This window comes from Vipera berus (assembly GCF_964194415.1).
Source record: "Vipera berus genome assembly, chromosome: 3".
NCBI lineage: Eukaryota > Metazoa > Chordata > Lepidosauria > Squamata > Viperidae > Vipera > Vipera berus.
The window spans coordinates 59,488,003-59,560,091 of NC_138204.1; the positions used below are offsets into that span (position 1 = coordinate 59,488,003).

Consider the following 72,089-nt stretch of genomic DNA (forward strand, 5'->3'; position numbering starts at 1 on the left):
AAAGAGCTGGGTGAGTCTTATCTCTGTCTTTCTGTGTAAGGGGTCAGATTTGTTTTCCATTATTTGTGATAGAATTATTGTATTTGGGGGTATGAAACTGAAATAAATATGTCTTTAAACATATTTGCATTGTGAGCAGCAGCATGGGGGGTGGGCAAGGGGATCAGACTGATGGAATTGAAAAATTACAAGGCAAGCCCCCATCCTTTCTGTGTTTATTGTGACATCACATACATGCCCCAAAGGGGCAATATGAAGTAATGCCTCAATACTCCAGTGACTGCCATTGATCATGGTAAACATAAATTTTAAATTGAATGCATTCTGAAGAAACTGATCAGCTGACCATTTCCCAAAGCCATTCATGATGTTCCTTTTGGTAATTAAAATGATTGGAATTGATTGCCTATATAGATGAATGGCAGGTCTGCCAATTTTTATCATCCTAAGTCAGGGAAAGGGACGATAGAGATCGTTGTCATTTGTTTTATCTGGGTTTATTCTCAGTGACCCACTGTAGGGTTTTATCCCTTGCTAATAATATTTTAACAGCTCATTAGCTGCCCAAAACCATGTTTGTGAGTAGGGCAGTCATAAAGATGAATTTAATTGATAAATAACTAAAAAGAGCAGGCGCAAAGTAGATTGTCTATACCACCTCTCAAAATGGTGACAGCATGCAGAGAACCCATTCATCTGAAAAACAGAGTGCAAAGAATATCAGGCAGGCGGTATCTGGTCGCAGAAGGATGAAAATCTCCACTCTGTACAAAATAACAGAGTTGGAAGGGACCTTAGAGGTCTTCTAATCTAACCCCCTGCTCAAGCAGGAAACCCTATACCATTTCAGATGAATGGTTGTCCAATCTCTTCTTAAAAACCTCCAGTGTTGGAGCACCCACAACTCCTGGAGACAAGTCATTCCACTGATTAATTGTTCAAGGAAAAGAAAGCATATTTTTATTGCCCCCCCTTACATACTAATGGGGAGGGGTGGGCGGGTGGATGGAAGACGGTTGGATTGGGATACAAGGACGATGAACTTGTATGTGGGGTGCTACAGCTTGACACAGAAGCTAAGACACCAGAAATGAGACATAAATTCTCACTAATGGGAATGGAATGTCTCTGCAGGACAACTCGTCACGGCCAACTTGCCATTGGACAACTCACGGCAGGACAATTTAACAGTTCTACATAATTATTTAAAATAAATGCCTTATTTTAATTTTTGCCATTCACATTTCATTTTGTCCCTCCTTTTGCATCCTTTAATGATTCTATTCCACTATTTCTTTGATATTAGTGAAACTCTTGTCCCGCAGCAAGTTATCCTGCAGCGAGTTGGCTGTGGCAAGTTGGCCATGGTGAGTTGGCCATGGCGAATTGTCATAGACCCTGGAAAATGGCCTATCCGTACTCCCTGCACAGCTGCAGTATTAGAAAAAAAATGCCATTATCAACTCATCTGCCTGAACCAACCAACCAACCAACCAACCAACCAACTAACCAATAGTGAGACTGAACAGGTCCTGAGCTGTTTCTGAAATGTGGCAAAAATCCTACAGTTAGATGGCTTCTTGTTTGCCCGTATGACTAGTTTGATTAGTGCTCTGATAGCCAGCAGGTCTGTTCAGCTGGCATACTTGCTCCTCAGGACTTGTACATCATGGTCTCTTCAATTAGAGATGAAATTGCAACTGTACAGTCATAATGTTGTTATCTTCACCAGACCTTACACACAGTTGCTTTTTTAAACAATTTTTTTTATAGTTTTTAAACGAACTCCAATAGTACTAATGAATCTGGATTTTCACTGAATGCTGTTTTCTTTCAAGTTTCCCCGACTGGCTGGGCAGCTGAATGCGTTGTGTGGAGTGAGGTAATGGCAGAATTATATTCCTACAAATATAATGAAATGATACTTTTAGCTGATGAAGAAAGTTTGGCTTACATGTTCAATATTCTGTCTTTCAGGAATGTGAAGGACATGTGGGAGATCGATAATGAACTGATGGTAAAAACATTTGTTGTGAAAATAAAATTTAAAAATCGTATGTTGATTGTATTTTTCCTGTCTGGCAACAACCTGGGATAGCTTTCAGCACATTTCTAACTACTCAGCTACACTTTATCAAGCCTAGATTTTGTCAGGACTTTAACAACTATTGCTGTTTGGGCTCAGGTCTATCGTAAAAAGTTTATTGAGAAATGGAGAAAAAACAAACTTGACGTTGTCCTGTGCCCTGTTCTGGGTCCTGCCTTCTTTCTCGGATATCCTTCAAAAATACTTGGTAAGCCTTACTGTGGCATAATGTACACCTTTTCATTACATTAAAAAAATATTATCAAGTTTCAGGAGCATCCACCAACAATTAATCTTGCACAGATGGGATTGCTTCCAAAGAGAGTGGTTTCGCCATTCTCTTAGCAGAATAATTAATGACAACGGTCAGAATGATCTAGAAATTTTCACAATTCCTGTATGGGAATACAGCTTACATGTAATTCTCACAGAGAGATTAAAATCTGGTTTCAGGTTAACTCTTCTGTCCATAGGATGACGAGAATAGCTCGCCAAAGCATTGTTGTCCACTGTACGTGTTCAAAACCCCGAAAAAAAAATGAAACAGTCCAATTTTAGAAAGCTCGTCAATTCTACCCTGCGATAACTGAATTATGCCGGTAGAAGGGTTTGGGAAAGGAGTTCCACGGGGAGAAGGTATCTAATTCCACCTAACTCTTTACTCTGTGTGTTCACCTTCCTAGGTGCTATCTCTAATACCATGCTGTACAATGCTTTGAACTTCCCTGCTGGAGTTGTACCAGTTACCACAGTTACAGAAGCAGATGAAGAAGAGATGGCACAACACCAGGGACTGTATGGTGACTCCTGGGATAGGACCCTGAAAAAGGTTTGTATGAACTCAGGAGAGGTTACTACACGCAGAAATGTTTGTTGATCAGTGATGTTTGAGATTGTGAAGACCTTTGATTTCACAACAAAATTAATATCAGTTTTTGAAAATTATCTGCTACCATCGGATAAATAAATAAGGTTAACTAAACTTTCCTAAGTTTTAATGAATTAATCTTTTTCTACCCAAAATTGCTAACAGTAGAGTTTAATTTATGGATATGTTTGATCTAATATATCCTATTTAGCACTTCTTTTATAAGTAATCTTCCCCAAAATTGGATAAGCATGGATGAATAATGTACATGAGGACATTATGGCATGAAAAGGTATAATACCATATATTAGAACTGTAAAACAGTGGCGTAGCGTGGGGGGTGCAGGGGGGGCCGGCCGCACCAGGCGCAACATCTGGGGGGGGCACACTCGCACTCGCAGCTCTCTGCCCCTGCCTGGCTCACTCACTCTCTCTCACTGCAGTGCTGGCTGTGCGAATCCGATCCGAGCCGCCGGGTCGCCGCCCACTGTGGAGGGGGGGTGCCAGGCGTGCAGTGCGGTGCGGAGAGAGAGCGAGGGACTATCTGGGGGAGGGACAGTGCAGCGGCCACCCAGCACAGTGCTGAGTGCGGGAGAGAACCACACCAGACCAGCCCATGCAGCAGCAAGAAGAAGCTGGCAGCGGCGGCAGGTGACACAGGCCAGAGATGAGAGAGCCTTGCCCCAGGTGCTGACAACCCACGCTACGCCACTGCTGTAGAAGATGACCCACCTGAGCCTAAGAAAGGGATCAAATGTCTCATCAGTCTTGAGTCCTTTCGCACCCACAAGAGTCCAGCCCACCTTGAATTCCACTGATTCTTATCTACCACCAACTTGGCTTTGACTGTTAGTAGTTCAGATTCTTGTAGACTGCTTAAGCTTGCAATAAACCTTTATGTTCATTTGAACTGCTTAGATTTCCTGATTTTCCCAGCACTTGGCAACAACTAAACATTCATGATAATTGTAGTGTGTTTTTTTCTTGCACAAGTAGATGAACTACGGTATATTGCTTCCAAAATAGAAATGGTTTTGACCTTCTCTTGATGATAACTTTATTGTCACTTTGAATGTACACCAATCGGCATACATCAAAATGAAATTTTGTTGCATACAGCTCTCAAAGGGTCACCACCTCCGATATATACTCCTTGTTTGGGGCCCGCTCAAATTTCACATTGTCCATTTTAGTCTCTAGGGAGTGAATGATGGCAAACAGGACAGATGGAAATGGGGCTCCATGTGGATTAGCCCTCAAGTTAGCTTGTATTCTGACAACCTCGCCTTCTTTCCTTTTTCTGATCCTGACTCTTCCACCCTTTCCTTAAAGAGGCCTTGCTTCTTTTTGCCCCTGGAGCAATATGCAATATGATCCTGAGAAGCAAAATGTCATCCATCTAGTTAAAGAACAAATACCCTGAAAAAATTCAGAGGAAAGTTTTGAAGAGAATGTTTTGGATCAAGTCTATTTTCATCGGTAGAATATATGGATTGAAAATTCTCTTCTTGTTTCTAAAAGAGAGTGAAAAAGATCATGTTGAGAATTGGAAGGGAAGAAAGGTTTAATCTAAGAATCCGGGATTATAACCGTTATGTTTTAGGGAAGGAATTGGTGTGGGGGATGGGGGAAAAATATTTGGTTAACATCTTACCTATCCTGGTCATCAGACTAAAGATGTTTGCTGAAGGTTAAGAGTTAGTGTGGGTTTTCACTTTTCTGTGCAGGCACTTAAGTCTTTTAGCTCTCATATTTTACATCTTTGGGATGACTGGCTTCCAAGGCAGCAGTTGTATGAAGGCATACAAGAGAAAGAATCAAATGTTGTGAACAGTTTTATTAATGGTCTAAGCTAGGAATATAAGAAATTAAGGTTGCAGTCCTTTGAAAACTTACCTGAGACCATTTGCCACTTGGAGGGAGACAGGAGACTTATTTCAAGGATACCTGCTCAAGATCACTTTGCAGTAAGCAAAATGCTTGGACCTGAGATATCTGAATGACTTCGCTCTTTCACTATCTCTTTCAGGCAGTAGAAGGTGCTGTTGGGCTTCCTGTGGCAGTTCAATGTGTAGCTTTACCATGGCAGGAGGAATTATGCCTCCGGTTCATGAAAGAAGTTGAGATGCTGTCCAACAAAGAGCAACAGAAGAAACTCATCTGAGTCTGACAAGCAATTTGCAGATCAAGGATGCATCTGGACTTATAAAAATGATAGAATATCAAGGAATGTTTGATCCCGCAATATTCATTGTTCTGTCAAATGGGGTCACTTTTTGTACGAGTTAAACACTTCTGCAAACTGCTGTGAAAGACTGGTCCTCTTTTGTGTGTGTGTGTGTGTGTGTGTGTGTGTGTGTGTGTGTATTTTATGTGACCAATTGAGGCATTTCTCTTTCTACTCATTCACCGTTACAGGAGATGGCGGGGTGGACATTCATGCTTTCTGTCTTCCACCATATTCCCATCCTTCATCTCCACTGCATAGAAAAAAGTAATGAAATTAGAAGATTTTCCTTGCAACGTAAAGTATACCAAGATCAAATTGTACATTGGTTAGAAGTCTTCGCTTGATTTGTGTTGGCTCATTGAATAATTGAGAACCCATACAGCCAAGGGTTCTAAGTCAGAGAGGGAGAGTATATGAGTTTAGAACTGTGGTGGTGAACCTATGGCACCCGTGCCACAGGTGGCATGCAGAGCCCTCTCTGTGGGCACGCATCCCATTGCCCCAGTCCTAGGCCTTCAGCTGGGTTTTATAAAACCTTTTCGCTTTAGGCCTCTGCCGCTATGTGCAAAAACACTCAGTTTCAATCAATCAATCAATTTCAACTTCTTCTGGGGAAAAAAAAGATCTCGCAAAGTTGGAATTGATTGATTGTACTTTTTAGTCCCACCCACTCTGCCATTACCACCGCAGCCATGCCCACCCAATGGGCTACGCCCACTCAATTGGCCACACCCACCCAATGGGCCATGCCCCCCCCGGCACCCAACACTCTCTTTATGTACATTATAGTAGTCTTACTTTTGCAAAGCCCATTGTCTTTGAATCAGAATGCAGATTTGTACTTGGCCAAGTGCAAAAGGCATACTATTGTCACACTGATCTAAACTGAAATAGCTGAAAAACCTTGATTACAATCCTGACTTGCCTTTTGCTCTATTTTGAGATTAGTACCGGGTATCTGTTCATCTACAGTATAGAATTCAGTGAAAGTGATATGTGTTGTTCATATTGATTGACAGGGTGAGAGTTAAAATCCACCATTAGATGGCACCAAATTGGAGAAAGCTATGCTATATTGTTTGTCATTCTCAAAGAATTCCTTTTTAGTAGAAAATGAGGGGCAGCAGTTCAAAAATATACAAGCTCTGCTATTTTGCACCAAGGTGGTTTGAACTGGCTAGTTACACTATCCCGTGTTTGAAGGCCAGACGTTAACCCACGGGATTAGGCTTTGATGCAGCTTTGTATTTAATGTGAATGTTAAAAGAGTAGGGGGAATTTATTTCCTTTTGCTGCCTTTTAAAAGCTAAAAGCTCATGTTCTAGTTGTTGTTTTACACAGCCGAATGCCGATAATTCTATTGGCAATTGTGAGTGATTACTGCATTATCTGTACTCAGAAAAACTTATTGTTTTGGATGCTAAAAGAATTAATGATACATAAAACTATGTTATTATTGGCTGCATTCATCAGCAGAAATGTGTTGTGCAGCATCACTACACTTTGTTTACCCCAATGTCTCCCCTCCAAAGAATACAAGAGACAGATGGAGACAGTTTATTGTAGAACATTTACATACATGTCATTTACTTTTGGAAAGCTTATTCGTGCTGAAGTTGATTATCCCACAAGCCCAAGGGAGGCTGGTTCATCCCTTGCCTTAAAACCACAGACAAATAGACTTATTCTCTTTGGGACTGAACAAAGTACATTTTGTATATACAAATAAAGCACAAGTGAAAAGGAGAATCTAATTTAGGACTGTAAAGTGGAAGACTGACAGAGATGCACAAGTAAAGGTCAGGAGGAGGATGGTTTCAAATATAGCCAAGCAATATGAAGTATTTCAATAGCTGGGTGGATAGCATACTGTGTCCCTGAAAATAAGACCCACCCAGAAAATAAGCCCTAGTTAAGAGCCCGCCCACTCCATCCCACCATCTGGTTGCTCTCTGCTATAACAGGGCAGGAGAATATGCTTTGGACCAGTGTCGCTGCCACAAATTGAGGCGAGGCAGGTGGGGTACACCCTGTACCTGCTTCCCTCAGGGCCCTTGCAGACAGGCCATTCACTGCTCGGCAACCTCCCCCCCACCCATTCAATGACCCAGCTGCCTGGCTGCCTCTTCCCTTTCACCCCCTTGCAGGCTTGATTGCCATGCTGCAGAGAATGGGCAGGGGAGGCTCGGTGAGCTTACTGGTCCCCCTCCACCATTTTGGAGCCGGGGGGGAGTGACAGCAAAAGGCTCTGCTGCCACTGTGCCACAGCTGTGTCTGCCACTGGAGGGTCTTTCTTTGGTCCTGGCCACCCCTGCTTCACCCCATAGATCACCTGCCCGGTGGCACCACCACCTCCTTCTCTTCTGCCAACTCTCGCATGGCAGCCTCTCCTGCTGCCTCCCTTTGCCTGTCAGACACCTGCCGAAGCTGCCTGCCTGCTCCCTCCTGCTGTCTGCTTGCCTGCGGTTGTAACGGCTTACAGGGCTTCCCAGGGCAGATGCTCGGGACGCAAAGGCAGTGCCAGTGGAAAAGGCGAGGAGGAGAGTAGCGAGGAGGAGAGTGTCGTGGACAGATGGGGGAGCAGAAGAATTGGGTGGTACAAGCCTCCCCTGCCGCCTCCCTCCACCTGTCAGATGTTCCCCCTGTCTCCAAAACAGCAGAAGGGGACCGGGTAAGGCAACCGAGCCTCCCCTGCCCATCCTCCATAGCATGGCAGTCTGGCTCGGGAGGGGAGTGAAAGGGAAGAGACAGGTGGGCAGCCGGGTCATGGATTGGGTGGGGAGAGGTCGCTGAACAGGAAGTGGCCTGGCTGCAAGGGCCCTGAGGTAAGTGGGTGTGGGGCACATGGGGCAGCTCCACCCCCCCCCCCGCCTGCCTCTCCTCACCTCGTGACGGTGGCACTGGTGTGACACATGCTCACCTGCCCCGTTGTGGTCACGAGCAACCAGACGGTGATATGGAGTGGGCAGATGGCTGCAAAATAAGACAGTCCCCCCAAAAGAAGTCATAATGGGTTTTTTGGTATATATATGGTGTGTGTGTGTGTGTGTGTGTGTGTGTATACAAATAATTCATGACAGCTTCTGAAGGAGCTCTGAGAACAGAATGTGAAGGTTTGAACACAGATTTAGGGACAAGACTAAAAAAAAATTGAAATATCCGTACAACTTCTGTACAAGGTGTTATGTACTACAGCAAAGATGATGAATGCATTGCAGGCCATAGGTCAATGTTTCTCAATTGTGAAAACGTATGGACTTCAACTCCCAGAATTCTCTAGCCAGCTGATGGGTGGGGAATTCTGAAAATTCTAGCTGGGGGAATTTCTGAGGATTGAAGTCCACACATCTTCAGGTTACCAAGGCTGAGAAATACTGTTATAGGTTATTGCCTATTTATTCCATTCTCACAGTGTCTACATGCACAGAACCAAAGATTATACAAATGAACATTTCAGGGAGAAAGATGTTGTTCTCCGTGAAAGATAGAACACAGCTGTTTTATTTCCTTCTCATTCATATACAGAAAGTTCAGCTAGATGGCAGCAGCCTAGTAAGTATTGACTGACTGCTTCAGCGATTTGATTTCACATACCCAGAAAATACAGGTGTTTTTTTAAAAAAGCTCACTAGGGGGCAATCTTGAGTTTCTCATATGAAATACATCTCATGTTAATGTTCTAAATATTGCTGCCAAACTTTAAATGAACTGTAAATAACAGAAGACTATCTAGAAGTATGGATCTGGTTTGATTTGCATTTTTTGGAAGGGAAGAAAAGTCTTCCTAGAGGAGTTTGATACATATGGGGAACAATAGATAGCACTTGAATTACATTATTTTCTTTAATAGACTGACACTGCTTACAGCTTAAATATTCCCTCTTTAAATAAAATAGGTATACTTTTTTCCTTTTGGTACTGTCCATGGGGTGGTACTGTCCAGAAGATGGTAGAGGACAGGAAGGCCTGGAGGAACGTTGTCCATGGGGTCGCGATGGGTCGGACATGACTTCGCAACTAACAACAACAACAGGTATACTTTGCAAAGTTGGTCAGGGTTCAGAGAAAAAGAGCTCATATTTGCTACTGCTCAGAGTTGGGTGCAAATCAGCCTTGTTCGTAATTCTCCATCAAAATAGCTCTGAGTGCTCTAAGAAAATAAGAAAATTAACCATTAACCATTTGTCCCATGCGGGACACTTCCTGCATAGTAGCTGAAGCATCAATACCGAAAAAGCTCTGTTCCTTTATGATATTTTGACTTGATGTTTAGTGGAATTGTGGGGAACCAAGTGGAGTGAAAGACACAATGCTGTCACTTTAGTCTGGGGTTATATCTAAATAAATGCATGAACAACATACTCACAACTATTACGCTTTTTCCAAAACCTTCTTCTTTGGGGGAAAAAAAATCAAAAGCTTAATTTTCTTTCAGTGAATTGAATAAAAACTGGTAGAAAGAGAAAATCCAGGAAATGTTTTTTTCTGCCTGGCACCAGAATAAATTTTCTCAGCATAAGTGTTTAAGTCTTGAATTTAACCAGGGGATGAAACTTTTGTAGAACTTAAGTGAAGTCCTGGCCTTTCCAGCAATTCAGAAGAGTGATGCTCTCTACTTTCTTTAGACCACTTAGGTTTTTAAGAAAAGACTAGACAGTCACTTGTCTGAAATGATATAGGTTTTCCTGCTTGAGCAGGGGGCTGGACTTGAAGACCTCCAAGGTCCCTTCCAAATTCCTATTCTATTCTATTCTATTCTATTCTATTCTATTCTATTCTATTCTATTCTATTCTATTCTATTCTATTCTATTCTATTCTATTCTATTCTATTCTATTCTATTCTATTCTATTCTATTCTATTCTATTCTATTCAGCCCAGATGGTGAAGGTAGTCCTTTGAAGCTGGTAGATAGTAATAACCAACCCAAGCTTTAAAAAATAAATGCCGTTCTGCTGGTAGTTAATGAGGACGAAGATCTGATTTCCCATCTGAGAAGAACCCTTCCTCTTTTACCTTTATTTGAATTTGTTAGAAGAGGTGCAGCAGCGGGGTCTGCTTCGTGCATTCTACATTTCATATATGGAAAAAGTGGATATTATGCTATCTGACTAGGGTAGGATGGCCAGTTAGGCATCGCTAGAAAAACATTATGGAAAGAAGAGAGTACCTGTGCAAACCTAGATAAAATGTTTATATGCTAAAGTATAACTAGAGAAAAGGTAGAGGTTTGGAAGCATTCTACTTTTTCCTCTATTTATATATTAGCATACATGAAAACAATTGTATTTGGATAGAAATGCCATACAGTTAACCCTTATGATAGAAGACTAGCTCCCGATTTACCTGTTCTAGACCATGCATTTTTTTTGGGGGGGGGGTGACCCAGAAGTGTGGTCTATTAAAGATACTAAGAATGGTTGTTTGTGGATGTTGTCGTTTCAAATTACCTTTCTGTGTTGTTGGAAGCCCAATTTCAGAAAACAATCTGATTTCTTTTTTCCCCCTTCTTTTTTAAATTCAACTGTTGTGTTCTGAATAAAAATGGACAAACCCCAGGAGCTTCCTCAGCAGCAAAAAAAAATAAGCGCTTCTTTCTGCAGCCAAATGGTGTGATTAGACTGGGAATTGTCAACATCCAGGATGTAAAAATGCTGATGTGTCGGAGACAATCAGCTTTGCGCGACCTTGTAATATCTCATTTTATCCATGCCACGCTTTATTAAATTCTCATAAACCTGTCAATGGGGACAGACATCATTTCACTTTAGCCCATTAGTTCAAGGCAGCAGCAACAGAAAAAAAAAATAAAAATAAAAAAGGAGAATGAATTGGGGGGAGGAGAGAATGAGAGAGACAGAAAGGAAAACCAACCTACTTGCATCCCCCCCCCACAGACAATACATAACCCAGTATCGCTCCAATAATGTTATAATGGTGGTGCCCTGAGAAAGTAATTGAATTAAGTGGCTTTTGTTAATGGTTTTAAGATTTGAAAGTGTAACTAACAGTTAGGGCTCTTTAATGGACTTTTTTTCAATTTAGGTAGCCAGGGCCCAGCACATTAGAAATGCTTTTGCTGTCAATATTATAGCAGATTCTTTTGTTAGTGCTCCAGCTTCATGCCTGCAAAGCATATTTTGCCATTTTTAAAGCTGAGGGTGTTTATCATCCATCCTTTCTCACTTCAGACGGAGCTTAATTCAGGAAGCATTTGCATGAGCTTCTCTCATTCAGTTCCCTATCACTTATTCTCACCGCTGGGAATAAACTCTTATTTCTGCTGTAGCTGCTTTGGAGAACTTCCTGATTTAGGGGTCATGCCACTCAAAAGCCCCACGTCCTATTTACATGTTCATTATTCAGTGGGATGCAGAGCTGCTGTCCTCATTCCCCAAGATGGAAGGGAGGAGTAGGTTGCCAAGGGGAGTAAAGCTATAGCTCCTGAAAAGGGACCCGATAGGGAAAGAGACGTGTGGGGCTTCAGGCCCCCTCCCCAATCTTTTTTCCTTCCTTGACAGGTATGATGAGCCAAGAGATTTAAAATGTCTTTCAGGGGAACTCTTTCTGCTTAACATATTATTGGATTTCCATTTAAGAGCCTATCAAAATAGAGACTAGAGTCAGTGGCAAAGCTGGCTAAGCCACATAGGCAAGCATCTTACCTTTGCCAGCAAGATACAGCTTTCTGAAACTCTCAGCAAGCAGGAAAATGCTTTGCAAGCATTGACTGATGAAACTAATGTTCCCCCTGAAAGAAGAGAAGCCTAATTTAGCCCTCTGCAACCAATCCTGGATTTCAGAGAAGAATTTGGAAGAATTTTGCTGTAGCCTAATTCAAGCCCTGTTCCAATTGCCTTCAAAGGAAAGTCGATCAATTTGGTTGCAGTATCTGTTCTTTAAAAGGGACGTGGTGGCTCAGTGGGTTAGGACGCTGAGTTTGTCGATCAGAAGGTCGGCAGTTTGGCGGGTCGAATCCCGAGTGCCGCGTAGCAGAGTGAGCGCCTGTTACTCGTCCCAGCTTCTGCCAACCTAGCAGTTTGAAAGCACGTAAAAATGTAAGTAGAAAAATAGGGACCACTACGGTGGGAAGGTAACAGCGTTCTGTGCGCCTTTGGCATCTAGTCATGCCAGCCACATGACCACGGAGACGTCCTCGGACAAGAGCTGGCTCTTCGGCTTTGAAACAGAGATGAGCACCGGCCCCTAGAGTCGGAAACGACTAGCACGCATGTGCGGGGGAACCTTTACCTTTTTATCTGTTCTTTGCTGTCAAAAGCAAACATCACTGTTAGGAACTGTTGCATCATTTTATCAAATTGTTTTATCCTAGCTTAATTTACAGTAATAATTAGCAAACCATCTACAATTTCAACAGATCATATGTTTTGGGGGTTTTCTTATAAAGAACCCACGACCGTGGATTCTTTGCTACTTACAAAAAAATAATAATATAAGAATTAAGTGTCAGGGTAGATACACAAAAAATACCCAAACCATATGCATAACACCATGATGTAACCGATGAAAGTGGTGAAGAAGTCAAAATTAATTTCATAGACTCTAAATAAGCCATATTATTTTGCATTTTTTTGCAAAAACTAAAGCTTATTATGTAGAAATATTGCCTTCTTACAGAAAAAGAATGTGCAATTATGAGGACCTTTGAAGATAAATAAATAATTATAGTCTGGGTTAAGAATGAGATTCCTATAAGCTAGTATTTTATTATGGATACCTCAAATCTATGTGTAGATGTTCTAATCGTGGCAAAATGATACCTTGCCACTGAATTGCAAAATCATTACTGTTATTAATTACAGTCTTATTATGAATGAATAAATGATATTTTTTTTTAAAAAATCTGAATTTTTTTTTAGGCCTTCATAGCACTAAATAGTGTGATTTGAGCCATGGTGACGCAATAGTTAGAATGCGCTGGCTGCAAGCTGGCTGCAGTTTGGCAGTTTGATCCTGATCGGCTCAAGGTTGACTCAGCCTTCCATCCTTCTGAGGTCAGTAAAATGAAGACCCAGATTGTTGGGGGCAAAATGCTGACTCTGTACACCTCTTAGAGAGGGCTATAAAGCCATACAAAGCAGTATATAAGTCTAAGTGCTATGTGCTATTTCATTGGGGATTCATTATATTCCCATCTACCTTTAAACCACAGAGACAGTGTCAGTGATCAGTCATCAAATCAGATCAGATGTAATCTTTATTATAGTCATAGACCATGCATTTTCTGTAGGGATGCCTCTAGTTTTCTGTTTCCATTTTACCAGGATAATCCAGAATTAAGCTCTGTTTGCCTGTTTGTTGTCTTCCTCCTTATGAAAGAAAGAAAGAAAGAAAGAAAGAAAGAAAGAAAGAAAAGAAAGAAAGAAAGAAAGAAAGAAAGAAAGAAAGAAAGAAAGAAAGAAAGAAAGAAAGAAAGAAAGAAAGAAAGAAAGAAAGAAAAAGAAAGAACTTGGAGAAATCTAGCAGAACTGTAGTGGAAGGGTAAGAGGCAGCTGATCAGACAGGTAGAGCAATTGATGCTAGAATGATAATAAAGGAAGGAATTATTTGCGCCTACTTATGCATTTCAAAGCATCTTGCTTCAGCCTCCCAAAGGACTTTCTTTCTTTTTGCTTGAAGACATTTCACTTTTTGTCCAAGAAGTTTCTTCAGTTCAAACTGAAGAAGCTTCTTGTATGAGTAGTGAAATGTATTCAAGCAAAAACAAAGTCCAGTTGCCTTTTGAAAAAAGCACCTTTAGGAGAACCATGACCTGGATGACTGAGAATCTCCATAGACATCTTTCTTCAATATAGGGATAGGTTATAGGCCACAGACTATCCTTGATACGTCTTGAGACGCTGAACCATTTTTTAGACCTAACACTCAGGTTATTGTCTCACAGTCAGTGGGGTGTTGGATTTCTCCTCTGCCCCTGAAAGATGAATGAAGCTATAATCATCAAAATGAACAGACAATTGCTGTGTCTGCTACCATTATTTTAATGTAATTTTATCTTCTGCTATGTTTGGCTGACTGCTTTACTTGGTTTAGTAAATATGCACATTCTCCAAACAATTAAGAATCATTCTGCATTCCTGCTCTTTGGGAAATAAAGATTTTCACAGAAAAGGGGGAGGGGGGAAAAGTCACATGAGCAGGCCCATTGGGTAGAGGAGTCATCAAAAGCAAGAGTCAGACTTGTTCTGGCATGAAAAGGGTTAAAGAGCTAATCTTTGGGCTCTCCAGCTCAAGAGAAAGTGAGCTTTCTGATCCATAAAGGATCAGACTGCAGGGAACCCCATCAGATTCCTCAGCGTGAAATTACACCACAGTAGGAGGCTCTATTCCTTCCAGTCTACACCATTAAAAAGATGAATTACAACCTGACAGTTATAGCTTTAATACGGCTACTTGCAGCCCTAGAAAATGTGGGCCAATAAAAAGCAAGGACTTTTGCACTCTGGCTTCAAAAGGTTATCTAATGCCATTTGCATCTTTGACTTCCAAGGCACTCCAGGAAGTGCAGTGAGAAACTTTAGCACAGAGCTTTCAAAAATAGTTTTAAAACAGAGAAAAATGAACCAGGGTCTCAGCTTTCTTGAAGGTTAAATAGGGTGCCAACTCCGACTTGTTCAAAGTAACAATTGCGCCCACACCAGGACTCCAAAAGGCTAAGGAAATGCAGCCATAACAGGGCTAGTATGTTTCTAAGAAATGTGGAGATGGGATTAGTGTTATGTATGCAGGCACCTGCATAGCAACAGCCACCAGGGGGCGTTGGCCTGAACGGTTTTTGGCGGGAAACCCAGTTTCGGCGGGAAACCTAGGGCCAACCCCATTGGCTGTCCGCTTACCTGGCTAGGTATTTAAGGAGCCCAGGTAACCCTCATTCCCCAGTGGGCCATCCCCTCCAATAAAGAGCTGAACTCACACTCTGGCTGGCGTCTCTTCCTTGCGTCGGACCCACTACACAATAATTAGAAGAGTAGATTTCAACCCAAGCCTAGGAAATAGTCCGATATGAAATGTAAAAAAAAATTAAAATAATATATAAAAACTGGGCAAACGAGATTGCTAGTATCACCAGTATATAGGCATGTACCACATTCTCCACTCTCTCCCTGAAGACACCTTCTGTTCGCAGGATATTACTTGCCATCTAGCAATGATACATTGGAAAGAAGACAAGAATCTAGCAGTTAATAAATGCTGTCTAAGGAACACAGTCAGATAAAAGTGAGCTGCACAGCTGCCCACAGCTGTACGGAACAATCGGCTCAGGAAGATCCCTGCCTAAATTTTACAGCTTGCAAAGGTAACAGCAGGAGAATTGTAGTTTCAGACTTGCAGGACTCTGTTAACGAAGCTTTAAAATAAAGTAGAAGTAGTTTATATGGCCATCCGTCCTGACTAATTTACCTAGTAAGGCTGACAGCTATGACTCTGCTTTGGAAAAGTAGCAATAGCACTTAGACTTGCATATCGTCTCATAGTGCTATACAGCATTCCCAGTGGTTTACAATGTCAGCAAACTGCCCCCAACCTTTAGCCCTGTCAGGATGGAACTCCAGGCTGCAGGCAGAGTTTGCCTACAGTACTGTATTCTAACCACTGTGTCACCATGGACATTCACATGCAACTTAAAATAAAGCATTTCCACTGAAGGAAAACATGCATTTCTACTGGAGAAGTTGAGTTTCCATCACACCTGCTGCTCCACAGCTTGTGGACTTCAAACTGTAGCGGTGGGTAAGCAATACATTAAAACCAGGGCTTTTTTTCTCATAGAACGCTCAGAACGGCATTCCGGAACCTTTTTTTTGCAAAAAAAACACAACAATCCAGCTCCCTTATTGGTTTTCCTAAGCCTATTGCAGGGCTAGCAATCTTGGCTCTTTTTTATGACTCGTGGACTTCAACTCCCAGAAATCCTGAGCCAGCCATGCTGAGGGGAAAGGGAGAGGTTGCCAAGCTGAGCCATGCTGGCTCAGGAATTCTGGGAGTTGAAATCCACGAGTCATAAAAGAGCCTGCACTAGAGGAGGACTTTAAAATTATTTACAGGATTACTTCTTTAGGAACTAAACTTTTAGAATCTAAAACAGCTAATTCAGAAAAGCCAACAGGAAAGAACCTCACATTTTTCATCTGCTTCTGTCTTTTGGAAGGTAAAATTAGATAACAAAATAATCTATTTCTTATGTTAACATCTCTGCAATGAAATCAAAGGTAGGAAAGAAATGAGAAACATTTTTCTCAATGTAATATGTCTAATTTAGCTGATTCTAGAAAAAATAGTATCTTTTGTACACTCTTGAAAACTATTTTGAATCTAAACAATTCTTAAGAATGAAATATTCTTAATTTGGACTTTACTTTTACTGTTTGGACTGTGGTGTGTTTTGAAAAATAGATTATTTAGAATCTAGTTATGTTGCACTTCAGTCTTTACATAATTAACCTAGTATATACATAACAATATATGATGTTTTCCCTGGTGAGCTTAATATCAATAACAACATTTATTAAAAAGGCTAAAATAATTTCTGGGGGTATTATCTGTATAGTAAAATTTTGGACAAGCAGTGATCATGTTACATATGTGCATAAGCGTAGTCAGTAGCATATGCCTTTTTAAAAATATCAGACATGCAAAGAAACAAAAATAAGTCCAAAATATCTGTATTACATCCAGAAATGCCAACTTTGCAACCAATATTTCTCATCCATAACTATTTTATTTATTTATTTTATTTTAATCCCATATGGCACCCTAAGGATACCTGCATACATGGAAATGTTTCTCTGGGATTAGTAACGCAACAGGGATTGCTTTTTCCTTCCAGTAACATATACCTAAAACCAGTTTATTGCATTTGGCAATTGTACTAAAAAAAATCTCATTCATTTAATTTGAAATCAAGTGAAAAATTGATTTAAATTATTTTATTAAAACAAATTAATGGCAATTCTTTTATAAAAAGTTGCCTCAAACAAAATGAGTTTGACATGCCTGCTCTAGATAGTTGAATGTTCCAAAATAAATTCTAGACCAGGCCTGTACATGCAGCCTACCAAGCACCCTTGGACAGAGCACAGACTTTTTTTAAAAAGTAATAAAATCACCACCACTGCCCTAAAAGTCATGTTGCCTAGTGCCTCCATGGCTTACCATGACCACAAGCTCCAACACTGTAGATGCTCCTCTAGTCACCAAATCATTGATTAGCCCACCAGCATTCCTTTGCAGACCACAAAGATCTTTAATTTATCAGTGTGGGCCTTTCCTTTCTACAAGATAATAATAATAATAATAATAATAATAATAATAATAATAATAATAATAATAATAATAATAATAATAATAATAATAATAATAATAATAATAAGAAGAAGAAGAAGAAGAAGAAGAAGAAGAAGAAGAAGAAGAAGAAGAAGAAGAAGAAGAAGAAGAAGAAGAAGAAGAAGAAGAAGAAGAAGAAGAAGAAGAAGTTGGAAGGGACCTTGGAGGTCATCTAGTCCAACCCCCTGCTCAGGCAGGAAACCCTATACCATTTCAGACAAATGGCTGTCCAGTCTCTTCTTAAAAACTTCCAGTGTTGGAGCATTCACCACTTCTGGAGGCAGGTTGTTCCACTGGTTAGTTGTTCTAACTGTCAGGAAATTTCTCCTTAGTTCTAGGTTGCTTCTCTCCTTGACTAGTTTCCATCCGTTGCTTCTTGTCCTGCTTTCAGGTGCTTTGGAGAATAGCTTGACTCCCTCTTCTTTGTGGCAGCCCCTGAGATATTGGAACACTGCTATCATGTCCCCCCTCACCCTTCTCTTCATTAAACTACACATACCCAATTCCAGCAACCGTTCCCTATACTGTATGTTTTAGCCTCCAGTCCCCCAATCATCTTTGTTACTCTTCTCTGTACTCTTTCTAGAGTTTTGACATCTTTTTTACATCGTGGTGACCAAAACTGGATGCAATATTCCAGGTGTGGCCTTACCAAGGCATTGTAAAGTGGTATTAGTACTTCACGTTATCTTGATTCTATCCCTCTGTTAATGCAGCCTAGCACTGTGTTGGCTTTTTTGGCAGCTGCAGCACACTGCTGGCTCATATTTAAGTGATTGTCCACTAGGACTCCGAGATCTCTCTCACAGTTACTACTATTGAGCAAGGTACCACCTATACTATACCTGTGCATTTGATTTTTCCTGCCTAAATGTAGAACCTTACTTTTTTCACAATTGAATTTCATTTTGTTAGATAGTGCCCAGTGTTCGAGTCTGTCCAGATCCTCCTGTATCTTAAGCCTATCTTCTGGAGTATTGGCTATTCCTGACAGCTTGGTGTTGTCTGCAAATTTGATGAGTTCCCCGTCTATCCCCTCATCCAAATCGTTGATGAAGATGTTGAAGAGCTGCACAGACCTCTTCTAGATTTTCCTCTTGCCTTCCCGAGTTAACGCCTTGGTCTGTCATTGAGCAAGAATTGACTTTGTAGGGAAGCATATTATCATTTGATGTATATTTAACATATGTTCTACCTTTATTTACCAATTATATAATATTTGTATGCAATCCACATGGCGAGGTTTGGGGAAACTTACAATAGAAAAAATATATTTTTAAAACCATAGGATTAAAACATCGCCTGGCCCGCACTGCCTTCGCTGCCCGCATTGCGCAGCCCCGCCATATAGAGTGGGCTCTGCTGCTCCCACAGCACCAGCTACGCCGGCTCCAGCCCCAGGGAGGGGAGCCCGCCACCAACACCCTTCGCACCTGTGACTGCAGCAGCACCGCCCCCCCACCCTCCCGCCTCCTGCGCCCGCCAAGATGAGAGCTCCGGCACCTTTTTTTTTTTTTTAGAAAAAAAGCACTGATTAAAACTGTGGGCCTAGCTTGCTCTTCTTCCCTGGGCATACTCTGAAATTCCAAAGAGTCAAGAGAGATAAAAGATAAAGAGCCTTGGTGGAGCAGTGGGCTAATGCCTCCTTAAGTAACACCAGCTGCCTGCAATTAGTGCAGGTTCGAGTCCCACCAGGCTCAAGGTTGACTCAGCCTTCCATCCTTCTGAGGTAGGTAAAATGAGGACCCAGATTGTTGGGGGCAATTAAGCTGACTTTGTAATAATGACGCTGGGGGGGGAGGCGAAAGCCCTAATAAGCAGGCATATACACAGAATGAAGGCTATTGCTAAGCACACTGATTTGTGCTTCTTAGATTGTAAGCTGCCCTGAGTCTTCGGAGAAGGGCGGGATATAAATGGGATTAAAAAAAACAAAAAACGCCTTCATTGTCATTTTTTTACTGTGGGCACAATGGCACACATCAAAAAAATGAAATTTAGTTGCCTGCTCTCAAAGTGAAACACATACATGACACACACAAAAAACAAACTATAAACAACATATGTATAGACCCACACCCCTACATGTACATAACAAATAAATATTAAATACTGTCCATCTTGAATATATAACGGAAGGAGGAAGCCTGAGAGTTCACAAGGTTAATGCTGTATGGAATGAAACTATGGTTGAATCTGGATGTTCTGCTGTGGATACCACGAAGCTTCCTCCCAGAAGGTAACAAGGAAAACAGGTCGTGAAGAGGATGAGTAGTGTCCCAGATAATCTTACAGACCCTGTTCAAACAATGCTTCTGTGCTATGTCCTGGATGGGAGGGAGGGAACTGCCAATGATCTTTTCAGCCATCCTCACCACTCTCTGCACCGCCTTCCGGTCTGAAGCAGTGATGCTTCCAAACCAGACTGTGATGCTGTATGACAGGATGCTCTCGATCGTCCCTCTGTAGAAAGTGGTCAGGACACGGGAAAAGATGTGCTTTTCTCATGCAACACAGAAAATGCAGGCGCTGCTTTGCCCGCTTCACCAGTTTCTCACTGTTGAGCGACCAAGCCAGCCTACTCGTTAGCAGCACACCCAGGAATTTGAGGCTGCTAACCCTCTCCACAGGTAAATCATTAATGCACAGAGAAGTGTGGCTGTGCCTGCCTTTTCTGAAATCAACAATGATCTCTTTGGTTGTAGTCCTCAAAGATGAAAGTACTAGACAAAAAGAGAACAAAAAAATGATACATTTGAGAATTTTGTGGTCCTCCTGATATGTTCAAGTTATGCTGAAGCTGTCAGAGCATCCTGGCTGTTATAGCTGTTTAAGTGTGCACAACATTATCAGAAATGTGTTTAATCCTGCTTTTCTATCGAAGTGTTACACAGCTGTAGTTTTAAAGAAAGCTAGAATAAAAATGTAACAACTGGTTCTTGCATGCTGTGGGATCACAGAAATGGATTTAAACTAAGGTTGCTAAATTAGTTTACTGGAAGATACCTGTTTTCTTTTATATTTCTATGTGAGAAGTTAAAATTCAGCAATAGAAACTTTTCTTTGTGAAAGTCACAAGAGTCTGTAATATATCACCTACTGAATTTCTGTTTGTCCAATAGTGGTTAAAGAATATTGAGAAGATGCAAGTGGCAACTTGACTCCCAACTCAGACATTCTCTATGTGCTGGCGATACCATGCATACGTACATACATACATACATACATGCATACATAAATGAAAGATTACTGCAATCCTAGATGGCTCTGAAAATGCACACGCTTGCAGAATAGATTTGGGGTTTTGATAGGTAAAGCATGAGAGGAGATGCTTGTAGGCCATCTATTTGTTTCCTCCACCACCGTCTGTGTATTTTTCTTTCTCAAAGTGCTATGAAATTACTGTAGATTTCTCAGCTTCCCTTGATTATTATCTCTTATCTGCCCAGTTCTTCCATTTGGGGGATTTCCTGGGCTGACAGTTAAAAGAACTGAAACTTGAATGGGGAGGCCAAGCTGCAAGAAGAATGTTGAATTGGGATTAGGATCGTATTCAGCTAGCACTTGTCAAGCTTTGAATAGAAATTCAGGTTTCTTTTGTCAGAGTAGGGATTTTGTCTTTTACCCTCCTTCTCACATTGCAAGGGAGCAAGACTACGGATAGGCACTTGTCAAAGTTCTCTCCTTTGGGGAAAAGGGCAAAAGTTAGAAGAAATTCTGACTATCATGGCTTTGGTGAATATATTTTCATTTAAAAAGTAGGATAGTGTTGAGGGCTGGTAAGAATCAATACTTGAATACTGTGTTTCAAGCTCTTTTCTCCTGGAAAAGAAGCTCCTGCTTCCCTAGCTTTTTCTTCAAAACGTTTTATAATTATTTTTTATATGTTACCTTTTTTCAGCTTGAGATGGTAGAGGATTCTGGGGTTGTTTGTACCAAATATTGTTTTCAGGCATTTGCAACTTACCTGCTTCTAATTCTGACAATTCTTGAGGGAGACAGTTTGTCATGACCTCTTCTCCTGCAATGCTCTTGGTGTAGTCATAAATGAAGGAAGTGGAAGAGCTTTCCCCCCACTCCCTCCCTAGGGGAAATTTTAAAAAAGTCAAGTTAGTAGATGTGATCAAGTCCTTACCTCTTTTGCATGAATAGGAAAAGGGTAGAGTTTTGATTCCATAGCTGCCGTCTTGGTTTGTGAAAATTCTCGCCGAAACCATTGGTTGGTTTTGGGGGTGGGGGGTGGGAGTGGTTTGAAGGGAGCTCAAAGGATGCATCCAAAACATGTTGAATATAGAATAACAGAGTTAGAAGGTACATTGGAGGTCTTCTAGTCCAACCCCTGCTCAAGCAGGAAACCCTATAACATTTCAGACAAATGGTTGTCCAATCTCTTCTTAAAACTTCCAGTGTTGGAGCATTCACAGCTTCTGGAGGTGGGTTGTTCCACTGATTAATTGATCTAACTGTTAGGAAATATCTTCTTAGTTCTAGGTTGCTTCTCTCCTTGATTAGTTTCCATCATTGCTTTGTACAATGTAGTTTTGTACAGATTTCATAGGTTATGTTTACTCAACTGTAACAAACAAAAAAATAACATTTCAGTATAGACGATGGCCCTCCTTGAGTGAAGGGACAGAGAGAATGGCCACCCTACAACAACCCATTAGTCAGGCAGAGGGAGAGGGCAGTCCTGACCCAGACCCTGAACCATGAAGGGCTTTAAAAGTAACAGTCAACATCTAGGATGGAGTTTGGAAGATAACCAATAACCAGTGCAGTTTTTGTGGTAGCCTACAGTCCCAAGGAGAAGTGCCCATGATTATTTGAGCTGCAATATTTTATAGCTTCATAAAGCTATTAAGAGAAGCCCTATGAAAAAGGCATTACAAAAACACCTTTGGGCATGGTTATCCCAAAGGTGTTTTTTCAAAGGCACCTGGACTTTTGTTTTTCCTTGAAGACCTTTTGCTCCTCATCCAAGAAGCTTCTTCAGTTTGACTGTCAGAAGACAGAACTCAAGAGGTTTCTTGGATGAGAAGCGAAAGGTCTTCAAGGAAAAACAAAAGTCCAGTTGCCTTGTGAAAAGGCAACTTTGGGACATTACAATACCCCAACCTTATCAAGTATGCCTCTGTTTTCTCTGCCAAGATCATCCTGGTGGCTTGTTCCAACCATGAACTGGGGGAGAGAGAAATAAACCAGGTCTGCTCCTGGAAATATTCCAGGAAATGTGACTTTGTGGCTGCTAAATATGAAGGATACAGCATTTCCACTCCCCCCCACACCCCAATCTTTACCTTTGTTGGTGTAGCAGCATATTAAAACAACAGCAGCCACCTCTGAGACAGTGAAATTTGCCATAAACAACATGGGGAGAGTACTGTAGATGTATCATTCCTAAATACTACCAGGGCTTTTTTTCTCACAGAACGCTCAGAACGAAGTTCCGGCACCTTTTTTGGATGGAACCTTGTAGGATAGGCAAGGCGGGTTGTATGACATGTGTGAGTTCTGGCACCTTTTTCTTATACAAAAAAAAAGCACTGAATACTACTGCTCTGCTTTGTGATTGTCCTTCTGCTGGCTCTTGACCACTGTAATTCACAGAGTTAATGGATTAGTTATGTTGTTTTAAGACCAAGGGTTGGCAGCCTCAGTACATGCTTAAACATGAGGCTATTTTATCCAATAATCTGTAAAAATAATCAAAAGATATGAAGCACAAAAATAGATTGTATGCTTGGCTATACATCGGATGTTTTTTATTTTATTTTACTAAAATTTATTCAGTCTGACAAACCATGATGCTTTGAATATAATGGTGGCATAATCATAGCCTGGGGCTGTCATTCCTCAATGTAATGGGATACTTATTCATCTAAGACAGGGACAGGTCTGTCCTTGGTTTTCATTTTACAAGATTATGCGCATTTCTGTCTCATTTGGCACAGGCAATAACCTGTCAGAAAGCAGATCCTGCCAATCTGGAGGGCTTTTATTGTTGGGGACTGGTTGGAATCCCTGCCAACCAATCAGTGTAATTTGGCACGCAAACCAAAAAATGCAAAGAGTTAAAGCAAAACCATTCCAAATGTTGTGAAAAGTTACAAATGTATTGTTTGTGTGTGACCCTGCAGGAATATTCTGGCTCTGTTGTAGCCTTCTCCAATGTGGTATTTGACTACAGCGCCCATTACTTTTAGCAACAAGTGGAGATTAGCTAAATAAACCTGATTTGGAAGCAAGAGTTTTGAATTCGTATGGTCCTTCCACCCCCCCACCCCACCCCTCCCAACCCACCTCTGTGTACTTTAGACTGAAATTGTGAAAACATAAGCACAACTGACTAGGGAACAAGCAATGGGACACAATAAAACTGATTCTTCTCTGTAGCAGAGGGCTGCCTTAAACGAGCTGCAAAAATCTGGATGTTCACAAGATGGCAGCAAAAGAATGTGTTGTTGTTGTTGTTTAAAAAAACCTCTTAATTCTTTGATGCCAATGAACATTCACCTCGATTTTTCTTCATCTCATAGCAGTGTGACCAGCCATAAGCTAAATAAATAAATAAATCTCATAGCAAACAATAGACTTCTGGTTTCCACAAAGTTCAGGTGCTTAAAATATGTGGCTGCTAGATAATACAAACAGTATTTGGAAATAGGCTCCTTTTGAAAAATGTTGACCATTAATATTGTGCTATTATTTACTTATTTTTGAATCAACTAGCACACTGCATCAAAGCTCTTTCCTGTGCTTCAAGAGGAGAAAAAATGGTCTGGGATTGGGCAATTTAGATTTCAGTCCACCCTCCACCAAGGAGGCTTATTAGCCTACTGTCAGCCTCACCAGACCAGGAAATGGATTCCACAAGAAAGCTAAAGCAACTTTTTATTGAGAGTAGCGATACTAATATTGCAAGTCTGATTGTGCTGGGCCTCCTCTCCTTCTTATACTGATGTGAATTAGGGAGGAGTTTCTCTAAGCCAGGGGTAGGCAACCTCGGCTCTTTTATGACTCATGGACTTCAACTCCCAGAATTCCTGAATCAGCTGAGTCAGTCAGGAATTCTGGGAATTGAAGTCCATGAGTCATAAAAGAGCCGAGGTTGCCTCCCCCCTTCTGCATATTTTCTGCCTCTTGTGGACTGAAGATATATTTCACCCCTCATCACTTTCATAATGGATTTTGCACACATTTCCACCAGCATCCTCTTCCTTTCACTTTACCCTTACTTATTATTTTCTGCTGTGAAGATAAAATAGCAAGAGAAAGGACAAAGCATGACTTCCCACAAGGATGTCCTTAGAGGCGGGGTGGAATCCAAAATGGCATGATGGTGCAAAGACCATGCAATTGAAGCCCTGGATTTTATATATGGCATATGTTGCATGTAAAAAAAAGAGGCAAGACGCAGATTGCATGTTGCCGGCCATCATCTTGACTTTTTTGTGTGTGTCCCCTTTGGAACCCATCCCTGTCCCTTTTGCTGTTCTGCTTTTAATCTCTCTTTTCTTCTTATTATTATTATTAAAGAAGCCAAGACTTTCTCAGGTCCCTGCTGGAGAATGGGAAAAGATCTATTAAGGATCATGAATGGATTCCTTAAAGCAGCAGCCTCTTCTCTTTAAAAGTAAAGGTAAAGGTTCCCCCGCACATGTGTGCTAGTCATTTCCATCTCTAGGGGCCGGTGCTCATCTCCATTTCAAAGCCGAAGAGCCAGCGTTTGTCCAAGGATGTCTCCGTGGTCATGAGGCCGGCATGACTAGATGCCAAAGGCGCACGGAACACTGTTACCTTCCCACCATAGTGGTCCCTATTTTTCTACTTGCATTTTTACATGCTTTCGAACTGCTAGGTTGGCAGAAGCTGGGACGAGTAACAGGCACTCACTCTGTTACGAGGCACTCGGGATTCGACCTGCCAAACTGTCGATCTTCTGATTGACAAGCTCAGCGTCCTAACCCACTGAGCCACCACATCCCTTCTCTTTAGGCTTGAGCAAAAGCTGAACAATGGTTGAAGTCTTTTAGTGAATAGCAGACAGTACTATACTCTCATGAGATCCTGTTTAAATGGCATTGTCTTAATAGACTCCCTAAGCATCAAGGGGCTGTTTGAAAGAGTTATTTTGTGGGACAGTTTCCCCTTCTACTTTCTGACTGCAGCTTATTGAAGCAGGTTGTTCCCATAGCAAAGTACTGCCTATTAAAAAGAAAAAGATTCTTTAACAATCTTGGAAGAGCTAAGAATGATGTTATGGTGACCTAGGTGTGAATCAGAGAAAATAAAATTGTGAGGATCCAGTAGGGGAAAATGTTGCCTAGGTATTTTTGTGCCATGGCTAGATACAAGTGTCTATGTCTCAGTCATCCAGGTCATAGTTATCCCAAAGGTGCTTTTTCACAAGGCAACTGGACTTCCTTGTTTTTCTCCAAAGACATTTCACTTCTCATCCAAGAAGCTTCTTCAACTCTAACTGGATGATAGGGAATGGAAGGATTTATACTCCTTGCAGACAGCTGGTCATTTGCATTCTTTTAGAGACTTGGTGAGGCCCCCTGGAGGTTTATCTGTGTCATCAGGGTCACCTGAGAAGTGCAAATGAGTGTGGAGCCTTCTTGGAACTGCTGAAAGGACTGTGTTGTAGACTGGAGATAGATGATGTTGTATCCCTCTCCCTCTGTTGAGACAGGGCTGTTCAATTTTGACACAGATGGCCTTTTTGACCCCTCTTTCCAACCAGCGGTCCTCTCTGTCCAAAATGTGGACTTTGCTGTCTTCTAAATTTGCCTTTGTCTTTTAAATGCAGATGGACTGCTGAATCTTGTCCTGATGGATTTGTTCTCCTATGTTGGGCCATGCATTTGTGAAGTGGTTGCTTTGTTTCCCCGGTGTACAGATCTGCACAAGTAGGAAAAGGGCCTCAGAGAAGCAAAAATCTTGGTGACAGGTCCTTGCTTTAGTGCATGTAATTCCTTTGATAGGAAAAGTCTTGCACTGTCTTGCATGCCTATCTGAAGAAATACTCACATGAAAGAGCACAGATATGCTATCATTGATCTGGACTGAAATTTATCTATAATATATATTCTGCTCAGCTGGTTTGTCTATTTCCAAGACCTATCTAACATTCCACTGCCCCTCTGTTGTATTGATCTTTAGCAAGCCTTGTCAAAGGCAGTTGGGTAACCACTGAAGGGGTGAAAGAGCTTATGGAAGCAAGAGAGTGTATACAGGTGATCTACAATTGTGCTGGAATGCCATGATCCTCTGTCTTTCTAGAGCCACTGTCAGAGGCACAATTTAATTTCAATCTAACTCCCTGTTAAAACTATTCTAACATCCTGGTTTGTTCTTGTAGACCAAGAATATCCTTATGGCAAGCAGATTTTAGAAGAGGGATACTTACATATTTGATGAATCTGGTGAGTTACAAACATTGGTGTGAAACTCAGACATTCTAGTCTTATTTCAAAAGACCTGTGATATCTGTACATAAAGAGATCCTAGGAAGATATTGTGCAGGGATTTGCAAAGTATCAGTTTAGAATGATGACAGAAGTATAACGTGGGATCTTACTACTAGTGTTAAGCTAAATTTGGAAATATTTTTCAATCAGAGCATAAAAACAATCTAGCAGAATTACCACAGCAATCTGAAAGAAATAAGTTATTAATTTATATAATAGTTGGTTTCCATCCTATGAAACAAATGTAGTTTTATATTTGGTAACAGAAAATAAACTTGAGAATATGTCTGATTTAACAACATCTGCAGATTTGCATGGCATTATGAAGCCTGCTAGAAATATTTTTTTTATATAAAGGCAGTTTTTTGGTGGGCATTCAGGTTTTGACTACTGAATTGAAATGCTCTTATTTCCTTTGACTGTTGCTGTTTTTATTTAGATTTCCTCTTAGTTTGTTAGCTTTCTAGCGTGTAATTTGGGATTAAAAATGGGCTGCTAATTTAATCGTGCAAGCATTCCCTATGTCCCCTAATCTATTCCAATTCCAGATGTAGATTTACTATTTATACATGGGAAAGGCAGCAATTGAAACATGAAGTCATTCAACATAAATGAGGAATTAACTACTCCTGCTGATTTAAGAAAAAAACACTGCTATATAAAATGAATTTAATTTGATTACTTGGTGGTTAATGCAGCTAGCAGGAGCTTAATGGACTTGATGCAGATAAAGGTGATAAATGATTATGGCATCTGGCACTCTATAAGGAATGTGTAAGGTGCTATTCACTAAGCATTTCATAGAAACACGCGGATCTGGCATGCATTATGGAAACCTGGTTGGGCTCGGAGGGAGGGGTCCCTCTGATTGAGTTATGCCCCCCAGGTTTCTGTGTGCTACACCAGCCACGGGCTCAGGGTAGGGGCGGTGGGGTGGCGGTGGTTATCAGGGAGACTTTATGTCCGCGGGAGACCACCATTGTCCAGATTGGTGGGAGTGAGTCCCTCCTCCTGAGATGTGGTTCTCGGGTTCAGATGAGCTTGTTGCTTACATACCTGGTGCCCAGCTGTGTGGCAACAGCTCTGCCCGAGCTGCTCGACACCCTCTCAGGGTTGGCGGTGGAGTTCCCCAGGCTTATAGTGCTGGGAGACTTCAACCTGCCTTCCCTGGGAGGGTCATCGGAGCTAGCCCGGGAGTTCATGGCCTCCATGACGGCCATGGACCTGACCCAGGTAATTCAAGGCCTGACCCATGTGGGGGGTCACACTCTCGATCTGGTGTTCCTGTCTGGGCAGTGGTTGGATGATTTGGGAGGGGGTTTACCGGTTGTTACTCCCCTGTCATGGTCCGATCATCATCTCCTGCGGCTGGTCTTCCGTTATACCACCCCCCGCTGCTGGGCAGTGGAACCAACTAGATAGTTCCGCCCCAGGCGCCTAATGGACCCTGAACGGTTCCAGATGGCACTTGGGTCTATACCTATCACCCTCACTCACAGCCCAGCTGATGCCTTGGTGGATGCCTGGGAAAGGGCGGCCACTGAGGCACTCAACTGTGTTGTACCCTTGCGACCTCTGACCCAGCGCAGATCCCGTTGGGCTCCATGGTTTTCTGCGGAGCTCCGGGAGATGAAGCGTCGGAGACGGGGTCTAGAGAGCGGTTGGAGGTTCAGCCGTTCTGAATCTGACCGATTGCAGTTAAGAACCTTTATAAGGTCTTATCTTGCTGCGATGAGGACAACGAGGGCTAATTACTTCGCTGCCCTCATCGCGTCCGCAGATAATCGCCCGGCCGCCCTGTTTAGGGTGACTCGCTCCCTTCTTAACCAGGAGGTGAGGGAGGATCCCTTGCAGGGACAGGCCGAGGAGTTTAGTCATCATCTGACGGACAAAATCGCTCAGATCCGGGCCGGTTTGGACTCTGACTGGGCGGAGTCTGACGTGGAGGAATCGGACGGTCTTGAGCATGTTATCTGGACTGAGTTTGATCCTGTTTCCCCTGATGATGTGGACAGGATCATGGGGAGGCTGAGCTCCACCACCTGTTTGTTGGATCCGTGCCCCTCCTGGCTGGTTTATGCGGCCCGGGAGGGGACACGAGGCTGGTTCCAGGCAGTAATAACTGCTTCTTTGAAGGAGGGTGTCTTCCCTGCCGCCTTGAAGGAGGCGGTGGTGAGACCCCTCCTCAAAAAGCCTGTCCTGGACCCGGCTGTTTTAAATAACTATTGTCCAGTCTCCAACCTTCGCTTTCTGGTGAAGGTTGTCGAGAGCGTGGTGGCACATCAGCTTCCTCTGTTCCTGGAGGAAACTGATTATCTGGACCCGTACCAATCGGGTTTCAGGCCCGGGCACAGCACGGAGATGGCATTGGTCGCGCTGGTGAATGATCTCTGGCGGGCTCGGGACAGTGGTTGCTCCTCTGTCCTAGTCCTATTAGATCTCTCAGCGGCTTTCGATACCATCGACCATGGTATCCTACTGCGACGCCTCAGGGGGTTGGGAGTGGGAGGCACCGTTTTACGGTGGTTCTCCTCCTATCTCCTGGGTCGTTCACAGTCAGTGTTGACAGGAGGGCAGAGATCCGCCCCGAGGCCTCTCGTTTGTGGAGTTCCTCAGGGGTCGGTTCTCTCTCCCCTCCTGTTCAACATCTATATGAAGCCACTGGATGAGGTCATTCATGGTTTCGGGGTGGGGTATCATCAGTATGCTGATGATACCCAACTCTTTCTTTCCACCCCGAACCAACCCAGCGATGCCGTTGCCGTGATGTCCCATTGCCTGGAGGCGGTCCAGGTCTGGATGGGGAGAAACAGGCTTCGTCTCAATCCTGCCAAGACTGAGTGGCTGTGCATACCGGCATCTCGGGTCAACCAGACTATTCCATCTCTAACGATGGGGGTGAGGTGTTACCCCCCATTGATAGGGCTCGCAACTTGGGCGTCCTCCTGGATTCGCGGCTCAATTTTGAAGATCATATAGGAGCCGTGAACAGGGGGGCTTTTGCCCAGATTTGCCTGGTGCGCCAGTTGCGACCCTACCTGGACCAAGATGCCCTACGCACAGTCACTCATGCGCTCGTGACCTCCCATTTAGACTACTGCAACGCTCTCTACATGGGGCTGCCCTTGAGGACCACCCGGAGGCTTCAACTGGTGCAGAATGCGGCCGCGCGAGTAGTGATGGGGGCCTCCCGATACTCCCATGTAACACCTCTACTCCGCGAGCTGCATTGGCTTCCGGTTGCCCTTCGGGTGAGATTCAAGGTGCTGGTGATGACCTATAAAGCCCTAAATGGCTTGGGTTCGGGATATTTGAGGGAACACCTCCTGCCAGCATCAAACTCCCTTCGTCCAGTGCACTCACACAGGGAGGGTCTTCTCAGGGTGCCGCCGGTAAAAGATTGCCGGCGGATAACACCCAGGGGGAGGGCCTTCTCTGTGGCTGGGCCTGCCCTCTGGAACCAGCTACCCGTGGAGCTTAGGACCGCCCCTGACCTTCGTTCATTCCGCCGGGACCTGAAAACCTGGCTCTTTGAGCTCTCCGGCCCAGGCTGAGAATTTTTAACTGAGGTTTTTAGTTAAGGAATAATTTAATCTTTTTTTAATTGTTTTTTAACTTTTGTATTTTGTACTGTTTGATTTTAAATACCCTGTAAACCGCCCTGAGTCCTTCAGGAAAGGGCGGTATATAAATTTAATAAAATTAAATTAAAATTAAACTAAATTAAATTAAATTAAATTAAATTAAATTAAATTAAATTAAATTAAATTAAATTAAATTAAATTAAATTAAATTAAATTAAATTAAATTAAATTAAATTAAATTAAATTAATAGAAACAGTGCAAAGTTTTACAAAATAAGGAATTACTCAGATTGTCAGAAAACAGCCTAGTCAGAGAAACATTAGTAAATAGGTACATTTTCCTGACTTTTATGCACCACACAGATTATTTAGTTTTAGTCAGGAGAAATTGAATAAAAAGGATGGTCATGAGAGAAGATTATAATAAACAGATTTAATTCAGCACATTTACTGATGCTTATGGCATATTTCCACATATTAACAAGGATATCCAATTACTTGGATTGACTGTTATGAAACAGTCTCAAGCAGAGTGTACACTAAATAGCCTTTCTCCTCAAAGCTTCCATGCTACATGCATATTACTTTAGCAGACTGCCTGCAATGCCTTCTACTCACATTATTTTATGTCATGGCTAAGCTTTCTTCTTTTTTAAAAATATACATGCAAGGCTGAAATATGACTAATTTATGATTCAATGTGCTGGGTGAAGCCAGCATCAGTGCTAACTGAGGATGTACTAATCTGGAATAGATGTTTGCTGCTTCTATCCTCAGCTGGGTTTTCATTCCTAGAGAGAAGACAACTGAATCTTAGGTAATCTTATGCAAAGCTTAGGTCAATCTTAGATTTATGTACTGTAGGACTAGATCTTTATTTTCCCACAATAACAACCCTGTGAGGTAGGTTGGGCTGAGAGAGAAAGCGAGATTTTGAATCCCCCCATTCCAATTCCATAGCAATAGCTTATGTACCACTTCATAGTGATTTACAGCACTCTCTGAGTGGATTACAACATCAGCATATTGTCCCCAACAATCTGTGCCCTCATTTTACTGACCTTGGAAAGATGGAAGGCTAAGTCTACCTTGAGCTGGTCAGAATTACATCCTGGCAATGAGCGATGAGTTAGCCTGCATTGAGTTAGGGTAAGCATTCTAACTGCATTCTAACCACCGTGTCACCATGGCTTATGGTCAGTTTGTGATGGCCATTCTTCTTCCATCCTGCTGAAGATTACCACTAGTTCCATGATGCTTCAGGGAATCACCTATCTTATATGCCCTCTTGTCGTTAAAGAGGGCATGCGGGCTGCTGAGAGCAAGCATGAAAAAAAGATGTTAACTGTCTATGGAGATTCTCAGTCACCCAGGTCATAGATGTCTGAAAGGTGCTTTTTCAAAAGCCAGCAGGGGTGGGGTGGGGGTTTCCTTGAGAAAGAGGATGTTTTGCTTCTCAAGCAAAACATCTTCTTCTTCTTCCTCAAGGGAAAAACAGTACAGTTGCTTTTTTAAAAAGCACCTTTGAGAAAAAAGTTGTTAACTTGAGCTGAGCTCCTGGGAAATGCAAAGATATGGCCATATCATTTTCTTGGGAACAGAATGCAAGTGGTTTGCCATTGTCTTTTTTCAGGATTTTTCCTGACTTCTTAGTCTTGACTACAGTCCTGGGGATTCTAATTTTGCTCCACATTTTCACTTAAGCATTGTAACAAGTGTCCCTAACATTCACCTTTGTCTCTCATCAGGAGTCCGTCAACTGAGGTTTCCATATACTAATTCCATATTAGTAATATAGACAAGATATAGTCTAACTTGTGAATCTTGATTATATTGGAGTTACATCCAGAATTCCATGTTTAGGACAGTGCCAATCAGTTTGGACATATGCTGATCAATATGTGCCACAAGGTCAACCAAAACCCAGTTTTTCTCCCAAAGTCTCTTACTAGGCCAGGTGTAGGTAACCTTGGCTCTTTTATGACTCGTGGACTTCATGCTGGCTCAGGAAATCTGGGAGTTGAGGTCCACGAGTCATAAAAGAGCCAAGGTTGCTTACACCTGTACTAGGCCAAGCAGGTTCATGCTGTACTATCTTTAGGATCTCTAATCTGGAGACTAACTTGTTAATCCATATACTATTGGTCACATCCTACCAAAGTGAGGACACATGCAGTGAACATACTGTTTATTAAGCATTTTCTAAATGGGAATCATTCCACATTCTGGCTACTCTGAATTTACACCTGGGTTTATTCCAAAATGAAATAACTAGTCATGAGCAGGAACACTGTGTGTGTATGTGGGTTTTTTTAAAATTTGAAAAAGATTATAATGCTTATACTTGGAAATACTGATGTTTCTTCCCTCTTTAGAGAAAAATATGTGATATTTAAATTTAAATTTAGCTTTATTGCTTTTTAATTAATAACAAAAAAGAGCAAAGCACAAAAATAATAGTGATAGAAAGATATATTGTCAAAGAGAAAAAATACATAAAAAGTGCTGTGACAATAAAAGTGAAAAATTCAACAAAAAAGAAACAGTATGGTATATCATAAAAAATAGTTACAATTCTACATTTATTATTGAACACAAATATTTTTCAAAGCATATATATTTCTGATATATTTATGGCTCTTTTTTTAACCTAATGCATTCTGTATAAATGAGTTCATATTGCATTATATTTGTCCATAAAAAGTCTATGTCTATATGCGGTCCACTCATTAGTGGCACGTCAATCAGATCTTCAATCCATTGAACGAAAGGGCCATAAATTTACTTTTCCAATGCTACAATATATGTGATTTTAAATATTTTAATTATTATATCATTATTTTCCTAAATAAAAATATGTGAATAGAAAATATTTCAGGAAAACGAGGTTCACTTTGGATATAACAACAAACAAAAATATGGACCCGATTCCAGGATGGATGTATTGGGGAAAAAGATTAAAATCTGTTCACTCTGTAGTTAGAGGTTCCCAATTTTTGCTCTTGGTTCTACTGATAATTTTTAGTGAGGTTGCTAATATACAGTGGCCAAGTTTATCAAATTTCATAAAAAATTGATTTTCTCATCTGGAATCTTGCAAATTTACAGGTAACTTCATGGCACTCTCATGGGTTTAACCATTTTGACTAAAATATTTTATTTTTATTTAATTTAGCAGTCTCTGAGATTGCCATAAATACCTTAATTCTTGTAATCCTTGGGATGCCAAACTTCAACTTTTAAAATTTGAATGGATTGACTAGGTTTCCAACAGTCCATGTAATGCCATTCCAACTCTGGTTTTGAACTGGAGAATGTTTTTTATTTATTTTTAAAATATTTTGAATAAAATCACTCTTCAAAACAATAAAATGTCATCTAGGTGTTTCTAACCTTCAATTTGAAAAAAAGAAAGCAATTTGGTCATTCTTCTAATGTTGATCCTGTCTTGATAAACAACAAACAAACAGCAAATAAACAGAGAAACAACGAAGAAACCTCATAACTTTTTATTATTATTATCTGAAGATAACAGGCATTTTACATAAAGTAAGACAGACACAAGTTGGTTACATGGCGTCATGCTGCAGCCTGCTTCAAAAGAATACAATTGTATTTATTTTAAACTATCAGAGAATAAATAAATATTATACATATTTGCATGGCCAGGTAGTGTATCCTACAACACAAAACTGTTACATTATACCTTAATTTTTACAGAAAATTATATCAGCTTTTTTTCACCCTTTAAATGTTTAGGTCTTTATCTGGATATGGCCCATATGCATGATTTTGATGGTCAAGTTGGTAAGTACAGGAAATCCTTGACTTACAAACATATGTTTACTGACCATTCAAAGTAACAACGGCAGTGAAAAAAGTGACTTATGACTGTTTTCCAAACTTATGATCATTGCAACATCCCCATGGTCATGTGTTCAAAATTCAGCTGCTTGGCAACTGACTCCCACTTATGACGGTTGCACTGTCCTGGGGTCATGTGATCACATTTTGAGACCTTCTGACAAGCAAAGTCAATGGGTGAGGCAGATTCACTTAACAAACGTGTTACTAACTTAACAGCTGCAGTGATCCACTTAATACCTGTGGCAAGAAATGGGGCAATACAACTGTAATACAACTGTCTCACTTAGCAACAATTGTGGCTGTAAGTTGAGCCCTACCTATAGAGGCATTGTAAATCACCTTTTTATAAATATCTAAATTGATGTATTCTGCGGTTTTTTTAAGCCACAGAGGTTTTTTAAACATTAGTAGTAACAGATCAGTTCATGAAACATTTATTCTCAAATGTGACTTCTCTTGAGATAGAATTTCCTAGCCCCAGTGATCTAAAGTTTAACAGTCCTTCAAAATTGTTCTCTCCTTTTTCTCCACTAAAAACAAATACATCAGTGCATTTTCTATGCATTTGAATTACTTTAGAAAAGTACAAGTTTATCCAGAGTAGTGGGGGGGGGGGCTAATAAACATACTGTGTTCATGTTTTTTTCCTCATCTTTAAGTTGTTATATATCATTATTTCATAAAATCAATATGCAGTTTCATGAAATTTGTACTTTAGTTTATTCAGTGAAAACAAACTCCAGAGGCAGTTCCCACTTATCACCAGAGCAGGGTTTTATTTAGTTCTGTACCTTATATATAACTGTACAAAGTAGCCCATCTTCAGAAAGTTTTAACAGATCATTGACTTTTGGGAGATAGAATTGATTGACCCCAGGATTTTTAAAACTCTGTTTTGCAAAATCTTAGGGTTCCACAAGAACTTGATGAGTTTCCACAAGAAACTAAGCAAAAAACAGAGGGGAAAAAATTCACTTGAACACAGAAAGTCTCTTAGCACTAAATCTTTACTTCCTGATCAGTAGTTCTAGGTATGCAAATATTTCTTTCAGCTAATAGATTAAATGATCTTAAAAAGTTTGATAATCCCGTTTACAACTTGTGATCAGAAAGGATCATAATCTCTTTTATGAAAGGAGAGTGTATTTGAAAGACAACATCTTCAATCATTTTAATTCACTGTTAATATATGAGAGGATAGGAATCCTGTAGCCCTCCAGTTGCTACTGAACTATCGCTTCTATTAGTTGTAAGGTATATCTGCACTGCCTTGCAGGCTTGTTCGCACAATGGGACAGCAAATATTTTCAGGCCAGAAATGGAAAATATCAGCCTTTACTCACCTCCATCCATGAATCTCAGGGGGCTTTTCCTGCTATGGTTTGAAAGTAGCCTTTTTGTCTTATATCACTCCAAGTTCTTTTGTCTGTTTCAACTGAAGGGCTAACCCCAGCACTTCATTTGCTATTTTGCAAGGGGAAAAAATGCTCCCAAATTGAAACAATACTTGTCCTGATCAAAGACATTACTTCCAGCAGTGCCAGTCAGATAGCATGGTGGTTAAACATTTGGCTTGATAAATAAGGGTTGCTGGTTCCAAACCCATTAGAAATGTGTGTGTTTTTAATTACTAATTTCTTTTTTTTAGATAGCTACAATGGTTCTTTTTATTCTCTCTCTCATTTATCTCCAGGGATTGAAAAAGAATAATGAACGATGAAACGCTGCATTATTATTTTTAAAAGCCCTCAGCTGGCAAGCTGAAGGAAAGACACTAATGACAATTTTTTTTTGCTGGATTATGAACCAGCAACCTTTTTAAACACTGGTGTTTTTTTTAAAGATAAAAAAATATCATAGTATAAGAGAGTTGGCAGGTTGGCAAGCAAGGAATTTTATTTTGGAAGTTGGGTGTTGAATCTAGTTATATGTGCATTTTGATTATTTATATAAATATATAAATTTATATGTCTATAAATTTATATATGTATTTATATTTGTGTGTGTGTGCATATACATACAGAAAAATGTATGTATTTGTATTTATCAGTCTTCATATATATGTACAGACATGAAAATGCACAGAAAGACAGAGTAATTGGCAATTGCTTTCCTTCAATAACATGGTAAAGAGCGCACAACATGGAAATGTCCAATTTGAGGACACGGCAGCCTGCAGTCTAATCTTCCTAGCAAACAATGGCCAAACTGACTCAGTCCAGATATGTATCACCTAGACTGATTTAGACAGGAGCAAAGGACAGGAGCAGCTTAACTGGTAACTGCAGAAATGTTCAAAGCTTAACAATATCTGGAACTTTCCCCATAGCCTTATTGTGAAAATGTTCAGGAAAAGGTGCCAAACGAACAGTTCATTTCATTGCTTCAGACTGCAAAAGGGAGTTCATCAGTTGTCTGCACATAAAAACTATTTCAGGGATAAGGGGTAGAGCTTAGTTTTGTTTCCAGCTTTTGGCTTTCAGCCTCTAAGATATTTGTGTATGTGATATTGAAGATCAGCGAGAGAATCTTATACTCAATGGAAAGTTTCCTTCACTCTGCCCAGGCTAATCATATCTTCATGGAGTGGGAGCCATTGATTATATAAGAGAATGAGCAGCTTGGTTTGAATGCAGATGATGAAAATCTTACTTTTGTTACCCCCACTTTTTTCAGGGGCTCCTGCTATCTTTGGCATACAGCCCTTGGAAAGTGAATTACAGTATAATAAGATCCTTGAGTTAAGGAAAGGTTCCTCACCTATAATGGGAAATGTATAATCTCCTGAAGCACTTAAAAAGGATACACTACAACCTAAGAACTTTTTTCCTTACCTATTAGTATGAGCTTGGCTGTTATTTTAATACAATTTGTTCTCAAAAACTGGTTAGACTTCAGACACATAAATGGGGCAAAGAGAATTCCAGGGGCTTAAATTTGGATCAAATATTCAAAGCGCTGATCAGATCAGCTTCAATATGGAGCTTCTAAACTGTGTGTGAAACTACTCTGAAAAATTTAAGAATACAATATCACTAATTTCAGACTCAAAATCTGTGATTCCATTCAGGTATGCTTCACATGTATTTAAAAGGTACAACATATTATTTTATTAACCAGACTGTGACATAGGCAGTTGGTCATCTATATAATTTTGGGGAAGACTGATTTACATTACAATTCATTAATTTTTCTTTTTACTATTTATTTTTCTCCTTCAAAATCAAATTTGTACTGTAATGCTTCTGAGAGATGCTAAAGTAATTTTGACATTGGAATGTTCTGTGTTAACATTCAACGAAAGCTTTCAGAACAACAGAATTTTTCCTTAGTTTAATTACAAAGTCCTTGAAATAAGAGGGTAATTAAATACTTCAGTAAAATTACAAGATGTAAAAACAGTGTATATATCTGTATGCATTATGTTCCTGAATGAAAAATCAGGTTTTGTTTTGTTTTTGCAGAATGTATGACCTTAAATTTTGAAGATATATAAGTAGTGTACAAAAATTATTATGACAATAATGAAAGTTTTACAGTCAACACAAGAGGAATGCTTGCAAACTCCAAAATCAAACCTGGATTGAGCAAGTCTAAATTTTACCAGAATAAGCTTTGCAACCTTTAGGGGAAAGAAATCATAGGAAAGAGTTACATTTATAGAAAATAAAAGTTCTAAAATAAGTTTGCTAATTTCTTAAGTTCCTACAGACTTCAGGCAATAATATTTTAAAATGACAATCTTTCATTGTAAGATTTCTCTTTTATTTAGCTGTTGGCAAAACATTTTCCAAGCTGGAAAAAAAATCTGGAAAATGCTTTTCCCATGTATTTGCACTATGTCTTCTAACAGGAAATTAATTTGTATGAAAGATTAATTTCATTGTAGCATCTTTCTTATAACTTTTTAATGTCACTTTGATTTTCCCCACTTCTTAAATTCTCAGTGTTCTGTGTAAGTTATTCACTTTTGTACTATTTAATTTCTGCCTTCCTCAACGTGTTGCATTCCAGTAATATTGAGCTATGGCAACTTTTATCATTCATAGGCAGCAAGTTAGGGAATTTGAAATCCAACAAATCTAGAGAGAATTACTTTGGAGACATATAAGAAATATTCTTTTAAGCAGAATGAATCCATGGCCTTGTTTGTAGATACCAGGTAGATATTTTAAAACAAAAAGTGGTTGTTAGTCTTCCAAACTGAAAGTATTAAGTCTTCTTCTGTTTGATATATTTGACATTAGCTAGAGTAGAACACCATAATCTACCCTTAAATCCTGATCTAGTTCTATGGTATTGCAGGCAATTTTCTTGGGTTGAAAACACATTACTGTCATGCAAAAAGCACTTTGATTTCCCCAATCTAAAGAAATTCATTGTTTGGATTTAAATTGGCCCTAAATAATTTAGAATCATCAAAGTCACAACTTTTGTAAAATGTGAGGGTATGAAAATGCCTCATATATACAGCAGAAGTTTTTTACGTTTTCTTAAGAGCATTTCTCATGCTGATGCATCACTCCACAATTGGAGACAAAGCACTATGGTATTGCAGGCAATCTTCTTGGGTTGAAGACACATTTGGAACATCGATGGTGTTAGTTGATAGAATTAGAGCACAGATGTAACAACTAGCTCTACCATTAACCAGATTGAGATGGTGTAAAATGTCAGCAAAACAGTTGGTGATGAAATGTATTATTACTATTATTACAGGGAGGATGAAAAGTGCCTTTGGGATTTCCTATCTCCAGCAAATGTATTAGACACAGTACAGTGCCCTTTGTTTGGGTGGCAGGAGAACGGTGCCATGCACTGCCCAGTGGAAGGGTGTCAACATCTCTTGCCTTGACCTTGCATGCAACTAATATAGAAAAGACCTGGCAGATAAAGCACACCATTGGATAACTGTGTTTCAGTTTCAAAGTTGCACAAACATACAAATAGAAAACTATGTATCTTAGCAGAAGAGAGAAAGAAAGTGGGTAATAGTCTTTGGAATTTGTACAGAAAAATTAGTAGGGCTTTCAGCCATTTTATTTGAGGAAGTGCTTCCAAAAAAAAAAAAATCTGAACCTGTCCGACCGCAAGTGCTTAACCAAGAATCAATTCTTAATTATATCCTGGTGTTCATAACATACAGGAAAAAGTGGCACTGAAGTTTCAGAACTATTTTTTGTTCAACTGCATTAGGAATACTGACTGTGTAAAACCAGCGTCCGTCTTTTGTTGCAATGACAGTATTTATTCTATCTACTGAATAAGAATAAAAGGCAAAAGAAAATGGAAGGAGGGGCGTTCCACAATTCTGCGTAAGGCAACACTGATATTAACACACAAGTGAAAGAACATGTAAACTATATACAGTTTGAAGTCGGACTTCCTCTTCTCAGTTCTGCTCCCACCCCAAATTAAAGCAAAGCTCTCAACAAATAGAATAATAACAACGTTCCCAAACAGTTCATATTTGACTCACAGTTCTGAAGACAATTTCACATTTTAAAACACCTTTCTGTAGGCTATTTTTTTTAAATTGGCCAGTGCAAAGAGGCAGAGGTAATGCAAGATGTGGACTCCACACGACTTCTGCAAACCCTTTCCCCCAAATGGGAGCACCTTAAGCGGGACAAAATTGAAAGTAGCAGGCTCTACGTCAGAAATCCTTCTCTCCGGTGGCAGAGACTTGGGCGTTTCCTTGAAGCCATCTGTTTATTGGACTTTTGCTGGAGTTTGGCTCGCCCTCAGTTTGGTAAAGTATCTAGTCCCAGAGAGGCAGCATGTTGCTTCGCTCGCAGCCGGAGATTCTCAATACTGGTTGTTTTACTGTTCAGGCTGGGAAGAGTAGAAGATGCCTGGAGAATTGGAGAGGACCACACCTGCTGGGCGTGGGAGAGGGACTGGTAGTAAGACTGGCAATGCAGTGAGCTTAGGGGTGCCATGTTGACATTCATGCCCAAATATGGCATGGTAGAAGGGCTTCCCATTTCAAAGGATGAATAATGGACCAAGTTATTGGTAGCTGCCATGTGTTGGCGGAACTGCTCTTGAAGGCGGAAGAGGCTGAGAGGAGAAGACGAATAGGAATGTGCTTGAGACATGCTGCTGCTGGAGGATGCGGTGGCAGCAGTGCTGATAGGGGAATCTGCATTGTTAAACACAACAAAATCAAGTCAATGAAGACCTAAGCTCTGACCTGGAATGAATAAATTGCGTTGGGATTTTTAAAAGTTGTCTCAAGCTCTGGGCAGCGTTTTAAGGGAGAAAGAATGATGGATTTAATGCCATGCTTGAAAACATGATTTGGGTGTACAATGGGTAGGGAACCCCTGGCCTTCTCCTTGCTTCTCCATAACTGCCAGCAGCCCCAGACAGCGATCCCAATGCCAAGAGATATAGGGAGATGTATTTAGTAACCTCTGGAAATCTACAGCTTCCTCTTTCATGTAAAAGAACTTGGGTCCCAGAATTTCAGATGCCCCTAGACGCATTCTTGTCTAAACTCTGCCAATCATTCTTAGTAATTTTGACCCAGGTAAAACATGATATCTTCAGGAACAGTAATTTGTTCTTCCTTTCATACAAATACAAAAACACTTTAGAATTGCTCATTTTATATATTATCCATTTCATTCAGAGGTAAGGATTTACAACAAAAATTAAAACATGCATACATTTCTAAGCACAGATATTCATGCAGTAATAAACTTATAGACCTGGGTTAGAAAATATTAGAAGATTCCTTTAGCAATTGTAAAGAGAAGTTCAAAAATAATATTGTCTGAACTAAGTCTAAGGCCAAAATTTACACAGCAGCCATTTATAATATTTCTGTTTCCTCTATTGCTGTCATGCTCAGTGTTACTACATCACTCCTTTGCCAGATTGTTATGTGACAACAAAGTGATGGTAACAAACAACTATCTATATAGGCAACCTCATTACTTGGCACCAACCATTTAGTCTTTAAATATTTGCCACATAGCTTGGTATATGCCTGGATTGAACTCATCCAAGAATGAATCACTTGTGTGAAATGTTACCCTTGCATTCATTAAAACAAAAGCTGAATGTAAACCTGCATTGTAGTCTGGAAAAAAACACATCATATTAAGATGGATGCAAGGCTTCTGTTTGTAGGAAATAGTTCAGAATGCTGTACATATCCCATCGGCTATGTACATAATTGAAAAATTGCTCTAAAGCCACACTAAGATGGATGAAGGTATTCCTTGATTTTTTACAATATAAAGCTGCAACTTTGTGATTCTACAACCAGAGTTAATGGTAGTCTTTTTTGGCAATACCTTCACACTAACAGTTTGTTACCAGGTTAAGGCTCAGTTTGAAGTTTAGGTAAAAATGGGCAACTTTAGGGTCATGACAATGCTTTGAGAATATTGGGGATTTTTGAAACAACCTCCTAGCTAGCCCAGGGTCCAAAAAAAGGAAGCAGCCCCATTGCTTCATTGGCATTGTTCTGTCTGACTCAGTGAATGAAATAATGAATATGACGTAATGGAGTAACTCAAGACATAAAAGACAAATGTTTAGGCCACTTTTCTTCAGAGAGAAAAAATTCCCCTTTGAAATAATCTATCTTTAAGTGACTGAAATGGTTCAGTGTGATTATTTTAAAGGGTTTTTAATGTTCTCAGTATTTTCTGAGAACATTGTCCTTGTTGTGTGTTTCCCTTCTCTACCCTCAAGATCTTTCTTTTTTAAACCTTACATTGTTAAGAGATCTGGAACCTGAGTTTGCATACTTTAATCTAACATGGATTCTGAGGTAAAAATTCTTAGCAAAGGGAATTGGTTTTCTTCTGACCTGCTTTTGGACTTGTCCTCTTGCTGTTCAGCACCTTGGTTTCTCCTCCAGGGCTTTTCTCTTCCTTGTTCTCCTCCAGTGAGATCTTGAATTCCTCCTCTTTGTCTGTCTGGTCCTCGGCTGCTGACTCACTGGCTGAATGCTCAGAGAGAGTCAGGCTGAGCTCTGCATTTACCTCCCTTGGCAAACTCAGAGACTTGTCTGCATCGGGAACTGGAGTTGGTGTTCCTAACACAGGAGTGTCTGCTTTGCCTTCACTGTGATTGGCTTCTGAGTCTTTCTGCTTCTGTAGCTGTTCTTTCTGCAGACTGCGCTGCTTCTTTCGAAATTTAGCTCTTCTGTTTTTAAACCAAACCTTTGTTTCCCCCCCCAAAAAAAAAAACAGGAGAGAAAGAAAAGGGGGAAAGGAAAGAGTAAAAGGTAAACATTTTGTGTTGAATATTGAATCTTCCTCATCATGCCCACTCCAGAAACCATAGCAAATTACATGTACAAATTCAAACAAATTCAATGTTTAATCAGAATATTCTCCTGTTTATAAATGGCTAGCAGTGAATTCCTAATTGTTTTGTTTGAAAATATGACCTGCAATAAATCTGGGTCTGATAAAGGTTTAAAATTAAAGCAGATAGAAGATGTTGATATCCTATTTAAATTTAATACTATTCAGACTTAAACCCCATTAAGTGTATTTGAATTTATTGCTGGGTCAATATGCATAAGTTAGTGATGAACTTCTGGCAAGGATCATGAGGAAAAAAACAGTAATGGCAATACAATGTAGATCAGCAGCTAGATCAGCAGAGATCAACAGGCACAAATATTTCTGGATAAAGGAGAGATCCGGTGATTACCCATTTGCACTCTGGTTAGCTGCTTCTCATGAGTAGACTGCAGGAGCTGAGGATTTCACAATCAGCATGTAATTAATTTATAGCTAAAGAGATATTTTCTAAGTGATGGGATAAGATTCCACTTGGTGAGTTATAATTCTTTTTTTTATTACAAAGGAAGGAAGAGCTTTAATGACTTACTTTTTTTGCAAAAAGCTTGGCAAGGAGCTCATATAAGAAAGTTTAAAATAGATGAGGGGGACAGTTATTTTGAAAGATCAAGTTTTTGTGAAAATGCTTTTGAATAAATTGCAAATATATTTGACAATTGAACCAGATATTTGTGGGAATGTTTTCTGTTTACTATTAAAAAGTCCAGACAATTGATGGATTTTGGAATCTAAAAGAAAAAAGTAATGAGTAAGACAGTAATGCTGACTGTAGCTATGAAGATGACAATTGTGAGGTTGATTATGGAGCGGCATTAAAGACAAAAGTATTAAAGGCACAGAAAGATAAAAGGGGGGAAGTTTGTCTCTCCCCCCCACACACTTCTTTAAGACACTTTCCTTTTGGGATTACAGTGCAAGCAAGACAACTAGAAAAGCAGTGACAATGGAGGGGAGGAGAGGATAATTAGTGCAACCTGCAGAGGAAGAAATTAAACCAGATTTGCTTCAGGAAATATTTGAGGAATTGGCCAATATATTAGCAGAGTCACTTGATACTGAAGTAACTAAATCAATTGATAGTTTTTGAAAGAAGAATAGGTGAAAGATTTGTAAAGATGGAAGAGGAGATGAAAGATGAAGTTAAACAGATGGCAAGCTTGTAAAACAAGTGTCCATGTAGTAAAATAGGTCAATGACTAAATCGAACATTTTAGAGAATAAGACAGAAGTTATAGCTAGAGAATTGAAAAGAGAACTTGATAATCTAGCTCTATTGGAATTGAGAGAGAAGGAATTTTGTTTGAGACTTAGAGCAATAAAGGAGGAATAAAAAATATTAGAGAAGAGTTTATTAAAGCCCTGGCAAATGTTTTGGATTAGGAAGAAGATGACATTGAAGCAGAAATTGCTAAAGTATGTAGAATAAATTCCAGATCTGAAAGAACAAGAAACATACTAAGGGATATGTTGGTGTTTTCTCAGGAAGAAGACAAGAAATCAGCTTTTGCAGCAGCATTTTAATATGATAAATCAGATATAATTGCTTTTACAGAAATTCTTATTAGAATTTTGCATAAAAAATATTTTTTCACTGAGAGATTAAAGCGGGGAGAAAATCCCATTCTGATGGGACAAATTACAAGGTGTGATTTTTATAATTAAATAGCAAAAGTTTTATGTTGAAAAAAATGAGGGAATTTTTAGAAAAATTCAAAGAGAAATAGGAGATCCAAATGGAGGTATCAGAGAAGACTACACAAAAATGCTAATAGTAGAACAAGAAATTGAAAGATGATACTGAAGCAGGTGCTACAAGCATAGATTTTTCTAAACTTTTCGCTTCATGATGGAGTAAAAATGCTTAATGTGGAACATAAATGGAGCAAATGCTATTTAAAAGAGGGAAAAATGATTATTTTTTTAGAAAAAAAATTAAACAAGATATAATTCAAAGTCTTAGCCCCATGCAAATTAACTTCTATCCCAATAAGTCTACAATGCAGATCAATCAATACAAGATCTTGTTTTAGTTGGAGAGTTATGTATAAAACAACTGCATCTCTATTTTTTTCTCTTTTTTGTTGTTGCTGCAGAAGTAAATTCTTCACCCACATTTTTTATGATCCAAATACATACATTGCTTTGGAGGATCTTAAAGATTAATATACAATAGAAACCAGAGGGGTTCTTTTTGGAAGGGATAAACTGGATAAATAGTTGGGAAAAAGTCACAGGCATTCATTTTTGTACTGCATGATCACTACAGCAAGATTATTGTATGCATGATTTACATTGACTATTTGATCAAAGAAAAGACACTATCTACATTTATTGCTGACCGGGAACTTCTTGTAATTATTTTATATGGGACAGAAAAAAATGAAATTCTGATTCATGTTTTTGATTATTAAACAAAATAAATTTTAGAAAGAAGAGAGAGATGTTGTAACCATAATGTAAGAGGTAAACATATAATTGTACTTATAACTGTTGTGAAGAAAATTGGGAGCTACTTCTTTGGATCTTTTTTCTTCCTTTTCTATTTTTTTTCTTTTCCTCTCTTGCACTTATCTTTTTTTTCTTTTTCTTTATGTTGCATGAGTTCTTATATTTAAAAAAAACTTTCATAAAATTATATGAAAATATATGCCTAGGATAGTGCTGTGAGTTTAAGATCAAGTCTTGGAATACCATCATCAAAATAATTAATTTGGATCCCGTGTTATTAGCAGCTATTAGAAATGTATGCACAGTATTAAGTAAAAGCAGAAATAATATTTTAAAGCTCATAATGAGACAGAGAGCTGCAAATTAACATGCCTTAACTTTTCTGCAACTGCAGGCTTAATTTTACAACATGTTAAATATATAACATTGAATGAAGCTCATTTTTGTTTATAGCAGTTTATGCACCCTAACCAGGTGTGGTAATTTATGAAATCTACCTTCTCACATGAAAAAGAGAAGGGAGAAGAGGAAAAAGAACATTGTTTTTTTTCCTTTTTTCCCCTCTTTCTTAATTCGCCCTTGGTATTCCGATTTTCTGAAACACCTTTAAACCTGCTCCTCTGCACAGGCAATGATCTTGATCAGAATATGAGCTCCAAGCTTTCACTGTACATAAACAACATTGTGCAATTTAATCCTATGCTTATAGCATATGAGCAGAAATAAGTGCATATGTTAATCACCAAGTGAGTGTCATACTTGAAGGACCAAAAAAGGAAATACGGCCAAGAAGCTCGATCCATTTGTCTGGGTGTTTCATAATCATATTATGCTCTGAAGCAGCAATTAAAAGAATATTCATGAACTACATGATCTGTTTTCAGAGTTTTCAGAAGATCTAACATTTGGATTAAGGCTAAGAAACGACAGCACTCACGTACAGTCCCCATTCTAAGAGAAACCAACCCTCTTCCATCTTAGCTAATAGGCATTTCTGCTGCTAAAAAACTATTTTATTCTTCAGATACACTTAGTTGTACCATTCTTAGACACTATTATCATGATAAAACATGTATTCACAGATCATCTCTGTTCAGGTAGTAGAACTGCATTTAGCTCAGTTGTCTTCCCATGAGAAATACTGATTGATGGGTACCTGTACTCTAGCCTCTGGCAGATTAGTGCACATTGCCAATCTCTCCCGCATCACCACATCTGGGTAGTGAGTCTTCTGGAAAGTTTTCTCCAAGGCTTCCAGTTGTTGGGCTGTGAAAGCTGTGCGGCTTCTCCTCTGTTTGCGGTGCTGGGAGCCATAACGGGCCTCCAAGATGATGTCTTGAAACGTACAGCCGTTGGAAGATAAGAAATGTGGCCAATTTAATTAGTGTAATTTGTGTGTTAAAACATTATAATATGGCAGCAAACACAAAATAATAATTGGAAAAACTTCTGCTTCAAAGCTACCATCACCTCTAGGTAGACATCACTGCTTGATTTGACCAAAGAAAGCAACATGGCAAGATCCAACGTACAAGGCTGAATTGATGAAGATCATTGTATTAGAAGTACAAGTAATTTTCAAACATTTGCTCTTGTATGTAAGCCAATCTTCCCTAATCAGGTCCCACCGGAAGTAATGGATTTCAGCTTTCATAATCCAAGCTAGCAAAGTCAACAAATCTGGACAGCACAGGGTTTGGGTAAACATTACGGATGAAAAGAAGGGATGGCAAATATCATGAAGCTCTGCCCCTTTGCTGTTCTATTAACCTCTACTGTATATGTAGAAGATTATTGTCTACAGAGCTCAGCTTTCTGAATCCATGGGGGTATCCCTGGGAGTTCGGACCCTCATAAAACCTGGTAAAAAAGAAGGGTCTTTGGGAAGATCTATTTTCTAAAATCTGGAAAAAAAGAGTTTCCACTGCAGAAGAGACAAGGATGTCCCAAGAGGAATATAAATAAGTCCTCCAGAGGTTTCAAAATGAGAGAAAATAAACTCATTCGGTGGTAGCAATGAATGAGGTCGTCTCTCACTGTCTCTCACAAATTTACGCAAACAAAATTGTATGGGAAAGAGGCTTTTTAAAACAGTGCATGTTTTGGAATGTGACACACACAAAGATACAGATGCATTAAAGAAGTACTCTCGGAAAAGTTGTATTCACTAATGTGTGCCTTAGGGTGGGTTGTTTTGATTTTATTGTTCTTACTCTTTTTATTCCGCAATGTTTCAAGGATGGTTGTAAATTGCTTTTCTAGGGAGAAGTGGCTTGGAAATACTTTTAACAAGACATTAACTCATTCATTATTTTCTGAATATTCGATGAAATTGACTACTACCAAATATGGATGTTTGGGGCTTGCACTTCTTCTATAAGTACCACCAAATAAATGAATAGAAGGGGAAAATGTACTAAGAACAAAACAAAAATCCCAATCGTGAGAAGTCCTGAGAATTGCAAGGAAGAGAAATAAGTAAGTGTAACATACTTTCTTCCTCTCCTTTTTGAACCTACACACAGCTGGAAAGATTGGACATTTCCAGTCATATCAGCTCTGACTTTATTAAAATGCCTGACCCCTAGGTAACTCATGAGAGGGATGCTGTTCCCATACTCCCTTCCACCTGGCACAAAACCCGTCCTTGCTCTTACCAGCCAGTCTCTCTGCCAGCGTGAGGGCATGCACTGAGGGTCTGTAATCAGGTGCGTGCTGGGCTTGTTGTGCTGCCTGTTGGTGCAGGTTATACATCGCGCTCAACGAATTCATGGCATGGAGAGAATAGCCATTCACTCCATAGTGCTGCATGGTGACATAGGACCTGGAGCAACAGAGAAATGAAACTGGTTGGAGAGTTGTTGTTGAGGTAATGTATGGATGCAAAAGAAACAATAATGCTGAAAGAAAGAGAGTTGAATAACTCATGTTGAATTCAGGGTCCCATTTTCCGCTTGCAGTTCGAAGGATACATGTTTCATCTTTAATCCCTGTCCAGCTATGGATCAGGCAACCATAACAGCAACAGCTTATTTCCACGGTAGCTGAGCAAGATGGGGTAAATGTAATATAAAGAAACACAATTACACCTTGCACTGAAGTGCTGAGGTGAACTGTTTAGAATGATGGATTGAGTATGGGAAGATAATTTCTAATCCATATTCTGTTGCTGGAGGATACTGGTTCTATTTCAGCCTAACCTACCTTGTGGGGTTATTTTAAAGATTACACAGATAACCCAAATCCCTGTACAATTTCCTGAGTTCAACAGAGAAAGGATGAGATATGAGAGACACGTAAGTAGCCAAAGAGGGAGACCCATATTACAGTGTTGCCATTAGGAATATTTGTCTTCACAGTTTCTCATCCTCATATGCCTTTCCATGGGATGGCCAATTCTATTACCTCCCTCCAGATCATTGGTTTTAAAACTTGGTATCTTTAAGAGGTGGACTCAACTCCCAGAATTCCATGGCCAGCCTTCTGGGAGTTGAAATCCATATATATTAAAGTTGCCAACTTTGAAAAACATTAGTCTGAGTTACCTGGAGTCCATTTTAGGTTCCCCCCCCTTTTCCCCCCCTTTTGTTGTTTTTGCCAAACTAGATATAAACCTTTATATTTGATACAGAAAGTGCAATTTTGCTTGTTCAAAGAAAATATGGGTGACTGATTAAACTTAAAAAATCATGATCACTTTCATAATAGAAACATGTTTTTCTGCAAATAGTAATATTACTTTTCACCTTTATCAGTATGCTTTTATAAACTTTATAAACTAGAATATGAGTTCTACTTGTCAAATATTCTGCATTTCATAAATGAAATCTATTTTACTTGAAATGTGAACTTTATAAATTTGCAAGGAATAAATGAATTATATATAGAGTTTTATCATTCATGCTTGAGAAATAATTCTCGTCAAAGGTAATAAGCGTGGTGCATTCTAACCAAGATGCATTTTGAAATCATAAACATTTTCTACCCAAACCTATGGGGACTTAATGAACTTGATCCTTGTGATGAAGTTTATCATGTAGTTAATATAATTTGCTACTCTTACTTTTTCCAGTAAGAGATTTGGGATGCACAAATTGTCTTATTTAGACAATTGATGATCTTCACAATTGCTACTTTTAAAGTGTAATCTTTATGTTTGTGTGATTTCCTTCAATGTTACAACTTCCAAAACATTGACATAAGAATGAAAAGAGAAGCACCGAGCAAGTCTGAAGCTTTGGGTGTTTGTCTGCTGTCGGCTACTGAATATTATTTGTATACTGCTGAGAGAGAAAGTATCACTAGATATAGATTTCATCTCTAACTAGTCATCTTATATTCTCCAACACTGGAAAATAGGCAGCCTCTAGCTATAGCAGTCTTTTTATTCTTGAAATCCAGCCTCTCATAATCTTTCCTTGGCATTTTGAGTCTTTCCATATTAGGGAGATAGAAAGTAGTTTCCTGTCATTCAGCTGAAGCCACTGCTCAGCTATTCTGGATGATGGTCCTGCAAGGCCCTTTTCAATAATTATGGCATCTGCACATAATAAAAGACTTATGGAAACTGGACAGAGGGGCTGTTTTTTTGCTCTCTCCTCTGTGTTTTCTTTTGCCCTATAGATCATGGCTGTCAAAATCTTATTCCCAATATTGTGCTTTGTATGGCTTGTAGACAGATTTTATTCTTTATGGTCTGGTCACAATCATGTACTTTCTGTATCTGGAAGGAATGGGGGTAGGGGGGGAAATGCAGGGAAACAAATGGCTCCCTTCCCCCATAAAATGTTAACAAGGCATCAATGGCTGAAAGGAAATGTCACACTATATATACTGATAATGAACTCACCTCCCTAATAAAAGCCATCTTCATTTATATGAGAGGGAAAGAGGGCGAGAGAGAAAGAATCAATTCAAAGAAATGTCTGCTTTTGCAGAGAAGCAGGAATCTTTTTAGAAAAAAAATAAGTTAATCAAGAACCAATGAAATCCAACCATGCATAGCAATCATAGAAAATTTGAACGTCCCTAAAGAGTAATTTTATTTTTAATTTATTTATTGTGCATATTCTCCTGCCCCAAGACAAAGTGCGTGGTGAGATCCATGAACGTGCAGATTTGAATCTAGGTTTCCTTAAATTTAGTCCAACACAACTTTCTTTATACTTCATGCTACACAGAATATTCGTCAATGTTTCCAAAACAAGCAACATAATCCTAGAAAAAATATTTTAACTTTGCTGTGATGACCTTGTCAATGTATCAAGTTAGTGATGTCAGAAGACAGTCAATATTGAAAGTATACATTGTTCATCTATTCCTTTCTTCATTTTAAAAATGTGAAGAGATCATAATGCTTCTTGTGTAAATTTTGAATATGACAACTTTTCTACAAGAGTGCAAGAGAATGCCCAGTTCTGATTATTATTTTTTGCTCCATAATGTAAAAGAACCTGACTCCAATCAACAACATTCAGAGAGATCAAATATATACATGAATATTTGACCATCCTTCTGCACATAAATGCATAATAGTCAGACCCCACTGCATAGTTCAGAATTACTTTTTCAAAAAATGTCTATTTCATTTAATGGTTTAAAAATTGTATCCAACTTCTTTATCCATTGGGGGGCTAGCCAGTAACATCTAACTTAATTAAAGCCCCAAACAAAAGAAAATCATCAAAAGCAACATTTAACTGATGATGCCCTGTGAGAGAAATAAAAGGTCCACTTTTTTAGAGACACACCATACAGGAGCCAAGCAGTACTCCCTTCAGCAGGAAATTGCACAATCACAATGTGACACACACCCATAAAATCATCTGCTGCACTTTAGGTGTTTACCTGAGTGATTGAGTAGGCAGGTATAGCTGTATGAACTGGGGATTAAAAAAAACAGCTGGTGCAATGATTTGTGAAAGTTACCCACTGATTAATATCTGAGGATGACTGTATGTACATTCAAGTGGCTTTCCTATCAAAAATGGTGCACAAGGCTAGCTGAGATACCTTCTGCCTTCCCTGTTGTTTCACGGAGCTTGAAAAATCACAGTGAAAGCCGATGAATCTGAAGCTTGTTCTCTTCTCTGAAGGGTCTGTCCCAAACTCTACTTTGGACCAGTTGAAATATACTGAACAAATCTTAAAAGGCAGCCTTTTTTTAGGCAAGCTTGAACTTTCAAGATTCTGAGAAAAATAGACCAGTACATTTCTAATGAACAAACCTGTCTTCAGATCTCTAGGCAGACAAGACTCAAGTAAGACTTTGTTGTTGGGTGTCATTAGTTTGTCTAACATTATTCAAGAAGCAGAAGAGACTCTCAGCACCTGGAGGTAGAGAACACACCCAGCACCCTGGCTGAGGAATTCTGGGAGTTGGAGTCCACAAGTCATAAAAGGGCCAAGTTTGAAGATCCCTGGTGTAAAGTAAAGAACTGTAGCAGCTAGGGCAAATTTCTATTTAGGAGCCTTACATCTTTACCTTGTGGCTATGACAGATTACATTTAAGCTTTGTCACCTATATTTACTTCTGGTTTTCCTGCTGATTCAAACAAGGGATGGGGAATAAATGAACCCCTTATTTTTATTCTTATACTTTTAACTCAGCTGTCTTTCAGACAGCTCAGGGCTATGTAATGAGATTCTCTAATGTCCACAATAATTCTGTAAAGCAGGTTAGGCTCAGAAGGGTAATAAGTATAAAGGTAAAGGTAAAGGTTCCCCCGCACATGCGTGCTAGTCGTTTCCGACTCTAGGGGCCGGTGCTCATCTCCGTTTCAAAGCCGAAGAGCCAGCGCTCGTCCGAGGACGTCTCCGTGGTCATGTGGCCGGCGTGACTAGACGCCAAAGGCGCACGGAACGCTGTTACCTTCCCACCGCAGTGGTCCCTATTTTTCTACTTGCATTTTTTACGTGCTTTCGAACTGCTAGGTTGGCAGAAGCTGGGACACGTAACAGGCGCTCACTCTGTTACGCGGCACTCGGGATTCGACCCGCCAAACTGCCGACCTTCTGATCGACAAGCTCAGCGTCCTAACCCACTGAGCCACCGCGTCCCTTGTAATAAGTATAAGGTTACCCAAAAGGAGGCAAGGTTTGCACTTTTCTTTGAACCCGGACGGCCCTAATCTAAGTCCATGTTCTAACTACTAATTGGCCAAATAATATAAATGTGGAGATTTAAACACATCATGAAGATGCAACACAATTCTGAAAAGGCCCTCAACACAAGATAAATGCAATAAAAGCAAAACAGGCTGAAATCATGAAAGATATTCAGGCATTATCTGGCAGGACACATTATTCAAAGCCAGGGGGAAAAAGAAGGACCTGGGAAATTACAGGTACATGCTTGGCTGAATTGGCTACTAAATAATATTAGGAATGATTAGTTTAAAGAAGATTATCTTAAAAAATAGATTGCTAGACTATAAAAGTGTTTTCTTTTTTTGGCAAAGAAAGATAGGGAGCATATTGCAGCAGGTGGGATGCACTTGATAGAATTGGAAGATATTCTGTTCTCAGGAGTGAGCAAGAGATACATGAGTCAAAGCTGAGTAGAAAATTGGTTAGAGATGAAGAAATATTTCTGAGCTGAATAGGTAACTTGAAAAAGTTACACCTTTTTCCTTGGAGAAAGGAAAGGGAGACTTGGAGGGGATACTTACAGACTATCAGAAAGAGAAGATCTACCTTTTAATAAAAGAAGAGGAAAGTTAACTATCCACTTATTGCATCTTTAAATAAAGCTTGGACTGAACAACCCTTTAGTGAGAAGGCGTTTTCAAGTAAAGGGTTGATCACTAAAGGATAGTCTATGAAATAGGTTACATGAGCAGACGATGACTGTTTTAATGAGGAGATTGAATGCTTCTCCTTAGGGCAGGGTGTCAAACTGCCATCCCACAGCCTCATGCGGAGGCTGTGCCCACCCTAGCTCCGGCAATGCAAAAAAAGCCGGGATACGTCACAACAGGTCATGTGTCACAGTGAGTTTGATGCCCGTGCCTTAGGGTCATTTACACCTAGGAAACACAAGATTTAACACACGGGTACATCATCTGAACATCAGGAATGCATTCCACAGAGCCATCCCAAATGTGGCTAATAAAAATACAATTTTTAAGATGAGGGGAATAATCAGATTAACTTTTTTGTTGACACTGTTTTCTATTCATAGGGTCTAACTTTTTAATGTCATTGGGTCTAATGACACCAAATTTAATTTTTGCTGTGGCCCCACATGATTTTTGACATCTGCCTTAAGAGTGCTACCCAGTGCTTTTTTTTGTAAAAGAAAAAGGTGCCGGAACTCACACATGTCATACAACCCGCCTTGCCTACCCTACAAGGTTCCATCCAAAAAAGGTGCCGGAACTCCGTTCTGAGCGTTCTATGAGGAATAAAAGCCCTGGTGCTACCCATAGGTGAAGAGTGGTCTTCAGTCTAAAAAAGGTCATAGATCTGTGTTTTAAAAAAAGGACTGACTAAGAGCATTCCTGAGATGGTTCCATCTTTTAAAATGTGAGTGTATAGACCTGCAGAAGCACAAGCCTTGTTCCTGAAAAAAACAGGCCGGGAACAGAGATGTCATACTGCATGTAACATCATCAGATCTCTCCCCCATATCTCCCTAGTTCATTTTAACTCTTTGAAGTTCCTCCTCTTAACAGCTCTTTGGCTAAAATGAAAGGAGAATTCTTTGTTGATTAGAACTCATATATGAATGTAATAAAGAACTATTTTCTTAGAGCCATTCATTTGTGGGGAGATGGAGACAAACCGAAATGTGCTCAGGCACATTTAACTTCCCATTTACCACCTTGCACATGCCAAGTAGAATAAATTAAATATTTAAAAGACAGTGTGCAGCAAATTTCTTGTAAATGGTAGAGGCCATTTGTCAAGCTGCTACGGTGTTTTGCAAGCTGTCGAATTGTGCTTACATTGGTTAAAATAATCTTTATATTTCATTAAGCAACCAAATAAGCTGATCTTCCCCACTGGCTGTATAGATGGCTTTAATTTTCAAAATCTGCAAATGCATCTTTTATGTCGTTTGGTGGCTGGAGGGCATTGGTAATGCTGCAGCCAATTGGAGAATAAGCAGGGGCATTTGATTAGGTGGCATATGATATAAATTAACATTGTGCAGTGAAAAAGAGCATATCTTAAGTTGTCCTTGGTACATTGGGGGATTGATCCTTCACCTCTCCATTAATAATGACTGCTAGTCTTGTATCTGTTTTCCTACAGATGAGAATAAGAGGAAAACATCAGTAATAAATCCAGATGATGATCATTATCATTGATGTTTGATGAGGATCAGTGATATGATGATGGTGATGATGACGGTGATAGCACTGATGATGTTACCCAGTCAGGTAATGAAATTCTGCAAGCAAATAACCAAGCTCATAGAGCACCAAGGGCTCCACAGTCCCAATCCAGATAAGATGAGAATAAATATTGTTAAATGAATAGACAGACTAGATAAGAGCTAAGCAATTGTGAAGCAGACCCTTAAAAGTTGAACAACTTATCTCCATATCACTCAGCAGACAGAGCAGGCAGAAGTGTAGGGGAAGATCCATGAGAGAACTGTAGTTGTCCAGGGGCATGGTGGGGAGGGGGATCTAATGTGTGTTGTGGAAGGAACAGTGTCCCTTGTGCCAACTGGGAATTCATCATCAAGGTTGTTGCTGGTGTGAGCAACCTGTAGGGTTGGGCATCTCTTTCTCAAATTCTGCTTTTGATCAGATAAGAAGCTGCTTGACCAAGTAAGAGGCGATAACCTGAAAAGGGAAGATATGCTTCGTGGAGATATGTTGCACAGAATTTATTTCAGCAGCATTCTTTTGAAGGCTTGGACATACTAATTCATTGATTAGATGTTTCTTTATCTCTCTTGCTGCGATGATGTTGTTGCAATTGTTTCCAGTATTTTAGTGGTGACACTTTCTCCTTATTTTTTTTCTACTGGTTTTCCTTTAATCTGCACAACATAGAATATTTCCCAAAATTGCTTTCAAAGGAGAAGAGTATTTCGGTGAAATTCAGAGTAGATGCCCTTGTATTTATTTAAATAACTGGTAGCCAAGGAGCGTACATGAATATCTTGCTATTGTTATAGAATCATCGCTTGGCTTTCCATATTTCCATTACATCTCCCCACAAGCTTTTTTTCAGATTAGAAAAAGAAAGCCTAATAAATTGTGATAAAAAGATGTGCGGCAAAAAATAATAGATTTCTTAAACACTGATTTTTAGATGCCCTTTTAATAATGAAAAATTATGCCAGAGTGAACAATGAATGACACTTGAAATATTTAGCAAAATTCAAATAGATCTCTGAACTAGCACAAATCTTAATTTTATAGTGATTTGTGCAATATAGCTTTCTAGTACTTGATATATGATTCTTTTCTTTAGAAAAAAGGAATTTAATTTGCCCCAAATCTTGAAATTTGCAAATCACTTTAGTCTTCCTACAATTCCCGAACTGGTGTCTTGAATGATTCTATTTTAATAGATGTTCAACCCTACTGTGTATTTTCTGCCTTTGCCCCTCAATTTCATTGATTACAAGTATCACATTCATAAAAGAGATCTAATTTTTGCAATAAAGAAAATAACTTGACTGGGCATGTTTCATTGATTCCTTTTGCTTTTTAGTGCAGATTTTCAAATCCCTTTCCATTTGCCTTTAAAGTGCTAAACGTATATGAGATCCAAGCCACAAAAGCCTAATTTGTTGAGATAATATTCTTATGGAAAATGACTAAGCAAAATAATCAAAACCTGTCAATTGAATTCCTCTCCCAAATATATTCTCTTTTCTTTTGCCATTATTTCCTATGAATCTTAATATCAGTTTCCTTTCTTGAATTGTACACACATTGTTTCTGCCTTGCTTGTATGTCCCTATAAGTATAAGCCATTACAATACTGATCTTTTGCTGTTTGCAGAATGTTAAATGGTTAAAAAATGTTAATAATCCCAGCAGGTTAAACATATGCTGCATATTTATTTAACTTTTCAAACTGCATTTTTTTTGTCCTTTAGTAATTGTTGCAATGATCTCCTGAATAATTTTAAGTTGTCTACGTTAAATTGGAAGATGTAGTCTAATTGCTGGCCAGAATTACACGAGTTATATGATTATATCAGAACGGACCTAAATGATATTGAAAAAATGAGCACGCAACTGAATTATTTCAATACTTGTAATTAGCATTGATCAAGCAAACTTTACATGATTGTTGATCTATATTCACTATATTATCCTTTCAACACCCTATCTCAGGTATTCATTACTTTGGTTGTGAAACACTGATTTAAAAAAAAAATCAACTCCTAATTCAAATGGTTGATTTGATTCCTAAGTTCTTACCACAAACATATCATCACTTAATTGAATGGGTCTTATTTCAGCAGGTATCCATGGGATCATCCTGTATTAAGACAATTAACAGAATACGAAAGAAAAAAAAATAATCCATGTATCTTTCTGTTAGAATTCTTCCAGAAAGGTTTGGGACAGAGGTGGCATAGGAGGATTGTCTATAGGAGAAAAGAACAAGAGCTGTTCTTTCTACTAATTTTTTAGAATTGCAGTCATGTGCAGTTATCTGAGAATATCCCAACAAATCTAGTGGAATTTATGGATGTTAAAATTGCAGACCACAGAGAAGAATGGAAGACACTATTCAGAGACACTAAGTTCCCCCCCCCCTTCACACACACACACACACTTATAAAAAAAAGTCTCTAAGTCAATCCATTCACTGATCTTTTCTATAGGTTGCTAATGCAGATTATCTTCCTATACAATTCGTTCTAATTAACATGTTTGATTTGTAGATTTCCTGAGAAAGCGTCATCCCTAGATTCATCACCAGAAGCATTTACAGAAAGCATAAAGGGGTACAATTCTCCTGTGTTCAGGTCCAGTTATAATCCTGCAGGGTATTTAGATGACTTCCTGCAGGATATTTAGAATGACTTCCTTTCCTTCCTTCTGTTTTCCTTCCCTCCCTTCGTCCCTCCCTCCCTCCTTCCTTCCCTATCAGATATTTCAGCCTTGTTATAAATGAATCTTACCTGCCTTGATGAAGATCCCTGCCATCATTTAAGTATGGAACCACATTCCATTTCTGGCCACCTTATCACATACGCTGCTGCCAGTGCTTCTATAGACCAATTATGCTTCCCTGTAACTACTTTGACTTTAATATTCTAATAGTAATTAAATGATCTGAACCACAAAAGAGGTGCAGTTCTGTAAGGGAGAGAGCGAGTGCACCCTGAATAATTACCAATTCTGTAATTCGATGAGCTTCAATAATCCCTGATATTTTCATTCTCCAATAGGGAAGGACGTTTTTCAGCACAAAGACTTCATGTCACCCTTGGATTAACTTCAAAAATCTTCACTGAACAAACTGTACCCAAACTATGACAAGAACAATCTCTTTCACCTGTTACAACCTGCTGGGTGCATATGGAGAAAGTAAGTACCGCTAAAAGAAATGGGGGTGGGGATGGGCCAGTAACAGAGCAAAAAGAGAGGTGCACACCATGTTGACTGTAATCTACAGCATTGGAATCCCCAAAGCCTTAAGATAATGCTGTGGCCTTCAACAGAAATGTTCCTTCATCCTTGCTTGCTATACAAGATAAACATTACTCTCACTGTTTTATCCTTTTTGTTAGTAAGTGAAAAACATATTCCACTTAGAGACATCAGTCACCATACATATACAGTGACAGTTCCTTACATATCTGGAAGGGCTCTAAATAAATGATTTCTGCAAGATGTCTTAAATTTTTCAGGTCTAAAGTCTCCACAATTCCCATAATATAAATGATTTCTGAGCCCTGATGTAAGTTCTTTGTTCCTCAGAGGATATTTGATATCTCTGGAAACATTCCCTATTATAACATTCATAGGGATATAAATAAGATTTACAGATATCCCTCAGATTCATCCAAACTCTATATGTACAATAAATCAGGGTTCAAAAGATTTCCCTTTAAGATATCAAACAATGAAGCAGAGGTAAAGAAGACATTAGGTTGGTTAAATTATTTTAAGTTTCAGTATATTTTAGATAATTATTAAATTTCTGTACCGCCACAGGCATTAAATTATTGGCAAAATACAACATTAAGAATACACTGTATAAAACAATAAAGTGTCTATGGTTTAAACAAGACAGTCCTCAAAAAAACCAAGATTCACTCTAAATTGGGAGCATCGTGCTAAAATTCACATGAAGACATTTAAAACATGAAACTGAAAGAGCCCACCAGACGAACTCCCTCTTAACCAACCTCCAGAATGCTGTCAATGTTGAGTCTAACTTAGGATAAGGCAGTTCACTGATGTTTGATCTTTTACGTTTAGCAATTTTTTTTCCAGTTTAAAACTGCAACAAATAAATACACACCAACTTATGGCAATTATTTTAATATATTATCTTAAAAAGAGCCCTAGTAGTGCAGTGCTTAGAATGTAGTATTGCAGGCTAATTCTGCCCACAGCCAGGAGTTCAATCCTGATCAGTTCAGGGTTGACTCAACCTTCCATCCTTCAGAAGTTAATAAAATAAGGACCCAGATTGTTGGGGGCAATATGCTGACATTGCAAAATGCCCAGAGAGTGTTGTAAAACACTGTGGGGCAATATATAAGTCTAAGTGCTATTGCTAATTATTGTTGAGATATTCAGAAGGGTTCAATTATATAATTGCATTTTGTTTCAAAGAAGAATTTCTTTTTTTGTCTCACAGTTCAGTTTGCACAACTCTACATTCTGACCATTTCTGAGGAACCCAGAATGGGTTGCTCCTGCTCTTCTACCAAAGTGCCAATTTTTCAGGTCAAATGTGTTGACTACATTTTCCTGTTAGAATCACCACCTCTGGTTTCTTTGGCACCTACGGTATATTCTATGAGAAATCTTTATGAATATCTCTATTCAGAGGTAATCCTGCTCAACTCCGTCAGATTTGCTTATTGATGTAGAACAATAGCCTTATATAAGAATCCCATATGTGTTCACTTTGAAGTAAATTCCCCTGGGTATCTTTCTATTTATTCCTTTCCACTTGCACAGGTAAAAGTGGATGTAATTGCAGCCTTGGGTCAAGGTGCTTTCCTGTCAAAGATCAAGTGTGCCTAGTCCCTGTATACAAAGAGGTAGAGGGTGGGGTTGCGTAACAACAAAGGAGGTGTGAGCCCTTCTTTGTCTTTTTAAAGACACGCATAATAACTTCCAGGTTAACAATGCCCTACTACTTTGTAAATGTGCTGGATTACAGCCCCTGTCCTTTGTAGCCAATCCCTTCTGACAATGTGTGGCAAACAGAAAGGTTTCATCAATGTGTAACATGACCGATGGGAAAAGAAGAGAATTGGAGAAAGTGATCCATAGCAAAAGAATCAGAGTAAAACAGAGACGGAAGTAGGCGGGACAGGAATGTCCCACCTGACCTCTGAATGCTGTGCAGGCAGCCATTCTCCAAAATCTGAGAGACAAACAGGATAGACCAATGAGTGCAGCCAGGGAGAAAAACATAATAATTCCTATATTTAAGTATAATTAGCATAAAGTTAATCCAGTACAACAGAGTTGGTGTTATTGCTCATCATGCGTTTCATAGCCTCCCCTTTCGCTACCTTTAAAATTACAATGCAACAGCAACTCAGTCTACGATTCTTCATTTTTTGGCTTGTTTGGAAAAGGAAAGATTTTCATGAAAAGAAGTAGTACCGGTAGCAAAGGTAATTTGCAGCTAAATACATTTAGTAGGATAGCTGTCATTAGTAGGAAGGATGGGGGAGTATTACGTTGCATTTGGGGTTTTAATTCCATAAATTTCTAATGCCCCCCAGAAGCATTAAAACCAGATTAACATTTGAAATTGTGACTCTGTGTGTGTGTGTGTGTGTGTGTGTGTGTGTGTTCTCAGAAAGATGGAAGAAATGGTCACTTTAGTTCTGAGGTTGTAACCCTCTAAGCATTTATTTTGATACAACAGGTCTGACTTCCAAACAAATGGGCAAGGTTGTACAGGTAGTCCTCAACCTATGGCCACAACTGAGCCCAAAATTTCTGTTGCTAAGTGAGACATTTGTTAAGTGGGTTTTGCCCCATTTTATGACCTTTCTTGCCACAGCTGTTAAGTGAATCACTGCAGTTGTTAAGTTAGTAACAAAGTTGTTAAGTGAAGATCGCAAAAGCAACCCCGGGAAACTGCAACCATCATAAATAGGAATCAACTGCCAAATGTCTGAATTTTGATCACGTGACCATGGAGATGCTGCAGTGCTCATAAGTGTAAAAAATGCTCATAAGTCACTTTTTTCCCAGTGCTGTTGTAACTTCAAAAAAGTCACTAAATGAACTGTTGTACGTCAGTGACTACTTGTACTCTGTGTCTCCATGTACACATATGCACATGCGGATGTGTAACATGAAGAATGTGGGAGAGAACTGCTTTTTTGCCTGGTACAACCTGTAGCACATTCTCAAGTTTTGGAGATATCTATTATTATTATTATTATTTTACTGAATCACGCACTTCAAGGAAAATTAGCTATAATCCAAAGAACATTTAAACCAATTGATATGACTTCCTATCACAAATTGATGCCCCACTGCTTTCGGTAGGTTTTCAGAACAGGTAGCCAAGTCTAGACCATGACAGTAGGCTACATACACACATGCATAAGCATCCTCTTCTTCTTCTACTCCTCTCTGGCATAAAAATTATGTTACAGAAAGTCCCTCCACATGCACACACAGAATATCAAGATGATGGAACAATTTTTAGATCTTCACTGAAGTCAGTGTCTTCACTATCTTAAAGCATGGGCTATAATCTGGAAATATGAGTCATCAGCTTCCCCAACCTATTAAGGCTTTGGATTGGTTTGTGTGCAAATTCTTATAACAGCCCCAGTAGAATGAAACGCCACAAGATGTTTAAAGGCATACAGCTTTATTACGGACCATAAAGGCAAGAGGCTAAACTACTACTTTTCCTATATTTCCTCTTTCAGACCTGGGTATCTGAAATGGATGCCTGTTTCAGCTGTCCTCCATCCAGTATCTTCAAGAGTTTTGCAGAGAGTTGAGGTTACAAACTTCATTGCACCCGGATAGCATAGTCATTGGAATTCTCTGAACTGTATTTACACCATTAAATGGCACTTGGAAGGCAACCCCATTCTGACGTCAATTGGAAGTCTTCCATGGTCATGTTCAGAGGCTATTTTCCAGGAATCTTCTCAAGAAAAGTAAAACAGCATCAGTAGTCTAGAAATTGAACCTCTCGGTTTGGGCTTACTCTGCTCTTTTAGGTACTGTGCAAGGACTTTTATATCCCTAGCTAGGGGGAAAATAGCCTGAGTAAATATGAGATAAAATAAATTTATTGGCATATAACACGCACTTTTTCTTCCTGAAAACAGGGGGCAAATGATGTGTGCGTGTTATACGCCGATATAATGTTAATGACCCATAGTAAATACCGCACCTTTTTAAAATGAGGTGCGTGTTATACGCCGGTGCGTGTTATACGCCGATAAATACGGTAATTAAATCCATATAAACTCCATTTCATTGGTTAATTGAAATCTCGACAGAGCATTAGTTGCTGGACAGATGGTTCAGCTCTGCCCTACCCACATCCTTCTCCAGATAGTTCCCCATATTGCTATTAGTCTGAGCACTAATTGTGATCTCATTGTTGCATAAATTTGTAACAATGACATGGAGTTCGAAAGAATCAAAATGAACGAGATACATTTCACTAGAAATCCAAGCAAGATTTTAGGTAAATAAAACATTTCACATGGTGGTGGATGGTGATGCAGCTCCTGTGTCCATTCCGGAAGCTACTGTGCACTTTTCTGTTGATACAACAACTTCAGCCCACATGGTGTCTCTTTAGTTATGAGTTCTAAGTGTCCATATGGAGTTTTAAATATGCTCTTGAAAGTGAACCTGTTCTTGCCTTCTGTAGGAAATGGAGTTTCCTTGGATTTAAACTATTTCTTTTTCAGAAATCAAAGTGCCGAGCAATGCAACACAACACATGTTCTGTATTAATTTTCCTCAAATTGGCACACTCCAAATATCCATACACAACACTAGGAATTATAGGAATGTGGTAGGTGACAATTCCGAGAAGGTTCACAGCCCATGTGTTGCAATATTACTGACGGCCAACACAAAGTTTGTGTAACATACCTAGAAACCTCCACAAAGTTTGGCCTATTCCTTGAAGAACACAAGAAATTACTTTTGTTAGCAGTTATGAACAGCGAAGCTGTTGTACAAGCATGAAATCTCTGACGTATACGAAAAGGAGAACAGGCAACAGATTTTCTGTACTGAATCTCTAGATAGAACTTTGTGTGCTTTGTTAATTCAGCTGTTTTGGGCAAATTTGAATGTGGTTATTTAAACTTGACTTATAGCACAAGGATATTAAAAAGAAAATTAAAAAGCATACATGGCATTGTGACTGTTTATTCCACTTTTTATTCTTATGTTGGTTTCTATCTGGCCTCTCAATTTTAACAATTTATGCAAAATCGTTAGGCTTATTTCTTCTGTTGAATGCCTTGATTTGTTTCAAAGAAATATAAGGAATGCCCAATTATCAGAGAATATTTGCCCCTTTAGTTAGCCTATAATCTGTCACTTCATGAAACCTACCCTGTAAAAGTACCATGAAAGAGGTTTCAGGAAATAAACCTCTGTCTTTTATGGATACCTGCCTATAATTATCAAGAGTAATAGGTCAGAGAAAATGTGTAGTACAGTAACATAAAAGTAAAAATTAAGTGAGATTTAAACACTATTTATAACAGTGATGACCTCAAGGACTTGATTCAAACTTTGTTCTAGTTAGAAGTGTGTCATCAAAATTAAAGGGGTCTATTGGAAAGATGCCTAACTCTGGCTGAGACCCCCAAATATTTAAAGTCAGAATGTAGGCTGGTCCAGAAATCATTATCCTCAAAGAAAGGAATTCACACCTAACAAATATGGAAGAAAAGTAATTCTTAACAGCAAAGGATTTTGAAAACTGGAAAAAATTGGCTGTAGCAGGATGAATCTGTTATGAGTATTACATAGAATCAAATGGCATGTTTTCCTTTATATTTAGGCACAATGGTCATGTCAGTAATGCAGACATTTCAGATGAAAAGGATAATCTACTCTGCCAGTAGAGGCTTGTTTACTCGGGTAATAATTGTGCACTCCTCAGATTTAAAGTGACTGTTTTCCTTCGTTTTTTTTACTTCACTTTTATTTGCCCCCAACCACCTCCTTTTATTTGGGTGATTCAGATTGTTCCTGTCCTCACATATGTGACTAAACACTCAGCTGTACATTACTATAAGCCTACTATCTTAGGATCTGTTAAGGAGATGGTCTGTATGGATGGAATTAGTATTATTACTTTGCATTTAAAAATAAATAAAAAATAAAAGGCTCTGCTTTTCATATATACTGATTCAAAATATGGATTAGGTCCAATTTCTTGGATTAAAATGAATATGGTACCACCATCTTAATCCTAGTTTCTTGCAAGTAAATTCCATTAATATCAGGGAGATTTAAGGTTTGCAGTCTGAGTAGTAAACAGGATATTGTTCTTTTTCCAAAGTGAAGCAGAGTAATGTCCTAATAACATATTTCCTTCTACCATATATTGAATAGGCAAATATCACCCTCATTTAGAGCATTTTTAGCAGCTGATGTGCAGAAACCTGTTTGTATATTAAAATGGAACACTCTCTCCATATTTAGGAATAATTTTTTACTTTTTGGTCTCTTCAAGTCAGTTTTTTTAATTTCTGGTGACTGCCTGGACTTGTCCCTGCAATTTCTTTGCAAGATTTTCTGGAACTGATTTGTCATTGCCTCTTTCTCAAGGTCTGAGAGGAAATGACCAGTCCAAGGTCACACAGTTGGCTTTGTCCTAAGCCAGGACTAGAACTCACAATCTCTCAGTTTCTGGCCTGATACCTTAACCACTAGAGCCAAGGGTAGGCAACCTTGGCACTTTTATGACTTGCCTACTCCTGCACTAGACCAAACAAGCTCTCTCCATAGCACTATCCAGAAAGAAAAAAAACATACTGACTTGATAAATTACAATCAGGATGTTATTGCTACATGCTTTTAATGATGGGATGGTAACTCCAATGGCTTCAGCAGAGATTTCAGGAAAGGAAGTTGAGGACAGAGATTCTTAAAGAACAATATTTCAATATGTTTGGGTGTTTTAACAGAAATCTGGACATTTGCACTTTTAAGCATTTACTGCAAGGGAAAATAAATTTGATATCTCCTTCTAGTCCAATCCACCTGACATATTTATGTAGTTTTCTTGTTTTTTTCCCCCCATTTTACTTCCCAGTCTTGGCTAGCAAGGATATCTGCAGAGTGTGGTAAAAAAAAAAAAATCAAGATAGCGGCAATGCCAGTGCGATTGAAGCATTGTCTGGTTCTTGTATGCAAGCTATGTACGTGAAAACCAGAGATAGATTCTATTATAGTACTATGGCTGTCATTTTAACTTTTTTGACCATATTCTGTGAACATCCTTATAAAAGGCCACAGCACTGGTTTTTCCTGGTGTTTCAAGTATCAACTACATCCAATGCTGCTTATCTTTCTGAGAGCACTCGGGATTGGCAACCCCATGTTAATTCCACCACAGCATACTGACAACTAAATGTTTCAGTTATTTTCAACATTTCTTGTTATTAACACTAGAAGCATGAAAGCCCAAAACATAAAAGTATGGATTGGGGAGATCTCGGGTTTTAAAATCTCAAGATTTATATATATATATAATTTACCAATTGAATTCTACCGTAATTTTGTTATAGGAAAGCACATCATTAATAACATGTGTGCTTTCTGTGCGCTTGTACCTTTTTATATACTTTTTTTTTTCAAAAGAAAAGTCACTGGTTTGCAAATCCTGCTCTAAGCAGCAACACAGAGAACTGTTAAATAAGTGATGAATGGCTAAAGCGTTGCCTGTTGTGTTTGGGTATCTTAGCGCAGCTTTTTGGATTCTTAACTTCAGGCCATTCATCACAAAGTTTGCTCCAGCAGCCGGCAGCATCCATGCAGATGGATTGGCTTGTTTGGGTTTGATCAATTTGATCCTGACCCTCATACAAAAGAGTCTGCCTGTAATAGCCAGAAGTCTTCATTTGGGCTTGGACACTACCGAACGTTTTTCTCCAGCTTTTGTTATGATGTGTCTGGTGTTTAGGAGAGATTGATGACTCTAGGGACAAAACCCATTACAGTTATCCACAGGCTACAGAGACCAATGCTGTGTTAAAAATAAAAATATTCCTGGCTTCTCCTGCCAATGTCCACTTCTCCTGACCTAAAAGGAGCCTTCTGGGTAGCCTTTATTATTGTCCCTTAAGGGCACAGCTAATAGGCCTTATGCTGTGACAGGTACCATAGATGCAAATGGAACAGAGAGGCCTCTGTCCTCTGATAGTTGGAGCATGGGATCTCAGGCACCAGCAGGCACCCATTAGCTCTAGCTACCGGTAAGGCACATTTGTGGTGAGACTGCCAGCGTGATTATGCTTTAATAAAAGCTCCAGTTAAGTGAAGTTCAGGCTCTTAAAGTGAAAGGCCTCATGGAGATGAGATATGCTGGTGAGAAAGCTATGCTACTATAAAGGAAAGACCGGGTGATAAGGATATAAATATTTGTTAGGTTTATTTCCTGCAAGGTGCTTGACACCTGGGGATCTCTCCTCATATTATCCCCGTGAACAATACTTTTGCCTGCTGAAGTTGGGCTGAGAGAGAGAAGGTTTCCATGACAGAGGGCAGATTTGAACCTGGATCTCCCCACCCACCCCCAGTCCAACCCTTTTGATTGCTAGGATTCGCTGGCTCTATAAAAGCAAAAAAAAAAAAACAAGCACCATTCATGACGGTAAGTACAATTCCATATTTTTCCACGCGCAACGAGAACGGACACTTTCAGAAGCTATACAATTATTTTACTGTGACTATTAAAAGAAGTTGCTGCTTAGAGAGCCCTTAGTAATAGGTATCTTCAAATATGTAAGAGAACGTTGTGTAGAAAATGGGGCAGAATAATTCAGAGTTGATCCAGAAGCCGGATAAGAAGTCCTGAATTGACAAGAAAGCAGATTTTTGGTTGGATATCGTAAAATAAAAAGCCTTCAAATGGTACAAATTGTTCAAAAATGGAACGGATTATCTCAGAAGTGGACTCAGAGGCCATCTGTTAGGGGTATTGTAGTAGTGGGTTCCTGTACTGACCATAGGGTTAGGATTGATGGTCTCCATAGTCCTTCCTAACCCATATATCCTACGATTCTATGAAGTGGCCACATTGGGGTACATCACCCCTTAAGATCATATTTCAAAAAGATTATATTGCATCATGCAGATATAAAGTACCCGTTTTCATTTGTCCGTACTCCTCCCTGTACTGAGGGAAATTGTTTTAACTTTCCCCCTTCGGAAAAAAATAAATAAAACATTCTAAATTTCAAAGTCTGGAACACGTCTATGGGATCCAATCATGCATTAGCCAAAAAAAAGAGTAGGTAGGTAAACTCGGATCTGAAAATAATTTAGTAAGTTTCAGTGATCTCCATGTGTCTACTTCAAAGTAGGCTCCAGGTATTGTTTTGATATATTAAACTTTTAATCTGGGGAACTGGGTGGCAGAGTTCTAATACTGCTCATATATAGTCTTATTAGAGTATTTAAGTAGTCTTAGTTTTGCTCTGTCAGAATAATTTTTGTTATGAGAGACTGCTGGGGAAGTCCAGATATAAGTGGGACATGAGTGTGTTCAGGATTGCATTGCTTCACATATCATGGGGAAAAAAATAACCGTAACTGGAGAATATGTTAAATTGGACACGTCTAGTTCCTTCCAGTTCTAGCATTATGTAGAAAGGAAACTATCCATTTCCAGTCTTTTATTCTTGCCTGTTAAATTTCCTTGAACACTGCTCAAAGCAACCGGGAAACACTTTCCTTCCTTTCCTTTATGATTACCCCCCCCCCCGCCCCGCCCCCTGCACCTTCATTGCCTTTGGGGAAGCGTGGGGGTTACTTCCAGACAAAACTGTTATCCATTAACATCCAATTATCACTTGGTCCAAGCCATTAATTATAAATCAGCCTCCTAATTGGGATAATTAGCTCTCTGCTGTTTAATGTGGCATGACTGATGCGTTTGGAGAGAATGTGATCACTCCATTTGTTTAGTTTTAAGAAAACAATATCAAACTCATATGCTTTAATTTCAGACTTACTTCACACACACACACACACACACACACACACAAACCTGCCACTGGCAATAAAGTACGCTTTCTGGGCCAATGCGTTGTTCTGGAGCCAAGCTGTTGATGGGCATAGGCGAGTTTTGTTGGGCATGTGTGAGTTTTGTTGAGAAGAAATAGGAAGTTCTCCCACGAGAACTCTCTCTTCCCCTGGTTCAAAAGCGAGGTTTTTCCCATCACTGGATCCCTAAAATGACTACTAGTTCTCTGTATTTCTTACTTCTTCATGGCGTTGTGGGTCCCATTTCGTTGACTATCTTCACGTGGATCTTACTTACTGCTTTCTTCCCCCTTCCCCCCTCGCTCTTCTTTCATTTCAGTTTTTGATTCTTCCACGCTTCCCCCCTTTCTAACTTCTTAGTAGCCTGTTTGGGCGATAAAGATCCGTCTTTTGGGCGATAAAGATCCGTCGTTTTCCCGACGATCGGGGGGGGGGGGAAAGGGGGAGGGGCTGGATAAGAGTTCTGACAAAGTCCACAGCTTGCATTGTTTGACGACGGGGGGGGGGTGTTTACAGGCATAATTTAGGCTTCCTTCCTTCGCTGCACCTCGCACACTAGCAACTGGTAGCGCCCGAAAAACAAACAAACAACTGTCAAACCACCTTTGAGCAAAATTTCACGAGGGCCTCTGGATGACAGTGAAAGGAAGAGAATCTGCCGGGAAATCCCTCCGCCAACGGAACCGAGCGGGACTCGAGAGCTCCGCTTTCTCTCTATCCTTCGCACTCTGTTAAAATCGGGACAGGCAAACTCTCCGCACCTGTGGAACCTCCCAAATCCACTTTTGTTCCGAGCACAGCCACACACCCACACCCGTGCTTAGACCAGGGCCCGCAGCAATAGCACTTAGCACTTATATACCGCTTCGCGGTGTTTTGCAGCCCTCTCTAAGCGGGTTAAGCCCGTACGAAACCATTTAGAAGCCCCTTCCTTCTCCGAAACACGCCGGTACAGTACTTAGACTGAGGTGGGTTGAGCTTATTGGTACTTAAAACAGGAGAACGGCAGCGGAGAATTCACCAGACGGGGAAGTTGAACGATGTCACTCAGGAAGGCGTTTGAAAGCGACTTTCCTACTCTTGCCAAGATCACTACAGAGGGGTGTCTTAAGTCTAAGGAATCACCAGAGACGACGGAGGCTTTACTTAACTACTGTATCCTCGAAAGGCAAACGCGTGCACGGATCTCTACCCCCTCCCCTGTAGAACTGTGGAGTTCTACAAGCCGTTTTCTCTAGGAGAGAGAGAGAGAGAGAGAGAGAGAGAGAGAGAGAGAGAGAGAGAGAGAGAGAGAGAGAGAGAGAGAGAGAGAGAGAGAGAGAGAGAGAGAGAGAGAGAGAGAGAGAGAGAGAGAGAGAGAGAGAGAGAGAGAGAGAGAGAGAGAGAGATTTCTCTCCCCGCCCTTGCTTGATGTCTCATTAATGAGGGCGGCTCAGAAAGCCGTATATAGCTGCGGGACATGATTAGATATTTATTACTGTCATTTACACAAGAAATTTGAAGAATCAACCAAGTGGAACTGAAAGGCGGCAGTGGCGCTTCGCTTCGCAGCTTGTCCCGCGCAGCGAAAAAAGCTGGAAAGGCGCATTTGGGGCGACCTTATCCACGGAGCGGGGATTGGTCCGAAGTAACCGGCCAACACGAAGTCCTGCTAGCTAACTAACCAAACAAATGTCTCTCTGAGGACTTTAAAAATAAATAAATAAAACCTCAGAATGAGAGGGTCGGGACTGAGACACATTTTAGGCCCCCGAAGAGTCGCCCTTGGATTGAAATGACAAAGCCTGAGGTGCGTGGGTAGGTTTGCTGAGGGAAGGATTTGTGAGGCCTTCATTTTCCCCTTGTACAAAAGTTATCTCGCTTCTCAGTTCTCTCCTCAGGCCGAGTCGGCTGCAGTGTTCTGACTAAAAGTCGTTTCCGGCGACTCTGGTCGGACTGACTCCGGAGAAGGGAGGCAAAGTAATAGCAAAGACGACCTCGGCTGAATCTGCAAAGCTAAGCAAGTAGGATAATATCTGGACGGGAGACCACGAAGAAATCCCAAGTAGTGGGGGGGGAACATCCTGGAAGAATATAATGAGGAATTATTTCTTTATGTTGCTGAGAACGTGGACATATTCACAACGTCTGTCTGGAGTGAAGGTAGCAGTCAGCTTTTCATGGAACCGTGGCTATGCGGAGACTACGGTATGCGCAGGAATGGCGGGGGGGGGGAATGGGGGACGGTACAAGAAGTCAGAAATCTCTAAGAAGGAAAGGTGCATAGATAACGTTGCCCATTGGGTGAGAAACGTCTAACTGGATCGACTGCCTAGTTAATGTAGCAATCTGGGCCAGCAAACAGGATATAAGACCTTTGAAGTGGCACCCTCCAGGTGGTCCCTGCAGCTGTTAAGCAGCTTTAAAGCTCACTTCGGCGTGGGAAAGCAATTTTGATTGTTGTGTATTGGGTTGGTACCGCAGGTTTTTTTTTGCTTTGCTTTGTTTTGTTTTTAATCCGGGGTTAAACTAGGGACCAAAAAATATGCTCCCTTCTCCCAAAATAACAAGTGGTTACCCGACGGGAGTGAGAAACGCAGAGAGAGTTAAGGGGTTGGAGAGAAGAGTAAACGGACTTAGCAGCTGGCAGGGATAGGAAGAGGAACTCGCGCCGCCGTGGCAAATGGGACCAGGTCGCATTCTTTGCTGAGTGACAGTTTAGTGCAGACGCCGCAAATATTCCTGCAGACAGGTACTGCGCCTCTTCTGCTCAACGGAATCACTAAAGAAGACCCCGCTGGAATCCCGCCTAAACTTTTGCTCCGACCAACGTCGGTTTGAGAAGCGAACATTTATTTTCGCGCTCCGTCCGAGGTGCAGAAGCGAACCGATGTCCTTTCTAGGTTCTTACCCGGGCAGTGCGCGCGCGTAAAAGTGGGAGCGGGGTGAAGACACCACCTCGGTCCCGTCAGAGGCCGGGATCCCAGCACTTTACACCCCCCCCCCCGACATTTGGGCTCCGCTGATCTAGAGTCCCTTTCTCTTGAAGCCGGAGGACCGACGGAGATGCCTGGCGGAGGAAACGCAAGTCAAACTTCGTCAATTAAGCTGCCGTTTGATTGGCTCAGGCATGCCTAAGGAGGGAAGCCAAATGCTTAGGCTGCCTTCTGGCTTTTGCAAGGGCTGGCATTTTCGGGAGCAATTTGTTCCTCCTTCGATCCGGCAGCAAGCCCTGATTCCAACGCAGGCAGCAGTTTGGAGAGAGAGATTCGTTGCGGAGCAAGTTTCGCCGACATCCGAGGGGGACTCGCCTCATCTAAAGTCGGGAAATTCCGGCCGAGACTGCGCGTTGAACCCCAAAGGGTTTAGTCCCAGGCTTGTGCGATGGGAATTGCGGGGGGGGGGGGAAGGAAAGCGCCAATGACTCGAAAATGAAATTCTTCACGGGGAACCAACCCGAACAGTTGGCGGTATTTTTTACCGGCGCGAAACCAAAAAGATCTGCAAACTTTCCAGTTCTCCAAGGCAGGATCTTCCAAAAAAAAAAAAAAAGGCAGAAGAGAATTTGGGGCTAGGTCTTTCTGGGCGGCCCTCTGCGGGCCCAAGGCATGGGACTGGCAGATGGAATTCCTTTCTTAGCAGGAGGGGTCCTGTGGACTAATGTGCACTTCGCTGTGAGTGGGGAGAAAAAAAAGATTCCCACCCACCATGCTTTGAAAACATAAGGCAGGAGATATGCTTTGTAATGTCACGCGCGGAGGAATTGTGAATACATTTTTTTTGTTGGCTAAAAAAGCAATTCTAGATATCATTTGGTAAGAAAAGTTATTGCTCGGCTATTAACTCATTTGGCTTTTCTTCTTTTCACCCAATAAATTGATAAGGCTTCACCTCTTAGGATTGCAAGCAAAAAAAAAACAAACCCACACAAATATATAAATCTTACTAGCTGGCCCTAATCTCACGTTCTACAATTTCAATTTCGTCAATTTAGCTTCCAAATAAAGTCTTTTTTAAAAAACTTTTTTTTAAAAAAACCCATCAACTGGTGCTATGTATATTAATTCCGTTGAAATGACTTGAGAAATGTGAGGATTAATGCTTTGACATCTGAAATTTGTGGGTCAACTTTTCCTGTACATCAACTTCTAAGAGTTATTTTGCACATTTTATACAGGTTTTTGTCCTTCCTTCAGCAAGCGTTACTTTAAATTTTCGGAAACGGGGGAGAAAAAGATGGACTAAGAATTGTTAAGCCCCTATTGAAAATAAACAGAGCCTGCCCCCCTCCCACCTCTTCCTTTTCTTCAATAACTCATCGCGTTTGCTCTATTAACTTAACAGAAAGATAAATAATTTTTAAAAGGCCTGAGCAACCGCCCGCAATTGTGCAAGGTTGCGCTTTTTATTTGGAAAATCTGTTCCCCATCTTCCTTAACGATCAGAATTGCAGACTACTGTAAATCAAACATT

At 39.9% G+C, this 72,089-nt stretch overlaps 2 protein-coding genes across 3 annotated transcripts in view; one reads left to right on the forward strand and one right to left on the reverse strand.

Moving 5' to 3' along the window:
• LOC308665946 (vitamin D3 hydroxylase-associated protein-like) overlaps nucleotides 1–5,118 on the forward strand; it is a gene marked incomplete at both ends in the record, with an annotated part of 20,310 nt that extends 15,192 nt beyond the window's left edge. Inside the window, 6 exons of the mRNA XM_081324336.1 lie at nucleotides 1–10; nucleotides 1,839–1,882; nucleotides 1,978–2,017; nucleotides 2,186–2,294; nucleotides 2,770–2,915; nucleotides 4,984–5,118. The exon at nucleotides 1–10 is cut by the window's left edge and continues 90 nt beyond it. Of these exons, the coding sequence (XP_081180462.1) occupies nucleotides 1–10; nucleotides 1,839–1,882; nucleotides 1,978–2,017; nucleotides 2,186–2,294; nucleotides 2,770–2,915; nucleotides 4,984–5,118 (484 nt within the window). The remainder of the gene's footprint in view (nucleotides 11–1,838; nucleotides 1,883–1,977; nucleotides 2,018–2,185; nucleotides 2,295–2,769; nucleotides 2,916–4,983) is intronic.
• A 35,078-nt stretch (nucleotides 5,119–40,196) lies between these two features.
• Nucleotides 40,197–48,044, reverse strand: DMBX1 (diencephalon/mesencephalon homeobox 1; the record flags this gene model as incomplete). Of its 2 annotated transcripts, none has more annotated exons than XM_081325868.1 (4): nucleotides 40,197–40,597; nucleotides 42,281–42,635; nucleotides 46,390–46,568; nucleotides 47,891–48,044. In XM_081325868.1, 4 exons carry the CDS (start codon nucleotides 48,042–48,044, stop codon nucleotides 40,197–40,199), a joined length of 1,089 nt encoding a protein of 362 aa, XP_081181994.1. The 2 variants fall into 2 exon arrangements, with proteins under 2 accessions (XP_081181994.1, XP_081181993.1); XM_081325867.1 differs by having other exon boundaries at nucleotides 46,390–46,583.
• Between the last annotated feature and the right edge of the window lie 24,045 nt (nucleotides 48,045–72,089).